This window comes from Phoenix dactylifera, chromosome 13, assembly GCF_051530095.1.
Source record: "Phoenix dactylifera cultivar Ajwa chromosome 13, Ajwa_hap1_PhDact_Kaust_v1.1, whole genome shotgun sequence".
Lineage (NCBI taxonomy): Eukaryota > Viridiplantae > Streptophyta > Magnoliopsida > Arecales > Arecaceae > Phoenix > Phoenix dactylifera.
Window position 1 is genome coordinate 27,182,679 of NC_143202.1, and position 71,422 is coordinate 27,254,100.

At 39.4% G+C, this 71,422-nt stretch overlaps 4 protein-coding genes, 1 long non-coding RNA gene and 1 pseudogene across 17 annotated transcripts in view; 3 read left to right on the plus strand and 3 right to left on the minus strand.

Moving 5' to 3' along the window:
* The first annotated feature begins 1,063 nt into the window (after positions 1-1,063).
* Positions 1,064-2,628, plus strand: LOC103703151 (E3 ubiquitin-protein ligase PUB23 pseudogene; annotated as a pseudogene). The gene has a single exon (XR_015972518.2). The product of XR_015972518.2 is annotated as an E3 ubiquitin-protein ligase PUB23 pseudogene (transcript).
* A 3,013-nt stretch (positions 2,629-5,641) lies between these two features.
* On the minus strand, positions 5,642-29,646 carry LOC103703149 (uncharacterized). 4 transcript variants are annotated; one of them, XM_089927051.1, is made up of 8 exons: positions 29,310-29,646; positions 29,133-29,221; positions 28,771-29,021; positions 28,514-28,674; positions 7,092-7,221; positions 6,554-6,857; positions 6,317-6,410; positions 5,642-5,770 (listed from the first exon to the last, which is right to left on the minus strand). In XM_089927051.1, exons 1-3 carry the CDS (start codon positions 29,546-29,548, stop codon positions 28,822-28,824), a joined length of 528 nt encoding a protein of 175 aa, XP_089783177.1. In that variant the 5' UTR covers positions 29,549-29,646; the 3' UTR covers positions 5,642-5,770; positions 6,317-6,410; positions 6,554-6,857; positions 7,092-7,221; positions 28,514-28,674; positions 28,771-28,821. The 4 variants fall into 4 exon arrangements, with proteins under 4 accessions (XP_089783177.1, XP_088565680.2, XP_088565681.2 ...); XM_088709554.2 differs by having other exon boundaries at positions 5,769-6,235; positions 28,771-29,018; XM_088709555.2 differs by having other exon boundaries at positions 5,769-6,235.
* Positions 29,647-41,932: 12,286 nt separating this feature from the next.
* Positions 41,933-46,785, plus strand: LOC103703148 (BEL1-like homeodomain protein 1). 7 transcript variants are annotated; one of them, XM_088710049.2, is made up of 6 exons: positions 41,978-42,267; positions 42,681-42,917; positions 43,397-44,375; positions 45,030-45,394; positions 45,565-45,625; positions 45,716-46,785. In XM_088710049.2, the coding sequence occupies exons 3-6, from the start codon at positions 43,587-43,589 to the stop codon at positions 46,481-46,483; spliced, it is 1,983 nt and encodes a 660-aa protein (XP_088566175.2). In that variant the 5' UTR covers positions 41,978-42,267; positions 42,681-42,917; positions 43,397-43,586; the 3' UTR covers positions 46,484-46,785. The 7 variants fall into 7 exon arrangements, with proteins under 7 accessions (XP_017697314.4, XP_088566175.2, XP_088566176.2 ...); XM_088710050.2 differs by lacking the exon at positions 41,978-42,267 and adding an exon at positions 42,329-42,441; XM_088710051.2 differs by lacking the exon at positions 41,978-42,267 and adding an exon at positions 42,563-42,578.
* A 5,047-nt stretch (positions 46,786-51,832) lies between these two features.
* Positions 51,833-58,914, minus strand: LOC103703147 (transcription factor LHW-like). Of its 2 annotated transcripts, none has more exons than XM_008785893.6 (11): positions 58,587-58,914; positions 57,667-57,870; positions 57,422-57,503; positions 56,755-56,796; positions 56,568-56,627; positions 55,817-55,993; positions 54,076-55,719; positions 53,837-53,938; positions 52,796-52,936; positions 52,566-52,691; positions 51,833-52,417 (listed from the first exon to the last, which is right to left on the minus strand). In XM_008785893.6, the coding sequence occupies exons 1-11, from the start codon at positions 58,682-58,684 to the stop codon at positions 52,247-52,249; spliced, it is 2,847 nt and encodes a 948-aa protein (XP_008784115.4). In that variant the 5' UTR covers positions 58,685-58,914; the 3' UTR covers positions 51,833-52,246. The 2 variants fall into 2 exon arrangements, with proteins under 2 accessions (XP_008784115.4, XP_026658809.4); XM_026803008.4 differs by having other exon boundaries at positions 52,027-52,417; positions 52,566-52,703; positions 58,587-58,828.
* Positions 58,915-59,407: 493 nt separating this feature from the next.
* On the plus strand, positions 59,408-60,637 carry LOC149751483 (uncharacterized). Of its 2 annotated transcripts, XR_016398257.1 has the most exons (3): positions 59,408-59,691; positions 60,060-60,137; positions 60,355-60,637. It is a non-coding gene; the product is annotated as an uncharacterized LOC149751483 (long non-coding RNA). The 2 variants fall into 2 exon arrangements; XR_016398256.1 differs by lacking the exon at positions 59,408-59,691 and having other exon boundaries at positions 59,904-60,137.
* Positions 60,638-70,367: 9,730 nt separating this feature from the next.
* The window catches only part of LOC103703146 (digalactosyldiacylglycerol synthase 1, chloroplastic-like), a 9,664-nt gene continuing 8,609 nt past the window's right edge, over positions 70,368-71,422 (minus strand). The window contains exon 7 of the mRNA XM_008785892.5: positions 70,368-71,422. This exon is cut by the window's right edge and continues 333 nt beyond it. Coding sequence (XP_008784114.3) covers positions 71,221-71,422 — 202 coding nt within the window. The 3' untranslated portion in view covers positions 70,368-71,220.

Here is a 71,422-nt window from a genome sequence, read left to right on the forward strand (position 1 = left end):
GCGTTTGTGGCGTTTCACGGTCAAAGACCTGCCCACGTTGAAGTGGTAGTAGAGTCGGTGGCGTACGTCGTGGAGAAACTATATCCTATCCTACATGGGACGCATCATATGACCTTACATACCGTCAATCACAGCCGCTAATTTTTGTCATCAAACACTCATCTTGAGGCATCGTTGGTGGAATCGGCGGCATGGGCGGCCGTGTGGGTTTGAGGAAGTCGCGCATCAGCTGCCTTTCATCCATCGAGGGCATCCAACCTAACCCTTGATCCGGTCACCTTCCCTTGTCTTCTCCTCTATGAGGATTTTTCTTCTTAAGAGAATTAGGATAAGATGAACTACGTTAAAATCTTGTTTATTATTTTAACTAGCTAGTTGGAGCTCTAGCTTAAAATCCTATAATTAGTATTAAATTACTAGTAGCATAAGAAACAATTTGCTCGTGCCGCTGAAAATTTGAAGTAAAATCAAAATCAATAAAACACATTTGTTATAGGATAGCAACAACGTATATATTGCTGTAGCAGTCCAATGAGCAATACATGGCTATGTTATCTAGAACAATGCAAATAAAAGAGATGAGAATTAGTAACTAAACTAACATCTAAAGTGCAAAGAGTAGCATCAAATGCAAAGCTAGATAAACTCCATAAGATCATCGATTATTGATTGTCTTTTTTTTTTTTTTGGATTGGAGCACTTGGTCAAAGTTCATATGCGTTCACCTCTGGTGCATACAGTTCAAAATAAGCAAAGGGGAAGAAGAAAATTAGAAGTCAAAAGGAGGGAAAGTTTGAGGGTGTCGCAGCCGGCCGTTATGGGCGTATAAAAAAAACATAAGCAAACAAGCTATTGTTGTCGATCTTTGAGCAATTCCCGCTCTCTCCACCGTCCAGAACAAGAGAGAGTTATTTAAAGGAAAACTCATACAATTACAAGTAATAAATAATTAAAAATAGAACTCCTTGCCTAGAAGTTGACTTGTACGCTTTTGAATCTCTCCAATCCTCTTCTCCCCTTCCCTCTATAAAGGGAGAAGTCCATCCTCCATCCCTTCAACTCTCAAGAACATCCCCTGAATTCTATAACCAGTTGCACCAAATATTCTTAGATCTCTCCCTAGTTTAGCTAACAAGATCCGTCTCCGAGCTCTTCCTTCCTCCTCCTCCTAGACTTTGTCACCGGATCTCCCTTGTTTTTGGTTCGTTTCAATGGAAGAAGTTGATGTCCCATCCTATTTCCTATGTCCCATATCTCTCGAAATCATGAGAGATCCGGTGACCCTCGCCACCGGCATCACCTACGACCGAGAGAGCATCGAGCGGTGGATATTCGCCGGGAAGCATGAGACATGCCCGGTTAGCAAGCAGCCTTTGCCGGACCTGGAGCTCACCCCCAACCACACCCTCAGGCGTCTGATCCAGGCATGGTGCACCGCCAATGCCTCCCATGGCATCGAACGGTTCCCGACTCCCCGCCCTCCGGTCGACAAGGCGCAGATCGCCGCCCTTCTTGATGAGGCCAAGCTCCCTCGCTCCCGGATGAGCGCCCTTCGCAAGCTCAAAGCAATCATCTCCGAGAGTGACCGCAACAAACGGTGCGTGGAGGCCGCCGGTGCAGTGGACTTCTTAGCATCAGTCATAGAGGAAAGCAGATCGAACCCAAGAGAACGAGAACAAGAACAAGATGAAGGGTTGTTCGATGATGTAACCGGATCCGTAAGTGCTGCTCATGATGAAGCTCTCAACATTCTATACTCTCTCCAAGTCTCGGAACAAAGCCTTCTCCATCTCATCGAAAGGAATAATGACTTCATGGAGTCGTTGGCAACCATTCTACGCCGATCGAACTATCAGTCCCGAACTCATGCTATGCTGCTGATCAAATCTCTACTCTCAGTGATGGCTCCAGCCCGATTGAAAGGTTTCAGCAAGGAATTGTTTGGAGAGGTAGTTAAGGTGCTGCGAGACCAGATATCGTACCCGGCCACCAAGGCGGCGGTGCAAGTTCTCGGCGGGCTGAGTCCATGGGGGAGGAACAGGGTTAAGGCGGTGGAAGCTGGTGCGGTGCGGGTGGTGATCGAGTTGCTTCTTGACAAGACCGAGAGGAGGGCATGCGAGATGATGCTGGTGGTTCTCGACCAGCTGTGCAGGTGCGCGGAAGGGCGGGCGGAGATGGTGGGGCATGCGGCGGGGATTGCGGTGGTGACGAAGAAGCTGCTTAGGGTTTCGAGGGTGGCGAGCGAGAGGGTGGTGGGGATACTGTACTCGGCGGCCAGGTTCTCGCCGACACGAGCTGTGCTGCAGGAGATGAAGCAGGTGGGGGCCGTAGCTAAGCTTTGTATGCTGCTTCAGGTGGACTGCGGGGAGAAGGCAAAGGAGAAGGTCAAGGAGATGCTGAGGTTGCACTCCAAGGTTTGGAGGAATTCTCTTTGTTTAGCTCCTTCATTGCTGGCTTCATATCCTCGTTAGAGAGAGAGTGTGTGTGTGTGTGTTTTGGCTAGCAGTGAAAAATTGTAATTGATTAGAGGGTATTGGTGTGTATTACGATTTGATTAGGTAATATGCTCACGCAAAGGCAGATTAGGGATTTTTCTGTCTGATTAATCCCAACACATACTTCTTTTCTCAGATCTTGTCTTCAAATTGTGTGCTACGTATATTCTTTTTGAGAGCAGTGTGCTTTCTGCATTAATTTTTTTTTTTTTTTAGTATTAGTGTCTTTTGATGGATGCATTACGGGAGTCATTCATCAATTATTTTGTTTCTCTAATATAAATGTCATGCGCTTGCTTATTGCAAGCTGTAAAAAATTGTCAAAAAGATACTATGCTATACTGCAGGAATAAAACTGCCATCCTTGAATAATTCAAATTAATTTTATAGGCTTCCCTAGTAGAGCACATCTAGCACAAATATGTCAGCTCTCACTAAGGCCATTAAAAAAGCTCAATAAAAAGAGCAACAATGACTGATTTATGATGATTTGTGGCATAACAAATGCCAATCTGTAGAACCAGATCAGGAACTGTTCCATTGGACTAGAAGCCTCCTAATGCATATTTCATGCATGGGCCTTAATTTGCCATGCGGAGTCATTACAAATATCGTCTTATGTACCTCTAGACTGAACCATTCTTGCAATGAAGCATGAAATGATTGATGTGAGCTGGTTCAGGATTGTTACTGAGCTTCTTAATCATTTTGTTCGCCATGAATTAATGCTGAACATGTAGTGTTTGATCAAATAACAAATATTATGTATATATATTTTTAGTGATTGCAATGATGAGCCACAATGAACAAGCAGATTCTAAATCAAATATGTGTGTTACTTGGGATCACCAAACTAATGAGTAACGAGTATCTCTGATTTAATTTCAGAAAAGAAATGTATTCTCTTTTCATTTCTGACTTGAAGAAGATGAATGGCTGTCGCTTACGTGTTTTCTTCCAGAGCAGATCTCAATCTATATAAGATCAAATATAGCTAAAATAGAAGATTTCTAAATGATGTAATACATGACACTGTCAAAGTTCTAGATATATATCAAAGCTGAGTCATTGGCTACCAGAACTCTCTTGTGAAAGAAATCTGTGGGCGGTTGATGATGCACCGCATAATCAAGCTCTGCGAATGGTGCGGGATCAGATACCTAACAGAGAAAAGAATAATGTACTTCTTTTCTCTTTCTTAATATTTATCCTTTTGTTTCTTTTTTTTCTTTTGAAGGATTGAAATAAGTCAAAAGTAAATTTAGCTAAAAGTTGCTAATGGACGTACCATGATGGTCCATTAGCTAAAGTGTTTACTACGGCTAGAATAGACAAAAAAAAAAAAGAGGTTGATGAAGGTTGACTGTGGAATCTGACTCCATGCTACCCATTTAGTTTGGAATTAACTGGTGAGTTGTATATTATGGAGGATCTAATATAATCTTTGGTGAAACTGTTGCGACAAGTATAGAGAATAACGGAATAGGAAGGAAAGAAAGAAAAGAACAAGAAGGAAAAAAAGAAAAGAATAAGAAAACAAGAGTACATAATATTTATATAATTTAGTTTATTAACCTGTGTCTAAAGCATAGATGATGCAAAAATTTTACTTTAAAAATATTAGAGATTACGGAATACAAAATTTTCTCATAAACTTTAGCCTCCAATATACTCAAGTTATTAGAGTAAATCATTTTAGACTCGAACTGATGTTCTTGGTTGATTTGGTCTTGAACTAGTGTCCTAAATCAGATTTGGATTTGATCTAATATTTTAAGTCGATCTGCATTCAATCTGTAAGATTTGTAAACTTAAGATATACTCAACAAAAATAACTTCTTCTACCTACTTCCATCAATATGATACACTACGACGAACCACGTTTGGTGCCATAAAGCCGGCCTCGGAATTGGAATTCAAAGAAGCGTCTATATAATCTATTACATACATTTATGATGCCGTGATCGACAATTTTAAAACAAGGTAAACTGCCCGACAGGAGCCGGTAGTGGCAGTCCAATCAAATGATTTCTTCGAACAAAGAATCTATGACCAAGTGATCACGCTCCCAAGTCCCAGAAGAGCTACTTGCCAACTATATAATATTTTATTAGCACACCTAACATATAATAAACCTGTGCTCCTCCTAAGGAAAGCACGACTTCTAAATTTGTGGAGGACGTTCGTCCGTAATTATGAGTTAATATACTGATTAAAACACTTGGAAGCAGGCTAGCCGAGCATCCATTATACTTATAGCCATTAAGCCCATGACTCAATGAGCATGCCAACCTGTTCCAAGTGCTGACGAATCTTGCTCCATCTATAATACCATAGAGATTGAAATATATATATAGATTTTTCTTAGAAACCAGCGTTATAAAACCAGGCAGCGCCATAATCACTCAAAACTAGCATTGTAAGATGCAAAACCGCATCAGGCCTACGTTGATACCCATACTAATAACTTGCAGTTAATATGGATGGTTGAGACGTGTTCCCATGCAAGCTGGTTGCCTGATACTACATATATAGAATGGATTGTGCATACATATCTAGATCTTGTCTCTTAAGGAGCAAAAGTGGAACCCAACCAAACCAAATATCTTCGTCTGTTACAAATACTGAAAACCAATTCTGCTTGGATTGCCTTCATATTTTTATGAATTTTGTCCAAAAATTTAACACCTGCATTCATGTTTGTAGATATGATTCTTTGAAATTCTAGATTATCCATCTTGGGGTAGTGCTATTTATGCATGGTAGCATATGCAGGAACAGCAACGACATGAGGAAGAAAAAATCAATTGGCTGTCTCTCTGCTTAATCACAGTTTGTAAAAGAGAATTTTTGAAAGACTGCTATTTAATTTCTCATTTCCGGATGTTAAGACTTTTGACAAGGAAAATTTTAGCCAGTGATGATTTCTACAAGCTTGAAGATATTGTCAGTGATCGGAACCTCAATTATGCTAACTTCATTTTCAGGAAAATGATGTTATGATTGACGATGAAATCTTAAGTTAGCCAATGAATAATTATCTTTACAAGCGGCACTTTGCTTGTTAGGGAGAGAGGCCAGAAAATTACATTGAACCATAACCTCATGTGCCTTCAAATTACCGCTCCCCAGAATATAGTCTAACGTCAACAAGATTCAACCCACAAGATGGCATCAGAAGCAAATTCTGTGGGAGCAACTTCGGATCAATACTGGGGCGCAAGAGGTTGTTGCAGGTGTTGAATATTGCTCGATCGAAAGCATTTTCTCGAGTACTGCAACAGTAACGCATGAATATATCCCCATAAAAATGTTACACAAATGATAGCCGGTACCAGACCGGGTGAGGATGGATGAAAACAAAAAGTTACACATCAACTATATAAATTTCCAGAGCGAAATACTTTATCAAATTGTTTTACCTTTTATTTATGCCTACAAGAAGACCTGAGGACTATTTATCATTAAGTTAGCTAGATTAGATTTCCTCCTTTTCCTTAAATTAGTGATAACCGACCTGAACCCCAAGTCCAAAGTTCTTGCTCGGAACATGGAGATGCATTGAGGGGCTGACCGTGGAAATGTCGAGAGGGAGAGAAGCACGGGGTTTGCCCATCCAAATGCATATTGATGGCGTCACGTCACAGGTCGGTCTATCAAATAACACCAAAAAAAAAAAAAATGAAGAATAAAGATGGCGAGAATCGGACCAAGGTATGCCGGCTGTCGACCATCATTTTCTGCGTGTGAGAGACGGGGGGAATCTATCACCTTCATTCAAAAAAAAAAAGAAAAAAAAGGAGAGGTAGAAAATCTACTACCTAATAAGGCACGAAGTCCACCTCCCATGGCACAGAAGCCATTCCGAAATCCCTACCTTCCCATTCCACAGGAATTAAGCAATCTCTCTAGCTGCTGCAATTTAATAAAACGCAGAACAAATAATTAGTTGAGGTGCAGCTGAAAACAAAAAGACATCTGCCGAACCAAACGCTTGTAATTGATTTCACTTTTAAGCGACTGCTTTCAGGGAATAAAAGGGCACCGGTGGCTCCTACCTACTTAGGAGATGCTACCTCTTTTGCAAGCCGTTGATGCACCAAGAACCAGAGAATGTTGCTTCCACTTCATTGATGACACAAGAACCCAATCAAAATGACAAATGAGCAAAGAGCGCTATGCATTGCCAGAACCCCATGCATCATCCCCTAAAGTTTGCCGAGCATGTATACGTTTCTTTCTTGCTTCCTCAGCTCAGATAGACCCAAATTTTTGTACAGGGCTTTATTCCCATTCCTTGAGCAATCAACCTCTGGGTTGTTCTTGCTGATGTTTTAGGCCTTGGATAAGGAGGCTCCAGATCTGAAGTATTGAATCTACGATTAGAAACAAACAGGACAAGGATCCCAACATATGCATGTAAATTCCATTATAGGTAGCACAAATTCACTGCCATGAAGAGCAAAATACATACTTTACAAGGATTCTACGTGCTGCATATCATGATCTTCCACAAGGATCTACCTTGGTTTTCTTCTACTTGTAGCAGAGCCACTAAAGACAGTAACCAGAAGCAATTTAAAGAGGAGGAGATACCTTTAGGAGTAAGCTGGGTCAACAGGCAGTGATCCTCAAAAAGCGAACGTACTTCGGATGGGCAATTAAGGCTGCTCTGAGCCTCATGTGTGGCAACAGGGAACAGTATGGTTGATACATGACTGCCAATCTTTTTATAAGATTACAGAAAAGAATCCAATAAAATGTTTAGCGAAGTATAATATATAATGAGCAGAGAGGGGGCAAAATCACATTCCGAGCTTATGTCAAAAATGACATTAATGGTGGAGGATAACAGAAAGTTAAGACTAATATTAAAACAAAACCCCAAAGATGTGTATAAACAGAACATAAAGAGTGTCTCTGATCCTTTAGTATATGCCAACCATCAAGCTAATGAATTTGACATACAGAACATAAAGAGTGCCATAAGTTGCATAAGATTCTCGCTTCGTCATGACTTGGCAGAGCCAGGTTCTGGGTCATGGTGACATACACACACAACAGACGCATAGTTACTGTGGCACACCTTTCTTGCACCTTGACATCTAAGTGAGGCACACATGCGCCACATTTTATCAACATCTCAGCGAAGTTGCCTAGCCTTCAGATAGGCATGGACCTAAGATTGTGTCTTTGGCAAAAACTTTATATAATAACCAAGTCTTTTGGGCTTGTGGGCCGGCCCGGAGTGGCCAGGCCCAGCCCGACCTGTGACCAGCCAGCCCTGTGGGCTTGTGGGCTGGCTCGAAGGGGCCAGGCCCAGCCAACCATGCACGACAGCACGATCCAGATGGAGAAGAAGACTCCAATTCCCTGATTCTGGCGGAAAAGAAGACTTTCCAAAGGCAATCCGACTCCAAATCGAACTCAAGGATCTTGCCAATTTAACATGCTCGTCCTTTACTTTCTTCCATCCAAATTGTCGAGAATCGCTGCGATTCTAGCCCTTCTTCTCCCAGTCTTTTCCTCGTTTCCTCGCCTTAAAACCTCGTCGGATCTTCGCCGGACTGGGGTAAGACCCGAGCCACTCATCTTCTCTTCTTCCGGTCTTCTAGCCATGTTTTCCTTTAAATTAGCCGGCAAATCACCGGGCCTTTATCCAAAAATAGAGTACTCTGCGCCAGCCTCATTTCTTCCTTGTTCATCGTCGCCGGCCACCGGAGAAAGGCCGAGCCTTGCCGCCTTTGGGGGCCTTGAGACCATGTCGTGGTGGGTTAGGAAAATAACCATGGGAGGTTCCTCTATTTTGAATTTTTCTTGCCCTATTTTGGTGCTCTTTTGCCGCGATTCCGCTGCCAGTTTGGCCGGGGTTGTAGCCGTCGTTGAGTAGGGGTCGAGCCACCGTGGCAACAGCCCCTTGGACTTGTGAGGGGGAAGGGAGGAGACGGCCGATCGTGAAGAGAGAGGAGAGAGGGTTTCTCTCTCTTCTTCCCCTCTTCTTTCTCTCCTCTCTCCTCTTTCTCTCTCTTATTTCTTTTTACCTGGATTGTCTCTCTCTAGGATTGTTGGATCTAGTAAGGGTGTCTGTTAGTGACTTTTCATCGGCTCTGGTAAAGGGCCCCGGTCTATAGTCGTCGAACAGCGTGCCGGCCCCCCTACCACGGCACTTATCGAGCACATTTGAATTTTATCATCATTAATCTTAGTGAGCTATCTTGAATGTAGCCTGACTCTTGAATTGACTTGTTAGACTAACTGGATCTGATCAATCCGAGCACCCGGATGTGACTATCTAGTTGACCCCAGTAGAGGGTCCTAGACTAGTATTACTACGACCACCCGTGATGCTAACCTTACCCCGACCATACTGAGCACTGTTGGACTCTATCATCATGAATCCCTGTTGTGTTATCTGAACCATGATTGGCCAGAGTCAACTGACCCGGATCGTCGGATGCTGCTACCTAGTCGACTCTGTCCATCCTGCACCCGACTGTTGTCAGCAACTATTGGACCCATAATTGATAACCCCTGATTTATTTTCTAGATTTGATATATGATTCTTGATCAGATGAATTGGATTACTGCGACCACCCGTCATGCTAACTTTACCCTGACCATACTAAGCACTGTTGGACACTATCATCATGAATCTCTATTGTGTTATCTAAACCATGATTGGCCAGAGTCAACTGACCCGGATCGTCGGATGCTGCTACATAGTCGACTCTGTCCTTCCTGCACCCAACTGTTGTCAGCCACTATTGGATCCATAATTGATAACCCCTAATTTATTTCCTAGATTTGATATATGATTCTTGATCAAATGAATTGGATTACATTGTGCTGACCGATTCGAATAATCGGGCGTCGTTATTTAGTTGGCCTCGTATATCGTTTTATATGAATTTATTTTCACTGTCAACCCTAGTTTTATATGGAGCAACAGTCATCCAGATAGAAAGAAGTCCAACGAGATCTTGTACTCTAGTTTCTATCTCTTTCTATTTCTTGGTATTTTCTCTCTCCAGGTTGATTTGGAAAAATCATGGTTGAGAAGTGTTGTTGAATAGTTTTAGGTTGCTACATGATGGTGGACCCTATAGTGGATTAGTAGAGGATTCTGAGTTATCAATTACTTCAGATAATTTTTGATGCTGATTTGGTTTTGTATGAAAACAATTTTTTGGGCAAGAGGACATTGAGCAGAGCTCTGCGCATCCTGATTTATAGATCGCGGTGGGGGCAGATGACTAGTCGTCCGGGTTGCCAGCAAAGAGATAAGAATCCTTGTATACCGGCCTATATCTATAAATATTTTTTGTACCTATATATGTATGATGTGCTAATGTCAAGATAAGTAAGAAGTAAGAATAGTTTTATGAAGATTTTTGTATTAAATCGTATTTTGATCAAGTATGCTTGTGATTGATGGTATAATGGAAGTATACATGAGCATAACTTACACTTGCATAATCGAACTAATGGATGTGGTGCTCTGTACTGACTGTGTTATATTGATTGCCCTATCATAAGCTGAAAACGTGACCGTGGTTAGTCTAAATATGAAAATAAAAAGAAAACGATGTGGATGTAAACTTGATTAAATGAACAACTTTGGGCTTGTCTCGTTATCTTGATTGCCCCGTCATAGGCTAAAAATATGATGCTATTGTTTGCCCTGTCACAAGCTAGAAATGTGATACTATTGATTGCTCGTCACAAGCTGGAAATGTGAAACTATTGGTTGCCTCATCACAGGCTAAAAATGTGATACTGTTGATGACCCGTCACGGGTTGAAAACGTGATTGAGATTTAGCCCAAAGTCGACAAGATAATTGATCCAGATCAACCTTAAAAAGGAATGGAATGAAAAGCATTGAACACACTAATGAAGATTTATGAGATATAGTATGACAAATCAATCTAGAGTGGATGGATTTCTATTCATATGTGATGCTCATATTTATACTGATCATTCGAGCATTATTGATAACCGATTTATAATTTCATGATGTGTGTAACATTTTCTTACGGTTTTCAAACTTATATTATTATTGTGTTAGTGTAGATATGCGGAGATTCTTACTGGACTGTAAAGCTCACAACCCCTTTTCCTTTTTCTTTTTCATTGTTGCAAGTTGCATAATATATGGCTATGGTTGAGATTACAGGTGGAGGGGATGATTAGATAGAGTATACTGATACTAGTTGGATGATCAATTTTGTGATTGGAACAACTTTGATGTTTGGTATAAATTGAAATCATTATTGATTATGGATATTGAGGTTGTGATATACCTTTAGGCCATGCATATTCTCCGGGACTGCCCTAAGGAGTGTATGGCCGTGTCGCGTGCTCGGACCCGAATTTTGGGTTCAAGGCATGACAGAGTGGTATCAGAGCTTAGGTTAAGATCATTGGGGATTGTGACAGAAAAACTATCAAAGCTTAGGTTTAAGATCATTGAAAATTGTGACAGAAAAACTATCAGAGCTGAGGTTAAGATCATTGGAGATTCTTACAGAAAAACTATCAAAGCCTAGATTTTATATATGATTCTTGATCAGATGAATTGGATTACATTGTGCTGACCGATTCGAACAATCGGGCATTGTTATTTAGTTGGCCTCGTATATCGTTTTATATGAATTTATTTTCACAATCAACCCTAGTTTTATATGGAGCTACAGTCATCTAGATAGAAAAAAGTCCATCGAGATCTTGTACTCTAGTTTCTATCTCTTCCTATTTCTTGGTACTTTCTCTCGCTAGGTTGATTTGGAAAAATCATGGTTGAGAAGTGCTACTGAATAGTTTTAGGTTGCTACATGATGGTGGACCCTATAGTGGATTAGTAGAGGATTCTAAATTATCGGTTACTTCAGATAATTTTTTATGCTGATTTGGTTTTGCAGGAAAATAATCTTTCGGGCAAGAGGACATTGAGCAGGGTTCTGCGCATTCTGGTTTATAGATCGCGGTGGGGCAGATGATTAGTCATTCGGTTTGTCAGCAAAGAGACAAGAATCCTTATATACCAGCCTATATATATAAATAATTTTTGTACCTATATATGTATGATGTGCTAATGTCAAGATAAGTAAGAAGTAAGAATAGTTTTATAAAGATTTTTGTATTAAATCGTATTTTGATCGAGTATGCTTGTGATTGATGGTCTGATGTAAGTATACATGAGCATAACTTGCATAATCGAACCAATGGATGTGGTGCTCTGTACTGACTGTGTTAGATTGATTGCCCTATCATGGGCTGAAAACATTACCGTAGTTAGTCTAAATCCGGAAATAAAAAGAAAACGATGTGTGGATGTAAACTTGATTAAATGAACAACTTTGGGCTTGTCTCGTTATCTTGATTGCCCCGTCATAGGCTAAAAATATGATGCTATTGTTTGCCCTGCCACAAGCTAGAAATGTGATACTATTGGTTGCCCGTTACAAGCTGGAAATGTGATACTATAGCTTGCCTCATCACAGGCTAAAAATGTGATACTGTTGATGACCCGTCACAGGTTGAAAACGTGATTGAGATTTAGCCCATAGTCGACAAGATAATTGATCCAGATCAACTTTAAAAAAGAATGGAATGAAAAGCATTGAACACACTAATGCAGATTTATGAGATATCGTATGATAAATCAATCTAGAGTGGATGGATTTCTATTCATATGTGATGCTCATATTTATACTGATCATTCGAGCATTATTGATAACCGATTTATAATTTCATGATGTGTGTAACATTTTCTTGCGGTTTTCAAACTTATATTATTATTGTGTTGGTGTAGATATGCGGAGATTCTTACTGGGCTGTAAAGCTCACAACCCCTTTTCCTTTTTCTTTTTCATTGTTGCAAGTTGCATAATATATGGCTATGGTTGAGATAGGTGGAGGGGATGATTAGATAGAGTATACTGATACTAGTTGGATGATCAATTTTGTAATTGGAACAACTTTGATGTTTGGTATAAATTGAGATCATTATTGATTATGGATATTGAGGTTGTGATATACCTTTAGGCCATGCATATTCTCTGGGACTCTGCCCTAAGAAGTGTACGGCCGTGTCGCGTGCTCGGACCCGGATTTTGGGTTCAAGGCATGACAGAGTGGTATCAGAGCTTAGGTTAAGATCATTGGGGATTGTAACAGAAAAACTATCAAAGCTTAGGTTTAAGATCATTGAAAATTGTGACAGAAAAACTATCAGAGCTGAGGTTAAGATCATTGGGGATTCTTACAGAAAAACTATCAAAGCCTAGATTTGATATATGATTCTTGATCAGATGAATTGGATTACATTGTGCTGACCGATTCGAACAATCGGGCATCGTTATTTAGTTGGCCTCGTATATCATTTTATATGAATTTATTTTCACAATCAACCCTAGTTTCATATGGAGCTACAGTCATCTAGATAGAAAGAAGTCCAACGAGATCTTGTACTCTAGTTTCTATCTCTTTCTATTTCTTGGTACTTTCGCTAGGTTGATTTGGAAAAATCATGGTTGAGAAGTGCTACTGAATAGTTTTAGGTTGCTACATGATGGTGGACCCTATAGTGGATTAGTAGAGGATTCTAAATTATCGGTTACTTTGGATAATTTTTTATGCTGATTTGGTTTTATAGAAAAACAATCTTTTGGGCAAGAGGACATTGAGCATGGTTCTGCGCATTCTGGTTTATACATCGCGGTGGAGCAGATGATTAGTCATCCGGATTGTCAGCAAAGAGATAAGAATCCTTATATACCAGCCTATATAAATAAATATTTTTTGTACCTATATATGTATGATGTGCTAATGTCAAGATAAGAAGTAAGAATAGTTTTATGAAGATTTTTGTATTAAATCGTATTTTGATTGAGTATGCTTGTGATTGATGGTATGATGTAAGTATACATGAGCATAACTTACACTTGCATAATCGAACCAATGGATGTGGTGCTCTGTACTGACTGTGTTATATTGATTGCCCTATCATGGGCTAAAAACATTACCGTAGTTAGTCTAAATACGGAAATAAAAAGAAAACGATGTGTGGATGTAAACTTGATTAAATGAACAACTTTGGGCTTGTCTCGTTATCTTGATTGCCCCATCAAAGGCTAAAAATATGATGCTATTGTTTGCCCTGTCACAAGCTAGAAATGTGATACTATTGGTTGCCCGTCACAAGCTGGAAATGTGATACTATTGGTTGCCTCATCACAGGCTAAAAATGTGATATTGTTGATGACCCGTCACGGGTTGAAAAGGTGATTGAGATTTAGCCCAAAGTCGACAAGATAATTGATCCAGATCAACTTTAAAAAGAAATGGAATGAAAAGCATTGAACACACTAATGAAGATTTATGAGATATCGTATGATAAATCAATCTAGAGTGGATGGATTTCTATTCATATGTGATGCTCATATTTATACTGATCATCCAAGCATTATTGATAACCGATTTATAATTTCATGATGTGTGTAACATTTTCTTGCGGTTTTCAAACTTATATTATTATTGTGCTGGTGTAGATATGCGGAGATTCTTACTGGGCTGCAAAATTCACGACCCCTTTTCCTTTTTCTCCTTCATTGTTGCAAGTTGCATAATATATGGCTATGGTTGAGATTACAGGTGGAGAGGATGATTAGATAGAGTATACTGATACTAGTTGGATCATCAATTTTGTAATTGGAACAACTTTGATGTTTGGTATAAATTGAGATCATTATTGAGTACGGATATTGAGGTTGTGATATACCTTTTGGCCATGCATATTCTCCGGGACTCTGCCCTAAGGAGTGTACGGCCGTGTCGCGTGCTCGGACCCGAATTTTGGGTTCAAGGCATGACAGAGTGGTATCAGAGCTTAGGTTAAGATCATTGGGGATTGTGATAGAAAAACTATCAAAGCTTAGGTTTAAGATCATTGAAAATTGTGACAGAAAAACTATCAGAGCTGAGGTTAAGATCATTGGGGATTCTTACAGAAAAACTATCAAAGCCTAGATTTGATATATGATTCTTGATTAGATGAATTGGATTACATTGTGCTGACCGATTCGAACAATCGGGCATCGTTATTTAGTTGGCCTCGTATATCGTTTTATATGAATTTATTTTCACAATCAATCCTAGTTTTATATGGAGCTACAGTCACCTAGATAGAAAGAAGTCCAATGAGATCTTGTACTCTAGTTTCTATCTCTTCCTATTTCTTGGTACTTTCTCTCGCTAGGTTGATTTGGAAAAATCATGGTTGAGAAGTGCTACTGAATAGTTTTAGGTTGCTACATTATGGTGGACCCTATAGTGGATTAGTAGAGGATTCTAAATTATCGGTTACCTCGGATAATTTTTGATGCTGATTTGGTTTTGTAGGAAAACAATCTTTTGGGCAAGAGGACATTGAGCAGGGTTCTGCACATTCTGGTTTATAGATTGCGGTGGGGCAGATGATTAGTCATCCGGGTTGTCAGCAAAGAGATAAGAATCCTTATATACCAGCCTATATATATAAATATTTTTTGTACCTATATATGTATGATGTGCTAATGTCAAGATAAGTAAGAAGTAAGAATAGTTTTATGAAGATTTTTGTATTAAATCATATTTTGATCGAGTATGCTTGTGATTGATGGTATGATGTAAGTATACATGAGCATAACTTACACTTGCATAATCGAACCAATGGATGTGGTGCTCTGTACTGACTGTGTTATATTGATTGCCCTATCATGGGCTGAAAACATTACCGTAGTTAGTCTAAATTCGGAAATAAAAAGAAAACGATGTGTCGATGTAAACTTGATTAAATGAACAACTTTGGGCTTGTCTCGTTATCTTGATTGCCCCGTCATAGGCTAAAAATATGATGCTATTGTTTGCCCCGTCATAAGCTAGAAATGTGATAATATTGGTTGCCCGTCACACGCTGGAAATGTGATACTATTGGTTGCCTCATCACAGGCTCAAAATGTGATACTGTTGATGACCCATCACGGGTTGAAAACGTGATTGAGATTTAGCCCAAAGTCGACAAGATAATTGATCCAGATCAACTTTAAAAAGGAATGGAATGAAAAGCATTGAACACACTAATGAAGATTTATGAGATATCGTATGATAAATCAATCTAGAGTGGATGGATTTCTATTCATATATGATGCTCATATTTATACTGATCCTTTGAGCATTATTGATAACCGATTTATGATTTCATGATGTGTGTAACATTTTCTTGCGGTTTTCAAACTTATATTATTATTGTGTTGGTGTAGATATGCGGAGATTCTTACTGGGCTGTAAAGCTCACAACCCCTTTTCCTTTTTCTTTTTCATTGTTGCACGTTGCATAATATATGGCTATGGTTGAGATTACAGGTGGAGGGGATGATTAGATAGAGTATACTGATACTAGTTGGATGATCAATTTTGTAATTGGAACAACTTTGATGTTTGGTAGAAATTGAGATCATTATTGATTACGGATATTGAGGTTGTGATATACCTTTAGGCCATGCATATTCTCTGGGACTCTGCCCTAAGGAGTGTATGGCTGTGTCGCGTGCTCGGACCCTGATTTTGGGTTCAAGGCATGATAGAGTAGTATCAGAGCTTAGGTTAAGATCATTGGGGATTGTGACAGAAAAACTATCAAAGCTTAGGTTTAAGATCATTGAAAATTGTGACAGAAAAACTATCAGAGCGGAGGTTAAGATCATTGGGGATTCTTACAGAAAAACTATCAAAGCCTAGATTTGATATATGATTCTTGATCAGATGAATTGGATTACATTGTGCGGACCAATTCGAACAATCGGGCATCGTTATTTAGTTGGCCTCGTATATCGTTTTATATGAATTTATTTTCACAATCAACCCTAGTTTTACATGGAGCTACAGTCATCCAGATAAAAAGAAGTCCAACGAGATCTTGTACTCTAGTATCTTTCTGTTCCTATTTCTTGGTACTTTCTCTCGCTAGGTTGATTTGGAAAAATCATGGTTGAGAAGTGCTACTGAATAGGTTTAGGTTGCTACATGATGGTGGACCCTATAGTGGATTAGTAGAGGATTCTAAATTATCGCTTACTTCGGATAATTTTTGATGCTGATTTGGTTTTGTAGGAAAACAATCTTTTGGGCAAGAGGACATTGAGCAGGGTTCTGCGCATTCTGGTTTATAGATCGCTGTGGGGCAGATGATTAGTCATCCGGGTTGTCAGCAAAGAGATAAGAATCCTTATATACCAGCCTATATATATAAATATTTTTTGTACCTATATGTGTATGATGTGCTAATGTCAAGATAAGTAAGAAGTAAGAATAGTTATATGACGATTTTTGTATTAAATCGTATTTTGAGCGAGTATGCTTGTGATTGATGGTATGATGTTAGTATACATAAGCATAACTTGCACTTGCATAATCGAACCAATGGATGTGGTGCTCTGTACTGACTGTGTTATATTGATTGCCCTATCATGGGCTAAAAACATTACCGTAGTTAGTCTAAATTCGGAAATAAAAAGAAAACGATGTGTGGATGTAAACTTGATTAAATGAACAACTTTGGGATTGTCTCGTTATCTTGATTTCCCCGTCACGGGCTAAAAATATGATGCTACTATTTGTCCCGTCACAAGCTAGAAATGTGATACTACTGGTTGCCCGTCACAAGCTGGAAATGTGATACTATTGGTTGCTTCGTCATAGGCTGAAAATGTGATACTGTTGATGACCCGTCACGGGCTGAAAACGTGACTGAGATTTAGCCAAAAGTCGACAAGATAATTGATCCGGATCAAGTTTAAAAAGAAATGGAATGAAAAGCATTGAACACACTAATGAAGATTTATGAGATATTGTATGATAAATCAATATTGAGTGGATGGATTTCTATTCATATCTGATGCATATATTTATACTGACCATTCGAGCATTATTGATAACCGATTTATAATTTCATGATGTATGTAACATTTTCTTGCGGTATTCAAAATTATATTATTATTGTGTTGGTGTGGATATGTGGAGATTCTTACTGGGCTGTAAAGCTCACAATCCCTTTTTCTTTTTCTTTTTTATTGTTGCAGGTTGCATAATATATGGCTATGGTTGAGATTACAGGTGGAGGGGATGATTAGATAGAGTATACTGATACAAGTTGGATGATCAATTTTGTAATTGGAACAACTTTGATGTTTGGTATAAATTGAGATCATTATTGAATATGGATATTAAGGTTGTGATATACTTTTAGGCCTTGCATAGTCTCTGGGACTCTGCCCTAAGGAGTGTACGGCCGTGTCGCGTGCTCGGACCTGGATTTTGGGTTCAAGGCATGACAGAGTGGTATCAGAGCTTAGGTTAAGATCATTGGAGATTGTGACAGAAAAACTATCAAAGCTTAGGTTTAAGATCATTAAAAATTGTGACATAAAAACTATCAGAGCTGAGGTTAAGATCATTGGGGATTCTTACAGGAAAAACTATCAAAGCCTAGTTGTGATATATGATTCTTGATCAGATGAATTGGATTACATTGTGCTGACCGATTCGAACAATCGGGCATCGTTATTTAGTTGGCCTCGTATATCGTTTTATATGAATTTATTTTCACAATCAACCCTAGTTTTATATGGAGCTACAGTCATCTAGATAGAAAGAAGTCGAACGAGATCTTGTACTCTAGTTTCTATCTCTTCTTATTTTCTGGTACTTTCTCTCGCTAGGTTGATTTGGAAAAATCATGGTTGAGAAGTGCTACTGAATAGTTTTAGGTTGCTACATGACGGTGGACCCCATAGTGGATTAGTAGAGGATTCTAAATTATCGGTTACTTCGGATAATTTTTGATGCTGATTTGATTTTGTAGGAAAACAATCTTTTAGGCAAGAGGACATTGAGCAGGGTTCTGCGCATTCTGGTTTATAGATCGCGGTGGGGCAGATGATTAGTCATCCAGGTTGTCAGCAAAGAGATAAGAATCCTTATATACCAGCCTATATATATAAATATTTTTTGTACCTATATGTGTATGATGTGCTAATGTCAAGATAAGTAAGAAGTAAGAATAGTTATATGACGATTTTTGTATTAAATCGTATTTTGATCGAGTATGCTTGTGATTGATGGTATGATGTTAGTATACATAAGCATAACTTACACTTGCATAATCGAACCAATGGATGTGGTGCTCTGTACTGACTGTGTTATATTGATTGCCCTATCATGGGCTGAAAACATTACCGTAGTTAGTCTAAATCCGGAAATAAAAAGAAAACGATGTGCGGATGTAAACTTGTTTAAATGAACAACTTTGGGCTTGTCTCGTTATCTTGATTTCCCCGTCACGGGCTAAAAATATGATGCTACTATTTGTCCCGTCACAAGCTAGAAATGTAATACTACTGGTTGCCCGTCACAAGCTGGAAATGTGATACTATTGGTTGCTTCGTCATAGGCTGAAAATGTGATACTGTAGATGACCCGTCACGGGCTGAAAACGTGATTGAGATTTAGCCAAAAGTCGACAAGATAATTGATCCGGATCAAGTTTAAAAAGAAATGGAATGAAAAGCATTGAACACACTAATGAAGATTTATGAGATATCGTATGATAAATCAATCTAGAGTGGATGGATTTCTATTCATATGTGATGCTCATATTTATACTGATCATTCGAGCATTATTGATAACCGATTTATAATTTCATGATGTGTGTAACATTTTCTTGCGGTTTTCAAACTTATATTATTATTGTGTTGGTGTAGATATGCGGAGATTCTTACTGGGCTGTAAAGCTCACAACCCCTTTTCCTTTTTCTTTTTCATTGTTGCAAGTTGCATAATATATGGCTATGGTTGAGATTACAGGTGGAGGGGATGATTAGATAGAGTATACTGATACTAGTTGGATCATCAATTTTGTAATTGGAACAACTTTGATGTTTGGTATAAATTGAGATCATTATTGATTACGGATATTGAGGTTGTGATATACCTTTAGGCCATGCATATTCTCTGGGACTCTGCCCTAAGGAGTGTATTGCTGTGTCGCGTGCTCGGACCCTGATTTTGAGTTCAAGGCATGATAGAGTAGTATCAGAGCTTAGGTTAAGATCATTGGGAATTGTGACAGAAAAACTATCAAAGCTTAGGTTTAAGATCATTGAAAATTGTGACAGAAAAACTATCAGAGCTCAGGTTAAGATCATTGGGGATTCTTACAGAAAAACTATCAAAGCCCAGATTTGATATATGATTCTTGATCAGATGAATTGGATTACACTGTGCTGACCGATTCGAACAATCGGGCATCGTTATTTAGTTGGCCTCGTATATCGTTTTATATGAATTTATTTTCACAATCACCCCTAGTTTTATATGGAGCTACAGTCATCTAGATAGAAAGAAGTCCAACGAGATCTTGTAATCTAGTTTCTATCTCTTCCTATTTCTTGGTACTTTCTCTCGCTAGGTTGATTTGGAAAAATCATGGTTGAGAAGCGCTACTGAATAGTTTTAGGTTGCTACATGATGGTGGACCCTATAGTGGATTAGTAGAGGATTCTAAATTATCGGTTACTTTGGATAATTTTTGATGCTGATTTGGTTTTGTAGGAAAACAATCTTTTGGGCAAGAGGACATTGAGCAGGGTTCTGCGCATTCTGGTTTATAGATCGCGGTGGGGCAGATGATTAGTCATCCAGTTGTCAGCAAAGAGATAAAAATCCTTATATACCAGCCTATATATATAAATATTTTTTGTACCTATATATGTATGATGTGCTAATGTCAAGATAAGTAAGAAATAAGAATAGTTTTATGAAGATTTTTGTATTAAATCGTATTTTGATCGAGTATGCTTGTGATTGATGGTATGATGTAAGTATACATGAGCATAACTTACACTTGCATAATCGAACCAATGGATGTGGTGCTCTGTACTGACTGTGTTATATTGATTGCCCTATCATGGGCTGAAAACATTACCGTAGTTAGTCTAAATTCGGAAATAAAAAGAAAACGATGTGTCGATGTAAACTTGATTAAATGAACAACTTTGGGCTTGTCTTATTATCTTGATTGCCCCGTCATAGGCTAAAAATATGATACTATTGTTTGCTCTGTCACAAGCTAGAAATGTGATACTATTGGTTGCCCGTCACATGCTGGAAATGTGATACTATTGGTTGCCTCATCACAGGCTAAAAATGTGATACTGTTGATGACCCGTCACGGGTTGAAAACGTGATTGAGATTTAGCCCAAAGTCGACAAAATAATTGATCCAGATCAACTTTAAAAAGGAATGGAATGAAAAGCATTGAACACACTAATGAAGATTTATGAGATATCGTATGATAAATCAATCTAGAGTGGATGGATTTCTATTCATATGTGATGCTCATATTTATACTGATCATTCGAGCATTATTGATAACCGATTTATAATTTCATGATGTGTGTAACATTTTCTTGCGGTTTTCAAACTTATATTATTATTGTGTTGGTGTAGATATGCGGAGATTCTTACTGGGCTGTAAAGCTCACAATCCCTTTTTCTTTTTCTTTTTCATTGTTGCAAGTTGCATAATATATGGCTATGGTTGAGATTACAGGTGGAGGGGATGATTAGATAGAGTATACTGATACTAGTTGGATGATCAATTTTGTAATTGGAACAACTTTGATGTTTGGTATAAATTGAGATCATTATTGATTACGGATATTGAGGTTGTGATATACCTTTAGGCCATGCATATTCTCTGGGACTCTGCTCTAAGGAGTGTATGGCTGTGTCGCATGCTCGGACCCTGATTTTGGGTTCAAGGCATGACAGAGTAGTATCAGAGCTTAGGTTAAGATCATTGGGGATTGTGACAGAAAAACTATCAAAGCTTAGGTTTAAGATCATTGAAAATTGTGACAGAAAAACTATTAGAGCTGAGGTTAAGATCATTGGGGATTCTTACAGAAAAACTATCAAAGCCTAGATTTGATATATGATTCTTGATCAGATGAATTGGATTACATTGTTCGGACCGATTCGGACAATCGGGCATCGTTATTTAGTTGGCCTCGTATATCGTTTTATATGAATTTATTTTCACAATCAACCCTAGTTTTATATGGAGCTACAGTCATCTAGATAGAAAGAAGTCCAACGAGATCTTGTACTCTAGTTTCTATCTATTCCTATTTCTTGGTACTTTCTCTCGCTAGGTTGATTTGGAAAAATCATGGTTGAGAAGTGCTACTGAATAGTTTTAGGTTGCTACATGATGGTGGACCCAATAGTGGATTAGTAGAGGATTCTAAATTATCGGTTACTTCGGATAATTTTTGATGCTGATTTGGTTTTGCAGGAAAACAATCTTTTGAGCAAGAGGACATTGAGCAGGGTTCTGCGCATTCTGGTTTATAGATCGTTGTGGGGCAGATGATTAGTCATCCGGGTTGTCAGCAAAGAGATAAGAATGCTTATATACCAGCCTATATATATAAATATTTTTTGTACTATATATGTATGATGTGCTAATGTCAAGATAAGTAAGAAGTAAGAATAGTTTTATGAAGATTTTTGTATTAAATCGTATTTTGATCGAGTATGCTTGTGATTGATGGTATGATGTAAGTATACATGAGCATAACTTACACTTGCATAATCGAACCAATGGATGTGGTGCTCTGTACTGACTGTGTTATATTGATTGCCCTAATATGGGCTGAAAACATTACCATAGTTAGTCTAAATCCGGAAATAAAAAGAAAACGATGTGTGGATGTAAACTTGATTAAATGAACAACTTTGGGCTTGTCTCGTTATCTTGATTTCCCGGTCACAAGCTAAAAATATGATGCTACTGTTTGTCCCGTCACAAGCTAGAAATGTGATACTACTGGTTGCCCGTCACAAGCTGGAAATGTGATACTATTGGTTGCTTCGTCATAGGCTGAAAATGTGATATTGTTGATGACCCATCACGGGCTGAAAACGTGATTGAGATTTAGCCAAAAGTCGACAAGATAATTGATCCGGATCGAGTTTAAAAAGAAATGGAATGAAAAGCATTGAACAAACTAATGAAGATTTATAAGATATCGTATGATAAATCAATCTTGAGTGGATGGATTTCTATTCATATGTGATGCTCATATTTATACTGACCATTCGAGCATTATTGATAACCGATTTATAATTTCATGATGTATGTAACGTTTTCTTGCGGTTTTCAAACTTATATTATTATTGTGTTGGTGTGGATATGTGGAGATTCTTACTGGACTGTAAAGCTCACAATCCCTTTTTCTTTTTCTTTTTTATTGTTGCAGGTTGCATAATATATGGCTATAGTTGAGATTACAGGCGGAGGGGATGATTAGATAGAGTATATTGATACTAGTTGGATGATCAATTTTGTAATTGGAACAACTTTGATGTTTGGTATAAATTGAGATCATTATTGAATATGGATATTAAGGTTGTGATATACTTTTAGGCCTTGCATAGTCTCTGGGACTCTGCCCTAAGGAGTGTACGGCTGTGTCGCGTGCTCGGACCCGGATTTTCGGTTCAGGGCATGACAGAGTGGTATTAGAGCTTAGGTGAAGATCATCGGGGATTATGACAGAAAAACTATCAAAGCTTAGGTTTAAGATCATTGAAAATTGTGACAGAAAAACTATGAGAGCTGAGGTTAAAATCATTGGGGATTCTTACAGAAAAACTATCAAAGCCTAGATTTTATATATGATTCTTGATCAGATGAATTGGATTACATTGTGCTGACCGATTCGAACAATCGGGCATTATAGTTGGCCTCGTATATCGTTTTATATGAATTTATTTTCACAATCAACCCTAGTTTTATATGGAGCTACAGTCATCTAGATAGAAAAAAGTCCAACGAGATCTTGTACTCTAGTTTCTATCTCTTCCTATTTCTTGGTACTTTCTCTCTTTTGGTTGATTTGGGAAAATCATAGTTGAGAAGTGCTGCTGAATAGTTTTAGGTTGCTACATGATGGTGGACCCTATAGTGGATTAGTAGAGGATTCTGAGTTATCGGTTACTTCGGATAATTTTTGATGTTGATTTGGTTTTGTAGGAAAACAATCTTTTGGGCAAGAGGACATTGAGCAGGGTTCTGCGCATCCTGGTTTGTAGATCGCGGTGGGGCAAATGATTAGTCGTCCGGGTTGTCAGCAAAGAAATAAGAATCCTTGTATACTGACCTATATATATAAATATTTTTTGTACCTATATATGTATGATGTGCTAATATCAAGATAAGTAAGAAGTAAGAATAGTTTTATAAAGATTTTTGTATTAAATCGTATTTTGATCGAGTATGATTGTGATTGATGGTATGATGGAAGTATACATGAGCAGAACTTACACTTGCATAATCGAACTAATGGATGTGGTGCTCTGTACTGACTGTGTTATATTGATTGCCCTATCATGGGCTGAAAACGTGACCGTAGTTAGTCTAAATCCGGAAATAAAAAGAAAACGGTGTGTGGATGGAAACTTGATTAAACGAACAACTTTGGGCTTGTCTCATTATCTTGATTGCCCCGTCACAAGCTAAAAATATGATGCTACTGTTTGCCCCGTCACAAGCAAGAAATGTGATACTACCGGTTGCCCGTCACAAGCTGGAAATGTGATACTATTGGTTGCCTCGTCACAGGCTGAAAATGTGATACTGTTGATGAGCCGTCATGGGCTGAAAACGTGATTGAGATTTAGCCCAAAGTCGACAAGATAATTGATTCGGATCAAGTTTAAAAAGAAATGGAATGAAAAGCATTGAACACACTAATGAAGATTTATGAGATATCGTATGATAAATCATTCTTGAGTGGATGGATTTCTATTCATATATGATGCTCATATTTATACTGATCATTCGAGCATTATTGATAACCGATTTATAATTTCATGATGTGTGTAACGTTTTCTTGCAGTTTTCAAACTTATATTATTATTGTGTTGGGGTGGATATGTGGAGAGTCTTACTGGGCTGCAAAGCTCACAATCCCTTTTTCTTTTTCTTTTTTATTGTTGCAGGTTGCATAATATATGGCTATGGTTGAGATTACAGGTGGAGGGGGTGATTAGATAGAGTATATTGATACTAGTTGGATGATCAATTTTGTAATTGGAACAACTTTGATGTTTGGTATAAATTGCGATCATTATTGATTACGAATATTGAGGTTGTGATATACTTTTTGGCCTTGCATAGTCTCTGGGACTCTGCCCTAAGGAGTGTACGGCCATGTCGCGTGCTCGGACCCGGATTTTGGGTTCAGGGCATCACAGAGTGGTATCAGAGCTTAGGTGAAGATCATTGGAGATTGTGACAGAAAAACTATCAAAGCTTAGGTTTTAGATCATTGAAAATTGTGACAGAAAAACTATCAGAGCTTAGGTCAAGATCATTGGGAATTATGACAGAAAAATGATCAAAGCCTAGGTTTAAGATCACTTGGGATTGTTACAGGAATGTTATCATAGCTTAAGGTTTAAGACCACTAGGGACTGTGGCATAAGTGGCGTCAGAGTTTACGGTTTAAGATTATTAGAAATTGTGACAAAATTGGAATCAGAGCATAAGTTTAAGATCAGTAGGGATTGTGATAGAAATGTATTAGATATTGAGGTTATGATCATTTCGGACATGACAAAAAGCAGCAGAAATAAATTCAGTGCTAAGGTGCAAGATCATTAGGCATTGTGATAATATATATATTGGGTTTGGTATACGATGAGTATAAAAGGACTAAATGATTTGTCTTTAATCATGATAAAAGAGGTTAGACTTAAGGTAAGTGTAGGAAGGTTAACCATGGTATACCGAATTAGTTGGTTATACCATACTGTGTTTATTGGTCCATATGTTGTTTAAATGACTCGGAAGTTTAGACTTGATATGGGTTAGATGTGATCGCACTTTTGGTTTTGCTAATTATTAGAGTTGAATTTGTACATGGACCTTGCATAGAATTGAAGTGAGCTAAGAAAGATTTTTCATAGTATTAGAGTAGATTGTTCTTCGAGGTTAAATCTATATGTGGATTATATTTGGAATTGGAAGTTTCGGATACTTCAAATAGGTCTATTTCCTATTGATGTATTTGATTTTATTTTGAGGCCATAGAGTATGCATATTGATGGAAAAATTCTAGTTATTTGAATTTTCATATTTGGATTGAACTACTAGATCTTTCTTTTAATTGTTGGAGACTATTGGATATGTTAGGGCTCGTTTGGTTCGCGGGAAAAGAAGGGGGGAAAGTGTGGTCAACGGGAAAGTAATGAGATGCCTCTTGTTTGGTTGAAGTTTTCAAAGGAGAGAGAAGGAAAAGTTGTATTCCCATGGAAATGTGATTCCCACATTTCATGGAAAAGTCTTTCCCATGAGAAACATGGGAAAGTTACTTTCCCATGAGGCGGGAATCACTCCATTTTTACTTTTTCCCAAAAAAATCCCTTCAGCATTAAAGAAGCATTAAAGAGGCATTAAAAACCTAATTTTTATTAAGGGCATAATAGGAATTATATATAACTTTCCTAGGAAAGTGGATGGCCCACCAAACATAAGCACCTTGGAAATTTGTCACTTTTACATGGTCAACCAAACATGCCAAAAGTACTTTCCTAGGCATCCTCTTCCTAGGAATTTGTTTCCCAGGAATCATATTCCTAGGAAGAAAAATGCTTCCCGCGAACCAAACGAGCCCTTAATTTAAACTCAAGCCTAGGTTTATGATTTAAGTAGGGAGCTTTTGTCATTGTTGATGAAGCCACTAGTAAAATATAAGATTGAGTGGAAACTTCGGTCGTAATATGCTTACATGAATTATCATGTATAGCATTAATGATAGATATTAAGAATCTTGATGAAGAAAGATTTGGAGGTTAATGGAGTTGATTCTACTCGGTGATATTGGCTCAAAGACTTCTAACCCACTGAATTTGGAGTAAATTCTTTTGGAAGAAAGATCGATCTAGATTGTCTAATCAAATTGCCACGGGAATCCAAGATTAACCTACTCTAAATTAAACTTAGATATTTTGAATTTTAAAAAGATCATGGATATTATGCGGTGACCTTAAACTTGACTAATGGCTTGAGGTTGGTTATGATAAGTACACTCTACATAAATTGAGGACAGGGAGATTTAGATAAAATTATTTATTTATCCACAATCATAATAGCAACATAAATATTCACCAACATTTCTAAATATCTGTATTACATGCGTAATACCCTAAATAAACAAGTCAATGACTCAAAAGAAGAGTAACAATATGAACACATTAAACATTCATCCCATGGTTATTCAATATTTGACTTTGTTCGACTCCTCTCTTCTTATGATTCATCAATCTCTAAACAAGTAACAGGAAGCAGATCCTCCTCATTATCATAAGATTAAACTCAAAATCCTTAATTACATGATTATGATGATAAAAAGATACAAATGAAAATTATTATTGCAATAAAAATATTTAAAATTATTTTTAAAAAAAATCCTTTGCATAGACTCAAATTCAAGTCTCTTAGGTAAGATTTTATCCACCAAAAAAAAAAAAACAAAAGAAAACTTCCTAACACATCTCAAGTAGATCTTTTACCCTAAAGCTCCAAATTGCAGCTTTTTCCCTAGTAGACTTTTTTCAATTTTTGGATGGGCCAAAAAGCCATTTCAAAATTTATATCGAACACCTCAAAATCATCCGAAAGAGCATCTAGTCCTCTAAGAAATGCTTTTTGGGCCTTCAAAACAAATACCAAATAAGGCCTTAATACCTTCCCAAGCAGTATGGATGTCAATTGCAAGGGCTATACCGTCAAGTTGGCTTCCACTTCATTCCTCAAGTTGTCTACCATGATAGAAGATTGTCTTAGGTTTGCTCCACATGACAATCTAATGCGAACAAGAATTTTATGGAGAGGTGAGTGGCAGTTGGTAGTCTACATTCATTGGAAGCATCAACCGCAGTTAAAAATTAATTTTGGTTAAGTTTATGTCAAAGAAAGGGCTAAGTGTGAATGGAGTCACTACTAGTCATATTTTTTCGAAGTCAAAAGAAATTGGAATGTAGAGTCCTAAGTAAAACAAAAGTTTTTCTGTCTTTGATTGTGCCAGCTTGACAATGACAATTTTTAACTAAGGCATATATCATCTACTTATTAGCAACAGCAAGTCAATCAAAACATATTCAAATCCCACAAAATCAGCTTAAATTACTCTAAAACATATCTTTAATCATCCTCGTGCTCCATGAAGTCAATCTGTAACCATAATGATACACTTCTCATGATTTATTTTATTTTTTTTTAAAAAAAAAGGGAACAAAAGTAATCCCCTATACTCCCCCATTTATAGCCAACAATACTTTAAAAATTTCCCCTCCAAAGAACACAAAGAACCATCCATTTGGAATTACATAGGTGTGAGGACATGACATGAGTGCCACAGACTGGCCCCCTTCTAGTCAAATCTAGTCTATGAGATTTTAAATAGGTTAAAATTAGTTTGATGAATAATAGACATGACAGAAGGACTAGAAGGATATCCCTACTTGGTTATGAGTAATTCCTGCTGCTAGTTGAAGCAAGACAAAAGGGGAGAAGAATATCAACAATGATGAACCTTTTAAACCTGTTATATGAATGGAATACTAAATGATCATTGATCATGAAAGTCAGTCTGGTGAATGGTAACTTGATACTCAGCTGAAATCCAAAACAGAAAAATTCATCCGAGCACTCGGTTAGCAGCTTAAGTTGCAAATATCAAACTCTGGTTCCATAATGAAAATGAATTAGTATATTTCCACCATTTGTTCTGGATACTACTTAAACCAATGCAGCATAAAACCTCTAATTCCATATCATAATTCTTGAACTCTACTTTCAAAAAGAATGTTCCACAAACAGTAAAAGGAATTAGATCATATAACTTACCAGTGGCTGGTGTTCGAAAGACTGCAATTGCAACAGTATCATTAACCCAGCATATAGGAACCCCACGATCTCTAATTTCTCAAAGAGCTTCTCTAAATCGATCGTTCGAGTACTAGGGAGGAAATCACAGAGAACAAGAACATCGCTGGTACCAAATCTTGCTGAGAGCATTGTAAAGATCACATTCACCTTCTTTTTCGTTTCTTGGTGAAGAACAAGCATGAAGTTAACGAGGAACAGGAAGTCAGAATACTCACAGTCTAGTTCCGGTCGACTCCTCCTCAAAATGGTGACCACGAGCATCCGTTTCATTCTCGGACCCCCGAATTGCGTTCTAAGGCGGTCACAATGTCAGGCTGGTCACCATACAAACAGCTCTTTTTGTCCAAGAACGACCCCCTTCCTCGCCTTTTGGGATCATCCCGTGAAGGGCTCGAAGTCGCTTCATTCTGCAAGGAGAGCAACACCTCATCTGCTGCCCCCCGGTCGGCAATGGCCTCCCAAACTGCTAATGTACCACAAAAAAATAGAAAGGAGAATTTACTAGAATTAATTGGATATGCCCCACAGAAAATAGTACTAGAATTCCAAATGAGAAACAAGAGACGAGAAGATATACCATCTTCGTCTTCTTCTTGGTTGTTTGAACGACTGGAAACCCTAATTTCTTCTTTCGGTGGTTCTTTCTCCTTGACCGTCTCGGACTCCCTTCGATTCAGGATAGAGAACAATTTTTTTAAAAAAAAAGGAACGGAACCAAGAACAAGATTTGATCAGAATGGATAGAAACCGGAACCTTAATTCCGGCCGCCAAGAACGTCGGAATGGCCCTAATCCAGGCGGAGGGCGAGGGACAGGGTCGCGGGAGAGGAGCTCGCCGGCCTTGGGAGAGGAGCCGGGGGAGGAGTGGTGGTCGGCGAGGCGGAGGTCGTCGGACGGAGGGGAATGGTTTTCCATCTTGAAGACGATAGACTGAAGGACGAAGAGCCCCCTCGACGCCGCCCCGCCACGTCCTACGCCGCCTCTCTCCACCATCTCCGCCGCCTCGCTCCACCATCTCCGCCGCCGCGGTCCATCGCCGCTCCCCTTCAACTACTCGCACAGACGTGGGTGGACGAATCCGCCCGTTAGCAGCCAAGAACCCATCCTTTTCCTGTTTTAAACTTGTAAAGAATTTGTGGGTCAGAGTCTGTCACGGCCCACTTTAAAAGGCCCAGTTCATGGCCTATTTGGATCTTAAGCCTGTTTCGTCCACGATATCGGCCTGCAAAGGTGTGTTCCATGAAGGCGATCCATGAGTTTGATTTGGGTGGGATTTAATATCGGGTATTAGTTGTTGGTAGAAGATTAAATGTTTTACCATACATATTCTTTGAGAGGAGATTTATATATTTAATAATTTTTCCGGGTAAATATCTCATACATGATCAAGGAATCATAGATTAGATGCATGCTAATTGTGCAATGGAGATGAGGGCAAATGTTATAATTTGAGCACTGCCATAGTGTTTGTATTTTTCAAAAAAAAAAAAGGAAACGAGAGAGGATTTGCTGGGATTTGTTAATCTGAAAATCCTCGTAGCTTATAGAGTATCCTGTTTCTTTAATAAAAGTAATTCCACTAATCGAAGACAGAGAGTCGACTGATGTTCGATTTCTCAACAAGTAATTCTATTATCGGGCATGGTCTTGGTTTTGGATAGATTGAAGTATTTTATCCATGAAATGGATCAAAATTGGTAAATGAAGTCCAAAATGAGGTTTTCATTCTTCCCATCAAATTAAGCAGGGTGTATTTGTTTAAAGTAAGTATAATTATACCAACATGGAAATGGGCTTATTAAGAACCGATATGGGCCAGACCTTGGGCCTAAACTATATTTATTTTTAATTAAGCTTCAGGCTGGGCTTATTTAAAACCCAAGCTTGGCCCACGTTCAGATCGTTGTCATCTAAAACCTTTGACATTTCATTCCGAAATAAGTGGGTCTTGGGCTGGAAAGTTAACAAGTGGGCTGCTCTTCCAAGATCTGCTATCGTTGTTTACAACCTAGGCTTGCGCTTTACACCTGATCTGAATGGCAAGCAAACTTGTTTGAAGAAAATTATCGCACTCTGCATATATTTCACGCAACGACGATTGGGTATTGAAGTAGTACTCAGAGCTCATCATTAATCGAGCAAAGAATTTGTGATGACAAGAGGTCTACTTGGATCTCAGCTTTGATAATTATAAGAAATGGGCCTAAAACTCCAAATAATAGTGCCTTGCAGCCATGTATGAGTAACTACGTTGTTTCTTTGAACAAGTTCCTTAGAGCCTGAATTGCCTCTGTTTGCATCCTCCATCATGGAGTAGAGACTTATCATCAATGCACCTAATTGTTCATACTCAATAGAGCATAAAATTATTTATAAGATGCCATCATTTAATCACGTTGAAACTTAGATCTTTATGATACATGCATGCATCGTTCACGAGTTTTATCTTGGAAAAAGAAAGAATGAAAATAACTTTTAGATAATCATATAAAAAGTTATTGCGGAGTTGTTCTTTAGCTTTAGTATATATATAATCAGAAGATCATAAGCAGATATGATTAGAATCAATCAGCTTTAAGGCACGGTCCAAAGAGATTTATTGATCAACTGAAATAAAAAAGGAATCTCTAAACTGTCACGCGGTCTGAGGTATCAAAATGGCTTCATGTACTGCATCAAGTACTGCAATTGAGCAAAGAAAGCGAATCATCTTTTTTTTTTTCTCTTCTTTGTTTCTTATTTAAAGCCACACGCATTGCATGGCTGCCACAGACCACGAGCTTGCTTTTTGAGAAGCACACACAGAAGCAAGTATAAGAAAATCCAATATCAGTACGTACGTCCAAGAAATGAATTCTATTACGAGAACCCTGTCAAAGAAGGAAAAGGATCCAAGTCTCAAGCACACGAACCCATGGTACCTTGTCCCATAAAATAATCACGACACGTATCGTTCTCAAGAGGAGTCGCATTTCAACGAGCGAGACCGCACTGCCCAACTCTTGAAGAAACCGATCGCTACATCCTTTTCTATAACTTTCATTCCTTGCACTTGGGCTTTGTCACAACTTTCCAAGGCATTTGGCCTTCCCACAGGAATCAATTCCCACTTAAAGAAGCAACTTAAGATTCCAAAGTGAATGGAGCGTAGAAATAAAGGAGAATGGCTTTGAGAACTCCACATAGTTATTATAATACTCGTATATCTAGGGTTTGGATTATTATAGTTGTTGGTAGGAAACCTTCAGCTCCAAGGTCACATCCATTTCTTTTGGAGATTTTAACAAGGAGAATGGTCTAATCAATCGGTTGTAAACTTCTATATCTCTCCCCCTCATCGCTTCTATGCTTTGAGTCATCACTGGTAAAAGCATAGATTATCAATATATGATTGAATTTGTTAGCCTATTCTTTGGAACACTGAACTCAAGGTCATATTATATTCTTTTAGGTGATGAGATCGTCTTTCATTTCTACTAAAATAGATTGTTCTAATCGTGGCAACAATATTGGTGGATGTCCACTTGTCATGCAATCATGAGTCCACTATGGCCATGGACAAGCTACTCAAGAAATTATTTAACAAGAAATTTTAGGACATATCTTATTCTCGGGCACTAATCATGGAAAAATATTTTTTTTTAAGCCAATACATGGAGAATACGTCCATTACATAGAGAATACGTAGAGATTGGGCCCTCGTTGATGAGTAGTGGTATAAAATTATTAAAGTGGCACATCAATGATGACGCATGGCATGACGTTTTTAGTTATTGTTACTTATGTGGCATGATGTTTGCTTATGAAAGTGACATAGATTTTGGTTCAACGAAACTCTAAACAAGATGCTGGCCAGCTTCTCATGCCCCTTTGATAAAAACTTTCGCGAAGCTGCCATATGATAAGAAAATTCACTTTATTTATTTGTTTAAGAAAAATATAAGGAAATTTGTCGTTTCTTTTTTCCGCCGAATATTGTGACATTTTGTGCCGGCTAGGGTTTTGACCTTCATCTCACACTCAATTATGGAGTTTGAGTGTATGGCTTGGAAACTAAAAGTATCATTGATGGACTCATCCAACCAAGGCCAATGAAATAGAAATATTGGAGTTGGTCACTGCAGACCTTACTCATTCCTTTCTATGTCCCTCGGTGTAATTTACAAAGAACACAGGCTAATTTAGTTTATTATCAAACAAGTTGAGCATTGATCAAAAGATATCATTGTCATGATAATGATCAGATTCCATCAAAGAAATTTTCCTGGCCTTGATGACAAGGATAGGAGTGCAAAAATGTGCATCTGGAGCAACGCATTTCCAGAATAATTCCCCTTTTTTCCAAGCCTAAACTCTCTACATGTATGTATCATTGTCATTAAGCCTAAATTCTTTAATTATAGGTGTGCGTCCTGCCTCGCTAGGGTATTGTTTAAAACGGGCATGATTGGGACCTAGATTTTGGATCCGTGAATTCGATCAGCATCACCAAAGCTGGTCAAGTCATTGTCTAGCAAGGACTAAACCTAGACAAAATTACTGAAATAGAAACTAGTTGTCCCAAAAATTATGAGAAGGACTGCGATAAGCCTTTGTTCAACAACGTTGCATGGAATATAGTCAAGCACAACCAAGGTTGTACATGAAGTAGACCCACTCCACTCTGCTCGTTTTAGCCAGTGTAAGGGGTGCAACTAGTGACATGACCACAACCTGACTCGGAATTTGGTCTCGAATTCAAGTCCAAGTCAAATTATGGTTTAAATGCTAAGCCTTGCAAGGCAAGTAGAGACAAGGCCATCATTCAAAGTAATTCAAGTCATCTCAATTGGGGAAGCAGGTAAGTCTGTTTGGAACCAATATGCAATGCTCCGAAATCTCACTTAATAATCATTGATTCAATAGGTAATGATCAACCAACAGTTTGCAATGACCAATTACTCTATTTTTTTTCCCTTTCTTTTTTAAGATCAGTTTGAGTACAATATTTTGCTTCATTGAAACTAATAATAATAATAATAATAGGAGGATCGAGTCAAGCTTGGGATTTAACCAACATGGAACACAGAGAAAGGAATGGATCCCTGGCAAGGATAAGACGTAGAGATATGCAAGCAAGCGAAGCACACGCATTGGCGTGCCGTGCAACATTTGAGGGGCCACCAACGTAACATCAAATTACTAGAAACCACATGCCTCCAATGTGTACACTGTAGTTCTTCATTTCTCCTCCCAAATTTTGTACTCGATTCCACAAAAAGGCCCCTTTCCTTTCACCCTTTAAGGTAAGGACACATGGAGGCTTTGTCCTCCTTTAAAGTCTCCAGTCCTACACAGGTAGAAGGGTTTTAATTATTGTTGTCGATTTATTAACTCCTTGCGGCCTCTCCATTAGTTGGGGAATTCAGGCCACCCTTTTTCTTTTTCTTTTTTTATTTTTTATTTTTTTTTTTACTGAAACGGATGTATCATACATAGTGGATACAAATACATCCAAAAAAAATCAAAAAATAATAAGTTCTATAGTGCACAGGATAATTCCCTCTCTTCCAGCTAAAAGGTCTCCACAGAATGATTAGCCACATACGGAGTTACCCAATCTGCTACCTCGTTGGTCTTTCGATATGCGTGATTTGCCTGCAAGGTCGTCCCATCTTAGCCCGGATATTCCTAAGCAACGGGTGGTTATCGCCCTCCCCTCCCACTTTCTGATGGATCCAACCAATAACTATAGCTAAATCGCCTTCAAGCATGATAGCACTGGCTCGCAGCTCGCCCCAAGTGTAGCACACGCCGATACATGCTACTCTCAACTCCACCTATGGTATCGAGGTGTCAAAGATCTGGCAACCACCAGCTGGAATCACTCTGGAGTTCGGACCTTTGATGATGAAACCAGCTCCTCCCCTACTCTTGCCATCCAGTACACATCCATCGAAATTTATCTTGAGGAAACTTGGTCACCCCTTTAACCACAATAAACTACTTCTGTTTGAATAGGCAAGCATGCATACCTGACTATATCACACCTCGAACCTAGCAACTAGATCGGCTACGTGACATGGCCGCATACTTTCTAGGGCAAAGCTCTAGAGAATATATAAGGCTTGAAAATTTATTACAACCTCAATATCATTGAACAATAATTATCTCAAATCATAACAAATGACAAAACTAATATAATTTCAAAGTTTAATCATCCAACTAATATCAGTGATAGTCTGTCTATTTATCCTTTCATCTATGATCCCAACTATAGCCAAGTACCAAGCGACCTATAACTCTGAAAGAAAAAGAAAAGAGGTGGTGTGAGCTTTACAATCCGGTAAGAATCTTCACACATTCACACCAATACAATAATATAAGTTTGAAAATAATAAGAAATCGTTACACACATCATGAAATCACAAACCAATTATTAACAATACTCGAATAAACAATAAACATATGCATATCAAATATTAACAGAAATCCAATCATTTAAGGGTGATAAATCATACGATATCTCATAAATATTCAATAGTATTTTTAAGCAACTTTTTATTCTATTCCTTTTTAACCTGATTCGGATTCAAAATTTATTATTTTTTTGACTTTGGGCCAAATTTCGATCATGTTTTCTGCCCATGACGGGCCATCAATAGGTGTTACATTTTCTGCATGTGATGAGGTAATCGATAGTGCTACATTTTCCGTTTATGATAGAGCAATGAATAATAACGAGATCGGCCTAAAGTTCTTTCTCATTCAATCAAGTTCACATTCACATACCAATTCTTTTTATTTTCGGTCTAACCATAGTCATTTTTTTTGCCAGTAATGGGGTAATTGATAAGTGTCACATTTCTAGCCTATAACATAGCAATCGATAAGTGTCACATTTTTTGTCCATAACGGAGAAATCAATAAAACATAATTAGTTCAGAGCACCACATTCATTAGTTCGATTATGCAAATATAAGTTATACTCATATGTGCATCCATCATACTATCAATCACAAGCATAAATGATCAAAATATGATTTAATATAGAAACCATTATAAAAAAAATTCATGTGTCTTATTTATATTGATTATTAGCATATCATGCATATGTGAAGAAAATATCTATAGTCATGCAGGCGGGTGTATAAGGATTCTTATCTCTATGTCGACAATCTAGACAGACTAATCACGTGCCCATACCACGATCTACGAACCGAGGTGTGCAAAACCTTGCTTGACATCCTCTTTTCTAAAAGATTTTTCTCCTGTAGAATCAATTTAACATTAAAAATTATCTGAGGTATTCAACAATCCAAAATCTTCTACTGAGGTTCACTCGGAGTCTATTGCATCCCTCACTTCCCACTTCCACAACTCTTTTAAGCCCTACTGGAGAGAAGAGATAAAGAGGTTTGAGAAAGGAGAGAGAATGAGAGGGAAGAAAGAGAAGAGAGAGAAAGTCTTCTCCTTTTCTCAAATAGGAAAACATCTTTTCCCCTTTCCCTCTCAACCAGTACCATGGAGGAGCCAATGGTCGACGACCAACGAAGTCCAGGCCTAGTGAGGATGGCCAGCTTAGTGACGTCAACAGCGACTGAGGTCAACTAGACGGAAGAAAATGGGAAAGAGAAAAGAGGAAAGAATGAAGGGCTCATGGAGATGGTCACCCACTCATTCGTGAGAAACACAGGCTGGTAGTAGAGTTGGGTATGTACCAGGTAGCACATGTCTTCCGGAAGGCAAACAAGGTAGCAGACTGGGTTGCCTCCTATGTTGTACGACATTCCGGAGAGTTCTTATGGATGCCCACAGTAGGGCTCTCACCCTCATTGTACTTTTTACTTTTTTCTGACTTGGCAGGATGTACTCATATTAGAGCTATATGAATTATCGTTTTTACCCAAAAAAAGAAGGGCTCGGGCCTTCTCTTCCTCCCTTTCCTTTCAACCAGGGTGGGCAGCCAATCGCTCGCCATGCGTCCAAGTGACAAACAAGGGCGATGGTGGCTGATGGTGGCCGGCGCAGTCAGGAAATACAAAGAGCAAATAAAAGAATAAGGGATACCCTGTTCCAAGCTATTCTGGCAATTCACCGGTCCAAATTCACGGTGACAGTGACCACCGAACTGGGAGACAAAGAGGAATAGAAGTTTGATCCCTTACCTCAATCCGTCGAAGATCCGACGATCCCTTTCCGATGAAAACCGAAGAAGAAATTCATCAAAAAGGATAAGAAATTAGAGGCAATTCTTGCAATTTCTAATGGTGGAGTTCATAGAAGGGGTGATGTTTGCTTAAATAGACATGGAGGCTAGGGTTCCTAGCCTCCATCGGAGTCGAAGAGGAGCTGGAGTCAGTCTCCTCTTCCGACCCAAATAGGAAAACTTCGTTCCCTCTCTTTTTCTTTTTTATTTTTTGTTTCATTTGGGCCAAAAAGACTGGGCCGGTCAAATGGATTGGGCCCAATTTACTGAGTCTTACATCCTACCTCCAAAATCTTTTTTATATTTTATTATTTTCTTGGATTACTTGATGCTAACCTCATGGAAGAACCTTCAATGCTACGTATCTATAATCTATTTCACACTAAAACAAATAACTCATGAATGCCCTTTTTTAAAATATCTCTTTCGATAAGCCGTCAACAATTCCTAAGTCCGTGCCTTTGACCTACTATGCATGAAACGACCTTTCAATTTAAATTTTAATTTGTTGACAAAGTGCAGACTACAACTATAATTTTGTAATTGTGAAAGCGCAATTGTGTCAAATTGGAATGTGCCATGAATCCCGTAGAAAATATCACTACTCTTAATTAGATATTGCATGGTAAACAACACTGGTCTATCATATGATACCATAATTTTGGATCCAGATTCAAAAGAGGTGGATCCCTTCTACAAGTTGAATAATGCAACCCAAAACCTTTTCTTCAAAGTAATTTATCTACAAGTTAAAGATTGTAGAAAAAACATGATTAACAACTAATCCACAACATACACACTGAAATAGAAGAATGAAAAAGACAAAGAAATTACATAAACTAAGGATACAATATTTAATGCAAGCAAGCAATTGACAACATTACCATCACTTTGTGATAATCCCACCCTTTTAACTTTGTAAAAATTTCCAGAAACCTGCTACTGCTTCTGAAGGTGAAGCATTATTATATCACCAAGTTGTATTGTCACAGCATTATGAACACATTGCCGGCATCTAGAAGTCGGTCACCTTTAACCCCAAACGGGCGTCCTTAATGCGTCTTCTGTTCCAGTAGACCGCGAAGCAACTGAAGAACGACAATTTCTTCCTACGTGTTATCATCTTAAAATCTCATATAAATAAATTTCTTTTGCTGCGATTAGAAAATGAGTAATATCCGCGATTACGGGCAGGGCGGGCAGCGGGGCAGGAGGGGATGGGCCCCGCGACAGCGACGCAGCTCGTCGCTAGCTCGTCGCTCATTGGCCGCACCCTTGACCTTTTCCCTCCCGCCCCCCAGCGGGTCCCACACGTGCCGATGGTGACGCCCCGATTGCGACGGCCTCCCCCTTACCGAATCCACGGCGGCCGCCTCACCCGGCTCCCCTGCATTCCCCCGTTGTACCGAAATATTACAACCCCCTACGTGTCACCTTTTCGATCCCTCCAACGCAGGAAGAAACAGCACGTCTCACGCTGGACAGCACCCACGTGTCCAGTTGTATGAAGATGGTAGAATTGTTCTTGGACTAAGGGGCTGGAGAGGGGAAGGAGAGGCTGAGAGGGCGACACGTGTAGGTGGGGAGAATGGGGGACCACGGGAGCAAAAGTCCAAGGGGAACTGCTTTACGGCAGCCAGTGGCACGTGGGAACAGCACGGTCGGAGGGGAAAGGCATGGGTCCCATCTCCTCGTCCTCCTTCTAACGACACCCGATTAGTGCGCTTCGAATGGAGCTACGTGTCGCCGCTGCAACCTCTCGACACTCCCGTGGCTGGATTTCATTGTTCTCTGTGCCAGCCAACCGGGCAGCCAGGCCTGATACGACCCTTTTTTTTTTTTTTGCTGGTACATAAACAAATATATAGAAAACATAATTAAAACAATAAAAAGTTAATTTTGATCTTTACAATCATTACCTTTTTGTATTCTAACCAAATTCTTTTCTCTTGATCTTTAGCAATTGATGTTATATGATTCTTGCACACACATGCACACTCTCTAGGAGATAAATGAAACATGCAGGATATTTAGTCTTGTGGCATGTCTCTTTTTTGGCTTTGAAGACAAAAAAAAAAAACTTTGGTTATGGTAGGTTAAGTAAGGTGTTTTTAAAGTTGAAAGTTGTAGTGGAGCTATCAATAAATGCATACACATGTTTTTAGGATTTCTACTTTTTACCTATAAAGGGGGATGCTTTATTTAATATGATCTTTATTGCTTTAGTTCATTGTTAGATGTGTGACACAGGATAAATCTATCATTGGTTAAAGTTAAATTTCTCAATAATTAATTAAGATCTTGGTAATTAATGTGTTTCTTATGTTCGTTCATGAAAAGGTCTAGATTGGGGTTGATGCTGTACTAAATTTGCATTTTGATAGGTGGGATGGAAATGGTAAACATAGCACAAGACAATCGACAAATTGCAACATGACATATTGGTGGACAATTGTGATTGATTAGCATATTCGCATAGTGACAAAGCCATTAGACCTATCGTGCACGATCATGTGCCAAGAAAGTGTCGGTAGAGAGCCAACGGACGGGCTCGAGAGTGTAGTGGCCATTAGTATCATTATCGGAAAAGAAAATTAAAAAAAAAATAAAAGAGAACAGGAAAAGTAAGAGAAAAGAGAGGTAGATATAAAGGAAAGGAGAAAAAGGTTAGGTTACGGATAATTCATGAGGAAGTGCAGTACTACTGCAGGTGGGAAGGCAGTGGTAGAGTTTTGTTCTGTGGCTGTTGAAGCCCAGGAAGAAAAAATATCAACAGATGGGATTGCGTACATGAGGGGACTACTTTAAAGAAAAATGGGTCACGTAAGGACATGCCATTGCACCCACATTTTCTTGCTAATGAAGAGAGGGCCCCCTCTTTGATTCCCACGCTCTTCATCTCTAACCTCTCATTTAAAAAGGATATCCTCCTGCTAACTTTCAACACAAAACAACAACTACCATAAAGGGCCATATGCACGCATCTTGCCTTGCATGGGGCCATATGCACCTATAAACACTCTAAAAATGACGCCAATAATCACTTTTAATGACCTCAAACACCGTATGGAACCATGTGTGGGAGGCCCTTGAAAGCTTCTCCACATGTGGAGTCCTAATCAGCTGAACATAGTCGAGGGCTCCACCAACAACCAACTTTTGTATTATTGTACCTAATGCCATTTTTTTTCTTTCTCCAGTTCTCGATGATTTTTGCAATTGCAATAGTTTTACAACGGTTGAACTATGGTTTGAACAGTCAGAACAGATCAGAGATATATACCCTCATTTGATGGCACCAGTAAAACCTTATTGAGTGTCAGAGAATAGGAAGTGAGAGGAATGTTATAGAAAAGAAACGCGGAATCATCAATAACCCTTAGTACGATTCGAGGGTTCTCCCTCATCCACAATACTAAAAGCAACAATCAAGTGGCTTACTTTATTGCAAACTAGCTAGCTACCATAGGGTCCAACCATGATAACGTCCTCTCTTTGATTTAGTAATATCATGGCAGGAAGAAATATAAATCTAACGAGGAATACAGTGACACCCCCATTTTTTCGACTGTTCCAGTTATATTACTGTGCAGAAGCCAAGTCAGTTGGTGTGCCGATACTTCATTGTACTTTGATTGTTTCCATGAATGATACCATTCAATTGTTCGAATTATACCACGTTATCCTTTCAATTTTTCATTTCCTTTTTTATTTTCAGAGAAGAATGGCGAAGTCATTAATATCTATCTTTAAATACCTAAATATTCATAGGACCCATTACTTGCTATGCATTTATTTACCTAACAATATTCAAAACATAGTTCTCTTTTTTTTTGTGTGTGTGGTAAAGATTCAGAGCATAGTTTGATGGATATACTCGATAAAACCATGCCACGATGCTTTACGACTGACGTACGTAGGACCAGTTTAAGATTTATGTGCAAATTTTAAGAAGAGAGGCTTTTATATTATTATATTGTTGCAAATAGCAGCCAGTTTAGGGAGAAGAAATATGGAACCTCGCAAGTAATCTACCTTAAAAGCCTCAAGGAAATGAACATCTGAAGAGATCAATAATATGTAGAAGCTGACAACTCTGAAAGATACCTGAAAATGAGTCCTTACTGATGGTTTGCTTGCTGAAAACTTAATGCACCATCCTTTAACTTAAGGATAGCTAGAGCTCCAGATAGGAAGCCCTCCCATCATAGCAATTCCTTTGTTCGCTAACGTAATGATTCATAAAACAACGGTTTGAGCCTCCCAACATAACAACTCAATAAGCCAGGGAACAACAGTCCATGTGTTAAGATATCTGATCCTGAGCTCCCTTAGCCCCCTTTCCTACGTTTCCCTTCCTCTTTAACACATTCTTGTCCCATGTTTTTGATTACGATATCTTAATTTATTCATTCTTGGTAACATGTGAATATATTGAGATAGAGATATATGCTCACATGTTTTCTTTGTTTCCTTTTAACTTGTAACATATTATATAAATAGTTTCAGACTTTCAACTGCAAGCATCATATCTCGAAGCTTTTGCTTGCTTTCTCAGTATAGGGTCTCTGTCCTGAAAGCAAAGTGGAGTTCCCTGACGAGGAATAGTAGTAAAGAATATAGTGATAGTACAATGAAACGTATATGGGCGAAGGACTGGAGATATTTTTACTCGCGAGGCTGTCCAACCCTCGCAAGAGGTGCGTGTGCTGGGAAAGAGGGCCACATCACAAGGGGGAAAACGAATCACTGGACACCATGTTGTCTCCAATACACCAGCAACTGGTGTGGTGCTCGGCAACGGGGCCACACGTATCTATCAACCATCGGATTAGACGGGGTGCAATTACGATACAGCATGCACTAGAATATTGTCACTTTCCTCAATTGTAGAGTGATCGCAGGGTGCAATTAACTTGCGATGAATTCATCGATCACACGCTATAAACAACAAAGATGATATTTGGAAGCAGGAGAATAGTGGCTGATAGGACCACTTCATAGAGTCGAGACATGCCACTTTGAAAAGGGAGGCATAAGATGCTCTTTTGATCCCTCTAGCTGGTGAGCTCCACTAACCAAAATCCATATAAGCAGGCACCTTATGGAGGAGTCACATTGTATTGATCCCAATTCCAAATCTAACCACTTTTTCTTTGAAGAATTAGTCTCTCCGTCTCTCTCTTCCTATCACACCGTGTTATGGTGGTGGTTGGTCGGGTACCCTATCTTTCAATTGCTCTATCTTCCAACCCCAGCATCCAACCACAAAAAAAAAAACATAAAAAATAAAATTATAGCAAAAGAAAACGGGGCGAAGACCGACTCAATAAACAAATAAAAGCCAGAGAAGATACACAGCACGCAAGGAAATATGTGTTTAAAAGGAATTGGAAGGAGAAGGGAAGCTCCCCACTCTTTCTTGGCCCCCTCTCTTTTCCACGCACACTCGCGCAAATATTAAATCAGGCTGTGGAAGTCGACGTTTCCTAGTTTTTCAGCTGCTCGTTCTCTCCGACACTCTGTCAGTTCTCTAACAATCTCTCTCTCTTTAAATATGTATATATATATTTATAGAATAGTATATCTATATCTATCGATCTATCCATGTCTATCTTTCTCTCCCTCTCTCCTGCATCTAATGATGAGGAAAGGAGGGTCAAATCAGCCGGACCTTGCCCTCTTTTGATCCACTCGGGTACCAAACCGCACCCCAATCCTCTCTTCCTGGGTGCACCATAGTTTATGGTGCATCCTCATCTATACAGCCCAAAAAGCTAGTCATTTTATGATAAAAAACTACTTGGAAAAGATAAAGGAAAAGAAATATGAGGGGTGTGTGGAAAATGGTGGTGAAAGATGGGTATCTGTTCTTATTTTCCTTTTCCATTTAGCCGAGTCTACTTAACTGGTGGCTTTATTTCTTTTCCTTTTCAGTTGGAGAGAAAGAGGCAGGAGGTACAGAACTCTGACATGAGTCTGAGACAGCCTCCATTTCCCTTTTTTTTTACTCATGATACCTAAGATCTGCCTCTGTGCGTTTGAGACCGAGAGAGAGAGGAAGGGAGGAAGAGAGATCACTCCGGAGAAAAGGGGGAGATAAAAGGAGGGAGAGAGGATTCCATAACCATTCTTATATCACACCCCACGTGCTCATGGGATTGCATCCCTCAGGTATTGCTAATGAAATATACTTAGTTATTATCACCTGACGAAGATGGCTGCCTTTCTCTTTTATATCCCTCTAGCTCCTTCTCTCTCCCTTCTTTCTCCTCCTTTCATCTCTCTCAGTACTAGTAGAATTTCTATAGAATGGGTTATCCCTCCACCAATGGACGGAACCAAATTCTAGGGACTTCCTTCATGCATGATTTTCAGATTCATGATCTCAGACATCGGGGCTTCTCTTTGGCCTTCTTTCTGGAGTTCTTCGATCGGAACTTCTTCGATTTTAGTCCAAGAGATCCAAGTGAAAATAGCCATCAAGAACTGTCGCCTCCATCAGTATTATTATCTTTATCAATTCCATCAAGTGTTTAGTTTTTGTAGTCTAGTTGAGTTTTCTATGAATTCTATGTTAGTATTTCTTACCTTTTTCTGCTTATCTTCAACGTTCACCATTCACATATTCTTTTCCTTGTTCCTTTCTTCAGGAGAATTTCACACCATGGCGATCAGGCCGCAAGCATATGGAGCTCCACGTTATTCCATGCATCTGCGTGAGCTGAGCGATGAGTGATCTTAAGTCTCTCTTCCAGGAGATAAGAGAGCTATTTGAGAGAATTTCTCTTCTTGTTTTGGTTTTTTGATAGCTATTTCCTCGAATAGAAATCAGAATTATCCATGGCTACGTACTTTCATGGCGCCCCCGAAATCCAACCTGATGGCTTGCAGACTCTCTACCTCATGAACCCCAATTATGTCGGATATTCTGACACGGCAGCCGCTCAGGGCAACATGGTCCTCCTGAACTCCATGAATTCTCTAAATCCCATGAACCACCAGCAGCAGCAGCAGCACTTCGTCGGCATCCCCCTCCAACCAACCGTCGCCTCCCACGAATCCAACCGCCCGCAGCCTATCCAAGCCCCCGCCCATGATGTCTCGGCCATCCATGGTCTAGTCCCCCGCCTCCACTGCAACCTATGGAGCCCGACACCGCCGAGCAACTCCATCGACATGGCCTCGCAGTTGGGCCCCCGACGCCCCTCCACCATGCGTCAGCCTCAGCAAGGGCTGTCCCTCAGCCTCTCCCCGCGGGAGATGGTCGCCCCGGTGCCGAACATGACTCCGGCGAGAACCGAGGAAGCGAAGATCCTGGGGTCTTCGTCCTCGGCGTCAGGTATTTCCAGCGGCGTCTCAGGCTTGCAAAGCTTTTTGATGGGTTCTAAGTACTTGAAGGCAGCTCAACAACTGCTCGACGAGGTGGTAAACGTCGGGCAGGGAATCAAAGGTGAATCCGCGAAGGGGACCAGCTCCAAGAGTCCCATGAAGGGCAATAGGGACTCGGAGGGTACGGCCGCTGGGACGGGGGAGGAGGACACGAGCACGAAGCGCGGGGCTGATCTTACCACAGCCGAGAGGCAGGAGCTTCAGATGAAGAAGGCAAAGCTTGTGAACATGCTTGACGAGGTAAGTGTCGGTGTGGATGTTACATGAACTATTTCTGCCTGTTATCAAGAATTCCATATGTTTTCGCTGTCGTAATTAATTTTGATAGGAAGGTTGAAACTTTTGTATTCCGAGAAGAAGAATTAATTGTGCTACTTTGAATTTGGCTTCAAGCTTGTTGAACAAATAACCTACCTAGAAAAGTTCTAACTGAAAGTCCGAAATTTTAGTCCGAATTGGATTTTGAATAAGAGTGCATCAAGTGAAATTTTGTAATTGGCAATATAAAAGCTTTGTCCTTCTAATCGAATTTTGTCGCAAGGTAAGGAATTTTAGACGTTGGGTGGATCTAGAATAGAGACCCATGAAAGCTCGTCATGTAAAATTATTCCATGTCGTGTTTCACTTCACTGTAGCTTGGCATAAAATTCTGAAAACCTGAATTTTGTTCATGTACTTCTTAGAAATTTTACTTTCTTGCTTCGTAGCTATGTTGTATGCCGCTCTATCAACAAATTTTTCATTTCCTCGTTCATTTTGATAGAATAAAATAATCTTTTTTCTGTTTTAATTCCCATGATTCAAAGTCCATCAGCATATTTTTGGCAGGCTGTTTAAAAAACTGTTCATTTCTGAACTAAATTTTCCCCCTCTTTTTCTTTCTTGTTTCTGAAGGTGGAACAGAGGTACAGGCAGTACCACAACCAGATGCAAGTTGTGGTCAGTTCCTTCGAAGCTGTGGCTGGAACCGGATCAGCAAGAACATACACCGCCCTCGCTTTACAGACCATATCGAAGCAATTCCGCTGCCTCCGAGATGCCATCGCAGGCCAGATTCGGGCTACAAGTAGGAGCTTAGGGGAGGAAGAAACCAAGTCTGGAGGCTCAAGGCTTCGGTTTGTCGACCACCACCTGAGGCAGCAGCGGGCTCTGCAGCAGCTTGGAATGATCCAGCACAATGCTTGGAGGCCCCAGAGAGGATTGCCCGAACGCTCTGTTTCGATTCTTCGGGCTTGGCTCTTCGAACACTTCCTCCACCCGTAAGTGCTTGAATATGAGAATTATCTCCGAGAACTCGATCCAAATTGTTGTTTCATGGCGTCAGTTCATACTCGTATTAGCATTGACAAACTCTCAATAGAACCATCCATCAATTCCAGTCTGTCTTAGAACTAAACTACTCACATAAATTCTATTGCATGGATTGCAGCTACCCAAAGGATTCAGACAAAATCATGCTTGCGAAACAAACAGGGCTCAGTAGGAGTCAGGTAGTTGAGAAATATGAATTACCCATCTCTTTCTCACATTCGTGTCAAAGTATTCGATTGAGAACTTCTGTGGCTTTTCCTACTATATAGGTCTCTAACTGGTTCATAAACGCGAGGGTCCGACTATGGAAGCCGATGGTGGAGGAAATGTACTCGGAGGAGATGAAGGACCCGGAACAGAACAGCGCTGATGAGAAAGCTAGCAAGAGCGATGCCAATGAAAACTCAGTCTCCAAGTCCAGCGCAAAGCAAGAGAGCAGCCCAACGAGAACCGGGCAGGCCGATAGTCTCAAAACAACACAAAACCATCCAAATGATCCAAGAACTTCTTCGGTCGCAGCAGCACCGCCGTCGCCCTTAGGAAATGATCGGAGCCATGCTTCCTACTATGACAATGAAGCAGCCATGCAACCAAGGCTCAAGAAGGCAAGAAGGGGCGAATCGCTGCAGCATTTGATCAGTTTCGATATGAAGTCAGAGGAGACAAGCAACCGAGAGCTTCTAATGAAGTTTATGGATGGACAGCAGAGGGCCGGGGACCAAGGCTTTTCCTTGATAGGAGGCACTACAAACCATGGAGGAAGCTTTGGGGCTTACCCAATTGCAGACCTCGGAAGGTTCGACTCCGAACAATTCACACCAAGGTTTTCGGGCAATGGTGTTTCCCTTACTCTTGGTCTCCCACACTGCGAGAACCTCTCTCTCTCGGGAGCGCAGCCATCTTTTCTCTCCAACGAGAGCATGCCATCCTTCAACAACAACCCAAGCGTCGCGCATCCTTCAAATGCCTACGAGAGCATTGATATCCCGAACAGAAAGAGGTACGCAGCTCAATTACTACCAGACTTTGTAGCTTGAATTATATCTGCTTTAGATTTGGAATGAGCATATCAGGTTGCTTGTAGAATAGTAGTAGTTGGGGTCTGGGTAGAGAGAAACCTTTCACTGAGTGCTGATAGCCTGATAGGAGGACTAGTGTATAGAAGAATAGCTTCAGATCGATGGGTTTTATACTTCACAGAGCCATTTGTGTATGGGATTTGAGCAGATTGGGAGTTGAGTTCATAAAGCTGAGTAATGTATATTGTTTCACTCCTTTGGAACATACATACCGCTCATCAGTATGCAATTTTTATTCAAATATATGTAGGATAGACATACTTATCTCTGTTCGTATGTACTTATGTGGGTCTTCGATGTTGGACCTGAACGTAGTTTGTCTCGTATGAAAAGAAATTAAATTTGGATCATATATTTCTTCGGTTTGCTTCACAAGAACTAAATCGGATCAAATCAAATAGCACATACGCGCAACTTTTTGGAGGTCCGGAATCGTGCCGGTCACAAATCATAAAATCTGTTCTATGAAACCTTTAGTTTCATATTTCATGGAGAAAAAAAGACTTGAATGATGAAAGACTTGAATGATGACCATGATAATGATGTGTCACTGCAAATTGAGCTGCAAGACAGAAACATATCCTTTGTAACAGTTTAATAGCAGGACCAAGGTATGAAGTTTAAAATTATTTCGCCAATTGTGAATGTTATGATATTTAGAGTTTGATTTGCAATGTGTAGCAATAATTCAGCAGAGAAGCTATGGATGGAGGGAGCTTGGGGACAGGAGGGTTTGTGCTTGAGGGTGGTAGAGGCAGTCTTCATGAGCCCACCAAGTTCATGTGTTGTTTGGGATGGTTGGTGGCGTCCAAGGGAAAGGACACATGAAAGGAAGGGTGATGGGAGGGTGGGAAGTATAGCGGAAAAGCAGTGGGGTTCTTTGGATTAATGTGTGGGGGGTTCTTTCCTTTTCTTCGTCAAGAATGGGAGGAGAACAGTTCCCAGTTATTTCACTAGGTCCCCTTTACATCAAAAAAGTTATTTCACAAGGAGAAAAAGAAGAAAATAAAGGTTTTGTTGAATTTCAAGTATTAAGTTTCACCAATAAAATAGATAGACTGAGGGTGGTGTGTGGGGGCGAAGAGGGGGACTGCACGGGCCTCTGCCCGTGTTAGCCTTATGATTCTCTCTATCTATCTACCTATCTATCTCACATTTATTGTAGTATTTAACAATTTTGATGGTTGGAAATTTAAACAGGCGATCCATCAAAAAATAAAATGGGAAAAATATGTCAGACATGATAAAGAGACAACGTACATTGACAGAAGATTAGGAGACATAATGACCCAAGTTGTAAATGTACCTAGAGGTTTTGGGCCTTGTCTCCCTATTTACTGAGCAATGAATTCTAAATTAGCTCTTATCAGGGAACAAAATTTTTTTGATGCACACACCATAAAACATCGTTTAGGATAGACTTTCTATTTTGCCACATTTTCTTTGGAGCCCATCTTTAAAAAAAAAAAAACCAAAAATCAAATTGGAATGGAACTTGTACTACTAATAGAGTCCATCAGTCCCGTGACTTAAAAAAATAAAAAAAAATTGTGTTCGTAAAGAGAGACCATCCACCTACATCCTCTCTTCTTCCTTGTCAAGACTCTCTATCCATCCTCCTCCATGTCTAGCCATCTCTTTCGTTTGTGAGGCCTTCTTTCTCCTTCTTGAGTCCCTTTCGCCTCCTTCAAATTCCTCTTTATTTAGGATCAAAAAAGCTTAGAATATATATTAGAAAGTTAACAAGTATATATCATCTGGTTGTATATTATGTACTGGTGAAAACCATATTACGAAAACTGTGTATTGATTTACTTAGAGGTATATATTAGAATGCTGAATGACTTTATTGCTAGGTGTATATTATCTGGCTATGTAGTGTGTATTGGTAAACACAATATTTTGAAAATTATATATCAATTTATTTGAAGATGTGTCTTAGGATGCTGGATGATTAGTTTGCTCGGAGCGTATTACTTAGCCATATACTATGTACTAGTAAACACCATGTTCTGAAAAATATGCATCAATTTATCTAGAGATATATATTGAATCGTTGATGGTTGTGTATCAAAAAAACTTACAGTATGTATCTAGAAGCCAACAAATATATATCACCTCACTATATGCTACATACTAGTGAATATCATATCTTAAAAACTGTATATCAATTTACCTAGAGATACGTATTGGGATGCTAGATGACTATTATATTAGGTATGTATCACTTGGCCATATAGTGTGTATTGATGAATACTATATTCTGAAAATTGTGTATCGATTTATCTAGAGGTGTATATTGGAACGTTAGATAACTATTTTTGCTAAGTATATATCATCTTGCCATGCAATATGTACTGGTAATTATTATGTTCTGAAAATTATGTATCAATTTACATAGAGATGTGTATTGGGATATTGGATGACTATTTTGTTAAGTGTGTATCATCTAACCATGTGTACTGGTGAATACTATGTTTTGGACGCCTTCACAAAGAAGAAGATTCACAGAAAGAGAGAAAAACTCATCCAATAAGGAAAATTGCCTTATGAGAAAGAAGAAAGGATGTGGGCGACGAGAACTCTTCATGCATATGATTTTTGCTCTTTTTGTGTGTCGCGGGACTGATAGACTCCGTTAATAGGAAGAATCCCACCTTGGTTTGACTTTTAGATTTCCTCTTTGAGATGGGCGCTAGAGAAAATATATAGAAAGTCTGCCCTATACAATATTCTGTGGTGTGTACATGAGAAGATTTTTGTTTCTTATTAGGTTTTTAAAGAGTTTTCAAGAGACTATACTACAATTTTACTCACTATGAACCTTTGAGTGCAATCAAATCTCCGGTCTTTTGGCTCTAACCAACCAAACTCATAATTTGTCATTTTCGATAAGAGAAGCCTTTTACAAAATTTAATGACTTTGATCAATTCCAACTGTATGCCACGGAGATTGGACCATTGCTCTATGATTTTACTTAAGATAAACCATGCTAAGTGTACACTAGTCAATAAAAAAAAAAGACCTACATATAGCGAATAAAATATATGGCATATACTCCCTAACTATTTCTTATTTTTCTACGATGATGATCGATGATTGATGATTGATAAAATCACATATTTCCTTCGAGGAGTAGACATCACCATTCCTCAGATGGCATCTGAGAATGACATCATGATTAATACAGATGAAACTTTCAAACTATGATAGCATTGGAGGATAATTGCTGCCAGTAAAGCATTAGAGATGCCAACATGCTGACTTGGAAGCATGATATATATCACTTTTACCCATATATATATATATTATTGTTTGACACAATGATAAAAGAATAATATTCACTATTCCAAACAAGACAGTTTGGCACATCATGAAAGGACGCAAATTGATTACTGAATAATCGCACCTCTATGGTACGGATAGAATTAGATTTCATTGTAGTAGCATAATGCTTGAATAAATCCTCTTAACCCCATGAGAAAGTAGGAACCATTGTAAAGAATAATTGCCAACAAAAATTTCATGATCACACAAACTGCCATGTCGGTCACATACTGACGAAGCATTCTCGAGCAAACAACACGCGAGAATAGAATTTCTGTTCATACCTTTGGGAGGTGCATCTACAGTGCTTGGCACAGGTAACTCGAGAACTATGATTACAACAACAACAACAATAATAGAAAACTTGAATTTTAATATAGTTTTTATGCATGTTTAGTGATAATAGGGTGCTTTTTTAAAAGAAAAATAAGAAAATATAGATAGTTGGGACGTCGCATTCAAGTTCCTTTCCCGCAGCCAATTATCAGGCCATATGGGTTCAGGATTTAGTCTTAGTTCTGATTCCTTCGAGTTCTCCACTAGTTTGATGGCTCCAGCTCCGAAAGAATGATCTTGATAGAGATGTGTTGTCGATGCAATGCACATAACAAGGTTTGAAACTGAAGCACCAAGTGGATTATCTTGAATAATGCAAGAATTGGTATAAGCTTAAAAAAAAAATAAAGATTATTGTGAAAACTAGTTAATGATGATATTCCATGGACTCACCTGTATAATTATAAATATCAATAGCAAAATCGATGGCTACTTCTTGTATGGGTTGCATATGGACCCGCCGCATGTTGCAAATTCTAGAGAGCATTGCTCTATTCGAAAGCATACATCATGCATAAATGGATGATATTTTTCAGTCATGACTCTTATCTAAATGAGCCAAAGCCAACCAAGTGAAGACACTTTATTCTCTGATCTAATTTGGCAGTTGGGTTGATATCTTTCCGAGTTTACAAGCATACCTCCGTTGTTGCAGTACACCAGCATGAAACTCAACTTCATAGACCATCATGATTGTGCCAACCAATAAAATATTGCATGGCAGCTGCGAGGTTTTTCTTTCGGCGCATGTTTAGTTAGAGGAAGTTGGAGTTTGGAATAAAAATAGGAATGAATAATTCACATTCCAACCGTTTAGTTGGGTAAATCCCATTCTCATTCTGCTTCTAGAGGGGAATTGGAATAATGCCCCAATCCTTAAAGCTCAATATTGACTCTTTTCTAATATTCAAATACTATTCCGATTCCAATTCCTATTTCCGTCACAAACAAAACGCGTCGAGAAATATAGACATTCCAATTTCTATTTCAATTCATTCTAATTTTGATTCCAATTTCAGTCGCGAACAAAATACGCTACAAAGTATTGGTAAATGATTTGAATTCTACCTGACTAATAAAATGCAACTGGCAAGAACATTTGACCACATTAATGGATGACGTTAGCAATAAGCGATGAACATGAGGAAGACCATTTCGTCCAAATGCTGTGATCACCTACTCTGATAAAAATAAAGCCTAATACTCAGTGACACGCGGCTCACACCTTATTATATTCCATGGCTTTGTAAGGAAGAAAAATGTGATAGTGACTTGATTCTTTCTTCAGTTGAAATACAAAGGATTAAATTTCTCTTCAGCAAGCGTAAGCATAGCTTCAAGTTTCTTCAATGTCCTTCAGCTCACCCCACATTTCTGAAATAGTCAGGTGGCGTTCGGCTAATCAAAATGCTCAGGAGACGGATATTCGGCACTGACAATAACATCTTTAGCAAAACAGCAGTAACTTCCAACCTTGAAATGTTGATGTCTAATTTAACATTGATACCATGGAACGGACCATTCTCAGGCTAAGCTTTTGGTTTTGATGAAGGATAAGCTTTGGACATTCACATAATGAACAACTAGAACCATGAATTTGTTAAACAGGCTAAAAGTCAGAGGAATTGAAGGAACCAAACCAATGTCCAAAGCTTTTCCTCCCAAATATATATATATATATAGAGAGAGAGAGAGAGAGAGGGAGAGAGGACTGATGTTTGAACGCCTGAGCACCCAAGTTTTTACATCTATAGCCTGCTCACCTGGAGGAGCTTCTCCCCACAAGAAATTAGAACAATACTTAGCACCTAACAACCAAAAGAAAATGCTCCAGAAGGAAGGACAAATAAGCTTACATAGAAACCTGAGCAAGATCAACAATTAGCATTATCAAAATGTACAGCTCGTCAGATTTGAAGAGGTTTCAGAACTGAGCAGCTAGCCCCCTAGATAAAACATCTAATGCGGTGCTCAAAAACCCTTACGGACTTCGGAATGCTAGTCATGGCAGGAGAAGCCAACCCCACTCTTAGCATTGTCTGCAAAGGTTGGATTACTTATAGACGGCGATCAGACAACCCTGTTACAGGAATAGTAGGTTGATGCAGCATGGTATGTGGCATGTTGACATCGTCGACATTTTGTGGGGCTATACTGCTCCCGGCAGTTGGTTCCAACATTCGCACAAGTGACAGGAAAATTTCCATCCTCGTCACATCCCTGTTCGCCTGCATACAAAGTAGACAAAAGAACTTCATGGCTGTAGTTTCAGTCATTACAAGCTAAAAGATTCGGACCTGAAAGGTAAATTTCGATGCTTGAGTGAATGCATTGATAAACAAAATACACAGCTTTCAAGATCAGACGTGGTTGTACCTCCACTGCGAAACGTGCCCAAACTTTATTCTTGCGAGCTTCCATCACTCCCTTTAAGATGGTCAATCCCAGTCCTCTAATGAAGTCAGCAATCTCCAGAAAGAAACCCCGCTCCTCACAAAGCATCTGAAGAGAATACTACAAACATCTATTCCTCTTCTGTTGGCAAATGATACTTTGAAGGTGATGGTAATAAGATGTATAAAGCGAACCGTATGGAAGCAATTTACCTCCACTAGCATTTGACGAGGCGGGTTTAGATCTTCAACCATGATTGGGCAGATCATGGACTGAGAACCGACTTCAAATGCCCATGTTGCTCCACCATCGAAGTTGTCTTCCAAGAGCGGACCGCCCTCCTTACTAATTATCTGTCATATGTATATGACGTCAATACTTTGTTCAAGTGATTCAACTATACTATAAACCAGTTACCAAAGTTTCATAAATCAAAACCAAGTCCTGAAACACCCCCAATGCAGCAATCAGATTAAATATTCGAGCAATGATATTATGTCATGCAAGTTCCCTTGACACCAATATCTGGTTTTACCCATGGCTCCACGTGCCAGCCATGCCGGTCCATGCTGCCGAGAACATACCACACCGATCCCGTAGCAGCACCTGGCATGGTTGGCGCAACACTTATTTATCTTTCTATTTTTTTAATTAAAAAGGGGTTTTTTAGTCTTTTATCATTCTGGCATTGTGTGGCACGCGTGCCGGAAGGTGATGAGCCTGCCTGAGTTCAAGGTTTCAAATATCATTGGAGAAATCTTTTAGCATATCAAGCAATGACGTTTTGGTTGCTAGATTACCCACCCATATATGCATCGAGCAGATAACAGTGTCATCATAGCATCCAATCAACAGGATTACGTGCTAACTTTAGCTTATAGGCTATCGGAACAAAGGGTTGTATTTTCGAACTATTGTCCATACATATTTCAGCTAAAAGTTTCATGACGATCAGCTTATGTCTTATAGATATTTTTTATTGCGCAAAACTGATGTCACATGAGCTTGGCTCAATTCTGTACCAGGGTTGTGAATTGGGGCTTGCTACAATGGTCAGACACCCCTGCCTAGCAACCACAGATTTCAAGTTTGATCTTTGAATGTTGAATCTCCAAAAATCTGGACTCGAGTAATTATAACATGATGCCGGTCCCCCTCCTTTTTCTCTCGGAAGAAGAGGGAGAGGGACACTATTTACCATACTCAAGTTAGAACATGCAGCTAGCACTAACAATTGAAAAAATACCTCATACCTTAGGCTCTCCAATTTCCTTGAGCTTGTCCACGTGTTTTGACACACTTTGCAAGAAAAGCATGTGCTTTATCGTCCTCTCCAATAAAGCATCAATGCTGCACTGCTTCCACAAATTAACAATACCGGAAAAAAAAAAAAAAAGATTAGCAATATTCTCATATATTACCCTATAAAATGAATTAGAATGACAAAAAACTGTGATAAAAAGCTCAAGGCTTCCAGTATCAGCAAGATCACCTTTGCCCCATTAGGCACGATTTCTCGAAGTTCCTTAATACGGTCTTGAATCATCTGGCGATCTTTCGGCCTTGGTCTAGGGCTCTCTCCTGGTCTGGGTCTCTTCCGATTCAGTTTACCTATCTCCTCAACTTTTGTACCATTTGAAGCAGACAAACTATCAGATTTCACATTCTGGCTACTTTCAACCCAAAGGCGAATTTGGGATTTATGAAAGCCAACTCTCTGGGAGCACTCTTCAGTTTTGTCTAGACTACATGCAGGTTTGATATAACTTGAAGCAGCTTTCTCTGGTTTCACAAGCATGGGTGCATGACCAAAATTCTCACCTTGCACCTGCTCGGACAAATCCACCCAGCCAATGTCGGGAGAATCACCATGATGAGAACTATGGATATTTGTTATTGAAGTTTTACAAGACATATTGTCATCTGAGCTTTGTTTGGCACCAGAGTTGAACTTTGAGATCACAGCATCCAATAGTTGGTCAGAGTCAGCCATAGAAAAAACACGACTACAGAAAATCTCATCATTCAATGAATCGAAGGTAGGACAAACATCCAGCTGAGTCGAGAGGCTAGATATATCAGCATCCAATTTGCAAGCATTTAGATCATCACTCTGCAACAAAACATCATCCAAACTGCCACATGCATAATCAGTCTTATCCTCAAGACCCAACATATCGAACAGATCATTTCCTGACATTGGCTCCACAGTTAAGAAAGAAGTTTTCTCATTTAACATATGTGGAAGCTCGGATGCCTCAAAATTTTTCAAATTCTGCCCATGTGCAACACAAGTAACATTTGCTCCACAAGCAACATTACAAGATCTTTGATCTTCCTGAGCACAATTTGAATTGCTCACCCTGTGTGCTGGAAGAGATCCAACAAGCAAATTATGACACAAACCATTTGCATCAGATTCAGAAGGTGGGGCATGAGAAGCTTGAAACAAATTGTTTTCCACTTTCTGCTTTTCTGTTGTCAACACAGTTAGAGAATTTTTCATGGCAGACAGCTGGTTCTGCTGGGAATTTCCTGAAATCCCACGACTGCTATTTGAGCGATTTCTTTGGTTGGACACTTGAGCTACCCCATTAACAGATGAGTTGGCACATGAAACTCTGATACTTTCTGTAGTGCCATCTGGAAGTGAACCAAAGTTTCCAAGATCATTTGCATTTTCCAACGATCCACTTGTTCCAAACAAGTGCGCAATATCAGGATCTTTTAAAGAATTAGGTAGGTAACATTTACTGGATTTTAACTGATCTATTTTACCATTATATAATGCAGATTCTGTATTGTCAGCAGACCGAACAGTTGACATTAACAGCAGCTGCTCTTCAGGAAATCTTAAGCTACTAAAAGATGCACCTGAAGCCATCACTAAAGGCTGATTTTGGCCTTCCACGCTTGGAACACTTGGCAGCTGCTGGATAAAATTCTCATCTGGCTTGGAGAGTATAATCTGAGCTCCTGCAGATCTATTTTCCAGTTGGCTATTAGCGTGAAGGATGGATTTAACTCCTGGATATATATTTGGTTGAAATTGGCCAGTAAGCAGCATTCCTTTGTTTGTGATGGTCTGTTTTGTAGATGTCACTTCTGAAGCCATCTGCGGAAAATTCTCACTTGACTGTGGCAATGTAGCACAAAAAGGCTGAGTAACAGATCTTGAATTTGAAGATTTGAAGAGGTGGTAAAAGAGTCCAACAGTAACAATGGGAAAGTACCTTAGTGCAGATATCTGTAGATTGGCGATAAGAGATTTGCATGCCAAGTGAAGAATGTACTTGACTCCTCTGGCTTAAAGTTTTTTGAGTGATATCAGAAAAAAGGGCTCCAGGCACATGAGCTAGCTGGGCAAATAAACTCCTCACATGGTTTACAAACACAGTATTTTCTATGATCTGTTGAAAGGGGAGAAAAAATAACGCATAAGTTCCAAGACATACAGCCACTTTGTTATAAGATGTATCAATGATCTGATGAAATGGGAGAAAAAATAACACATAAGTTCCAAGACATACAGCCACTTAGTTATAAGGTTTATTTTATGGACCCCTTTACAAAAAAAAAAAAAGGGAAAAGAAAGAAAACAAAAGAAAAGAAAAATATAGATGTACATGTGGTGTACATGCAACACTCATATCACGTTAATAGTAGAAAAGATTTGGATATGTGCAGGAATGCCATCTTGTACATTAAATTCTTAAGCAAAATCGTTGTTTAATATGCTCTTTTTAGATATATTGCATATTATTCAAATGAAACCACTCAGAATTAGTTAAGTAATATTATGCAGTAGATATATTCTAATCTGAGTTCATGCATGCCCTTTCAGCAGTTTATTCTTGAACCATTTGGAAGTGGGACATGTATAGCCAACTCCAAAAGGTGAAATAGGTTTCTGTCAAAACTAATATTTCGATATGTAGCAACAAGTACTCATTTTAATAATGAAAATTAAAAGGATAACCATACCATTTGGATAGCACCAAGTTGTACAACGCCATGTGGAATCACAGGAATAACTGCAATTGTCTGTAAAAACAAATAACAGTATAGACATTTGGCATGTGAAAACAAGGGAAGACTATAACCATTGTAAAATGAAAAAAATGAACTAGAACATTAATTTTAAAAAGTAATGAGAGAACAACTTCTGGACCTGAATGCCTGCCAGGAATTGGTGGTTAATCTCAGCGAAACCCTATCAGGAAAAAACAAGTGCCATATAAAATTTCTTGCCAAAATCTAGACATTGTATCCCTATTTATTTAGGATGTTAAAAAAGTAAGCTATATTATAATCCAAAAAATTTGATAGAAAGTGCTTGTAAGTTATAATCACATAGCAAAATGCAGGTTTTGATGGAACTTCCAACACGATGCTTACAATCATGCGACCAGCATATGTGATGCTTAAAACACAAGCACACAAGACTACGAAATGAAAATATCAACAGATACGGAAAATAAAGTTATGCGCAGCATGCTTATAAAACATTTTAGATTGTCCATCATGAATAAATGAAAATGCATGCCACTTTTTGTAATGTCCATTTAAAATTCAGATACTTATGACCTGTGTCCATTACACCAGATGATTCTTTCTAACCAAAATTACACAAAATGATATGTTCGGTAATCAATGCTAAACTACCATCCACATGATCATTATCTCTCATTAACATTCTACCTATGCCATAGGTTTTTCTACCGGATACAATTAGATAAATGTTTTAAATCCATCACTATCAACATCAGAAGATCTTCCAAGCAATATGATCTTTCATTCAAAACCTTACTGAAGAATCAAAACAGCAAAAGATATACCTCGGCTATGGATCCATAATCATGAAGGATGTCTTGGATAATCCATTGATGATTTCCCGTCAAAGCAGCTTGCCCAACCATCCTGAAATAAGGCAGTCCACTACAAAACTTTATCTCAGAGAAAGAGAGAGATAGAGATAGATAGATAGATAGATAGAGAGAGAGAGAGAGAGAGAGAGAGCTTCAATAATGGCACTCTATAAAGGTATAGAATGGAAATGATGGCAGAAGCACAATCTACACACCCAGCTCCTACAACATGGACCTGCGCTGCCATGATCTTGTTAACCAGCATGCCCACTCTGTCCTCCGCTTGTCCCCTGAGCTCAGAAGCGTGATCGTTGTTATGATTCCTTATCAGCCCCTGTTCCTTGAGTAGTAAATCCATAGCTTCAACCCCCGAAATGGGCGGCACCCGTTCACAATATCCATCCTCCCAGACCAAATGCCTGCCAAATTTCAGACCAAACCTTAAAACCCTCAGTTCAAGTAAATCACAAATCCCATTCTCAGGTTGAACATGACAACACTCATTCGTGATCAAGTCTGGAGTCTTTCTCGAGAACTCCTTGTTTCCTTTTTTGCAAAAAAAAACTTGATGAAATGATAAAGACGACAGTAAAATTCAACCAGGATATAAAATTTCGACATCAAGGTTAAAACACAAAATCTGTCGCACTGTTAATGGCTTTAATAAGCCAAACTTCACGCCAAAATCACATTTGTCTCTCTCAACTTAGAAATCCAGAGAACTTAATATTACATTAAGGATCTGGCAACTGTACTTCCGCCAAAACAAAAGAAAAAGGAAAAGTAAATTAAGGAAACAGAGAATAAACGCATAAAACCATACCTTTTTTTACAACGTAAATTTAAAAAAGCATGCATTGTAGCGAACTACCTAACCAGGAAGCATAACAACTACTCTCCATTTATTAACTCAGTCACAAAAATATATGTATAAATGGATATAGAAAGGTGGATTCTTTAGGAATCGAATCCTCAGTTCATCAAAGTTAGTCAACATCTAGATCTTCCCCACAAAACCCAGTCCCCTCCCAAGAGAGGTACAAAAAAGAATAAACCCAATCCTACAAAAAAAAAAATCCACATAAATCAAGGAAACCGGAAGGAAACAAAAGAAAAGAGAAGACTTTGAGCTTACGTCGGGTTCCGGGCACCAACCGCCCTCCAGAAGACCGCGTAGGACCACCCGATCTCGACACAGAGGCTCTTCAGCGCTTCTCCAAGCATCAGCCCCATCGTTCCCCGAAGAGCCACTGAACGAGAACACTCGGCAAAACCCTATCTTTCGCACCCAAATCGAAGCAAGAACGCGAGCAAAGATAGTTGGAGAGAGAGAGAGAGAGAGAAGGAGAGAAGGGCACACGTCGGAGCCGCTGTGGTCCGGCGATTTATTCTGGCCTAGCTCCCGCGGCAGGAGCCCCGCCCGGCCTGCTTCGTCCTGACTTCGCCGCCCCTCTTCCTCCCCCGCTCCGCCCCCCCGACCTCCGCCTCCGTCCCCGCTGCCGGCCTCCGGCCACCCATGGACGAGCCAGACCGAGAGAGCGAGAAGACGCTGTAGAGCGAGAAGAAAATTTACAAGAAGCGGAGGCCCTTTCTGGGAACACGTTATTAAACTGCGACGTCTCGCAGACAGCCATCATTCCCTCCATCAGGGGCAAAACCGGAAACCGAGGAATAAAATATTAAAAAAAGTTTTATAGGGAGAGAGAAAATGAAGCAAAAATTAAAAAATCTTTCAATGTCGTCGGTCCCCGACTCTAGTCGCAGGAAAAATGGAGGCCCCGGTCCGCTGCTCCCTGGGCGCATCGGGCTATGTTGCTTCGCGCGGACTAGCGATCTGGACCGTCGGATGATATCAGAGACGCGTGGTAGGCTGTCCACCACCGGATCCTTTAAAAAACTATTTCTAAGAAAAATCTTCGATTCTACACGTGGTGGGTATTCGTATGGGGGGTTCTATATACACCCCCCCTATTGCTAAGGACACCCCCCAAAAACCAAAAAAAAAAATACCCAAACTAACCTTTAGTGTAATTACCATATTGCCCTTGAAATTTTCTCAGTACACCCCCCTTCCTCCTCCTCCGTTTCGTTTTGAAAAGAAAAAAAAAAAAAACCCCTCAAACCCCCCTTAAACCCCTCGATCCATTTACATCGTTTAGGCGATCTTTGAAGGAGATTTAAGCCCCATTCGAAGCATGGACAAGCAACTAGTGATTTGGGACGAAGAATCGGCCGCAAAGGTACGTGTTCCACCTTGTTTCGAAATTTTTTTTTTCACGGTTCGTGCTCCGTTCGGCACTGGATCGCCGAACAAAAGGCTTCTGTTCGACTGAACAGTGCCGAACAGAAGCCTTCTGTTCGGCAACCCTCAACCGAACAGAAGCCTTCTGTTCGGCTGCACAGTGCCGAACAGAAGGCTTCTGTCCGGCACTGTGCAGCCGAATAGAAGGGTTCTGTCCGGCTCTGTGCAGCCGAACAGAAGCCTTCTGTTCGGCACTGTGCAGCCGAACAGAAGGCTTCTGGTGCCAAATCGCGTGCCGTGCTGAATTTTGTGCCGAACAGATCCTCTGATTCATTAATTCTTGGTGATAAATTATTTTATATGTAGGGCTATGCTACAACCGAATCGAGTATAATTGGATCAGAATTTGTACTGGATTACACAAGCGAATTTACAACTTACGAGGTATTATAATGTATTGTGCAATTTTGTATTAGTTTAGCGAGCTATTTTTACAACTGTGTACTTACATAAATGGAAATCATTATACTTTGTTGTAAATGGAAATCATTTTGTTGAGGTACTACGTTCACAACACTTGCGAATATTTAATTTTGCTTATTTAATTTTGCTTATTTATAATTTTGTAGCTATTAATATTTTCTTATTTCTAATTTTGAAGGTGTTCTTGTTGCCGGGACATCCCGTTCCGCCAGTAGCGACCAACTGGCGAAAATATCATCTTCCTTGTGCTACCGGATGGGAAAATTCATATGAAGCCCGGATTCAACAGTTCAAAGAGAGCATCTCACCTAATGTTATAATTAGCGAGACAGTAGAGTTAGATTGATTGTTTATATATGTACAATTTTTGAAAGTTGTAAATTTTTTTGGGCTCTTAGAGTCATGTACTGTGAAACTCCATCATCAATATAAATCAAAAAATATCTGTCTTCGCATTGTTAGATTGATTGTTATGTGCACTGTTACATTTGTGTAAAATAGAACGGGCCAGGCTTTACAAAGATTACACGTAAATGTACCAAAAATATATATTTTTCATTAATATCAACAGTTTCAAATTACACAAAAAAAAAAGTCGAAGCTACATAATCAAAATAAAGGCTCCATCATCAATCCCTATGACGCCGTCGTCGACGCGTGTACTGCTGTACGTCCGAATGAGAGGGTGCTGGATCCAAATGAGAGGGTGCTGTACTCGGGCCAGGCTCATCACCCAGAAGTAACTGATGCATCTGACAAATAGCATGAAATAGGTGCCCGGCACCTAGTGACGTAGCCTCTGAGGGACCCATCCGTACAATGTCGGTACTGATACCGAGTGCATCTGCAATACGCCGCCGGTGCATGTCAGCATCATCATGACCTCCCCTAGCTCCAGAATGAGTACTCGGGAGAAGCAATCCTAGCACGACGTCTCCTAGCTGACGCCGTAGGTCTAACTCTGGAGGGACCGGGATCCATGTCTGAAAATATAGAAATTCAATGTTAGGCTATATCAAAGAAAATAATTCAATTGCATACATAAATGATAAATGATAAAACAAGCCAAAAAAGAAACAAGTTACTTCTTGGAATCTACATGATTGGGTTTTGTGATAAATAATTCAATGTTACTTCAATTGCATACATAAATGATAATTCAAAAGTATACGACTCGTAAACTCAAGACATAACTCAATAATAGACTTTACCTAAAACTATGCCGCAGTTCTTAGTTTTTGTTTTTAGTTTTTGTTCGTTAACTAATGTTGTGGTTTTATTATTTGATAGAGCATTTGATATGAGATAATCATTCCAAGATCAAGAATGACATCGATGAAGGTAACAAGATCATCATATTTGGATGCACCATGTTAATGCTATATGATAATGATTCTAAATTATCCCTACTTCTCAAATTACTATCTAATCTAGTAATGAAAAACTTGTCCTTGATGTTGGGTATCCAATTCACCCTAAGGACGTGATCTAGGCTAAAATTTGGGAATAAAAATAATCCTTAGTCTAGCAACAGAAAAAAAAAAAAAAAAATTTAGATTCGGCCCCATGGGGACCAAGATACATTGGGTCGGCCCCATGGGGCCGAACCAATGTATTTTGGTCGGCCCCATGGGGCCGAACCGAAGGCACTGGTTCAAAGAACCAGTGCCGAACGATTTGGGGAGGCGGGGGGGGGGGGGGGGGGGGGAGCTACCTCGAGGTGGTCGTGGAGGCGCCGGCGAGGTGCTCGTTGCTCGGAAGATGGCCGGGGAGGTGGTTCCGGGAGAAGCTGGCGAGGTGGTCGGAGATCGGGAGAATGCCGGCGACGAGAGGGAGAAGGGGGAACGGGGGGGTTTTGGGCGTTGGCGAGGTGCTTTGGGCGGAACAGTTCAAAGGGAGACGGAGGGAGTTTGGCCGCCGGCGAGGTGCTTGAGGCGAGGTTTTTTGGGCGGAAGGGAGAAGCCGGCGGGTGTTTTGGAGGGGAAGAGCGGGGTGGGGGGGGTTTGGGGGGTGTAGAGAGCAATTTAGGTGAGGGGGTGGGGAGGGTGGGGGGTAATTTAGGAATTTTTAATTTTTTAGGGGTGTCCTTAGCAAATGGGGGGGGTGTAGAGAGTATTTAATTTTTTTTTAATTTTTGGGGGTTGTCCTGAGCAATAGGGGGGGTGTATATAGAACCACCCTATTCGTATGTACCCACCCCGCTGCGAGGAATGGGAGGGTTTTATGTAAATACCCAGCATGGTAGAAGAATTTACCTACATTTGCCACTAGCTCGTCCGTTTGGGAACGATGTTACTTTCATACGTACGCATACAAAATTTCTATACGAAAATTATCTCGACGGAGATAATGCGCGGATAAGATGCATTTGAAGGGAAACGGACGATTCTAATTTTCTCGCATAGAACTTTTATTATGAGGACGTTCCGAGAATCAGGTTGTCCTTTCTTTGTCGGTTTCTGTCTTGGTGCTAATTTATTTATTTTTTAATGGAAATAGAAATGATGGATTCTCGTGCTCGGCCTCAGAGGGGGTTGAGGAGTGTTATTCATTTTCCACCCAAAATTTTTCTTATATTAAAAGAAGGCCACTAAGGCTTTTAAAAGGGAAAGCGGCATTGCAGGAGGGGGGGAATTATTGGAACATTCCCGTACGTACTTCCAGCATTATGCGCCTGATAGACTGGCTTTTTTTTTTTTTTTTTTTTTTTTTTTTTTTTTTCCCCTAAAAGATGGACTGGCTGCCACTAAGATGGTAGCTCAGTGAAACAGGGCCTTACTTCCAACCAAGTGGTTCCGAGTTCGAAACACACGAGCTCCGATTAAATTATAGAGACCGAATGCTCTTTTCTCAGACACGGAGTTTGGAAGGGCTACGTACTCACATGGAGGATTCGTGCCAGAGCCCAGAAGGATGTCCGAGCTGGGCCCACGGGTGGAGAGAATATGAGTAAAATTGGCTGAAGTGCCCAACTCACAGTCATTTATGCCTGCATCGAACATTCTCTTGATGGAGTGGGGCTCAATGGGGACTGCTAGTAGGGGTAAGCTCGTCCCTTCCTCTCCCCTTCCTCTTTTTTTAAGGCAAAAAAAAGAAAAAAGATAGACCAGCTTATTTGGAATGAAAGGTTTAGAATTAAATTATAGTCATAACAAAGCTTACAAGGCCCATCGTATCATATATTCCTCACTTGTGATAGAGAGAATTTGACTTTTTTTTTTTAGAGTTTTTGGGATGCCGGAAAATGTAATGTAGCTGTTAGAGTGGGAAAGAAATAAAAATTCGTAACGTGAGGTGTTGCTGTCGATCGATCGATGATGCAGATTGCTTTTATGAAACTGCAAAATAATAAACAAGGTCAAAGAGCTCATTGAATTGGCTCGGACCGAGCTCTTCAATGCTTGAGATAACTTTTTGATAGGAGATGGAAAAAAAAAGAAGGAAGAATCAGAGAGACAGTCGGTATTCGGCTAGAATTTTCTAGTTCTACTTTTTATGGAGGATATCCGAGTTAATTTATAGCAGCAAGATCCCAAATCTCCCTAATCGTATCTTAATAGTCCTGGAGTTGTGTTGTAACCGTTCGAAATTGTATTATATTCTTCTGAAGATTCGAAATAACCTCCGAGGGTTATCTTAGTTTGATAGAGAATACGTACTTCCACATATGAGAAAAATTAACTGCCGAGCTGAGAAAATTCAAGTCGAAGCAAACACCGAGCTGAGAAATATGCAACTGAGCTGAGAAATATGAGCTGAGCTATGGTAGTTTGCTAATCTTGCCATTCTCGTTCCACCGAGATAGGGTTGGCCCGACCATGCAGGATACTATATAAGTTTGGAGAGATACTTTAGCCACGTGGAAATAGAAGGTAGTTTTTTATTATTATTATTATTTTTGTTTTTGGGTACAAGTAGGAGACAAAACTGGAACGAGGGGAAATGGATAGGTAGTTGAAGGCTACTTTTCAGTTATTGAAGCATTAGGGGTCCGAATGTGAAATATAGAAACTTGAAGGAGCCTACTGTATTTTTTCCGTACATGCGATATTTCTAGTGACTAATAGTGAGGAGTTTAATTCTTTATGGTATGGTAGGGGTGTTGGAAGAAGATAAATGGTTCATGGGGGCTGACACGCCAGAAGCTGTCGTTGCCTTTTGTTTAAACTATTGGATTAGCTGAAACGTAGGATTAGATGGTTGTTTTTATTTTAAAGCCCCTGCCCTCTATCCTTTTGAGGAGGGCTGGATGCTTTGTTTTAGTCCAATTGAACATTTGTTTGTCTTTGATTTTAGTGGTGTAACTAAGATCCAAGAGGTACTACTATCTTTTAAGTAACAGTTGGAACAAATTATATGTAATAAGTATGAAAAAATGGAAAAGAAAATGATTGGAGTAAAAGGGAGATGGATACTTACAAAGCTGGATGAGATGGAGCCAAAGGGATTGCGTCCAGAGTATGATTCTATTGAATTGGATATATCGAAAGACAGACAAATTATGTTCATGATAAAGTCTCCACCAACCCATGAGCAAGAGTGGATTTGGATACGGTGGACGACCATTCATGTTCCATTTGCTTACCAGCTGCATATAGTTCTACTTCTTTTCAAGTACGACATTATTATTGCTCTTAGTTTTCAGAGTGTTTGAGATGAGGCCTTGTCAAAGACAACTTCCCTTTTTTTATTTAGTACATTCTTAATAGAAAACCACTGCTTGTCAAGGTTTTGAGTAGCTCGAAATATTCTGGCCAATATCAAAGCAAAGCAAAAAAAAAAAAAAAGGTTACATGTGCATCTTCATGATGCTAGTGGTAATGGCTGATGTTAATCCATTTTCTTACTGTACTAAACAATTGGATAAGGTAAAAGACAACCTATAATAATGGCATGAGACAAAGCCAGCATCTAGATTTGTGCAGTTAATGTAACTCGAATTCCAAGATTATTCAAGGTTAGACCCCATTATTTTGGACCAGGTCTAGCCAAGGAATAATTGGTCCATTGGAAGAGTGGGTGAAAACTAAGAAAGAGAATCTTGAGACTAACAAGTCTTGGTGGAGGTTAATGCTGGTTGTTGGTGGGAGCTGGTAATCCATTATGCTTCATGATGGAGATGTGTGGGGTGAGATTAATTGTTGAAATGTTTCAACATGAGCATGGAAGGGAGGAAAAGATTAAAGAAATGGGATGTGGAGCAGCCCACTAGAAGATGTATCTGTATGAGAATCTTGACCCTGGCCTCCAAAATTATACATCCTCCCAAAAAGCAAGAGTGTTGATTTGAACAGGGGCCCTTTTATTATTTGCTACTCTAATGGCAGCCCCACCACCATTGGAGGGAGTTGCTAGTGGGAGAGATGGATCACAGGGACACCAATAACTGTGGTGCCCAGTCTCCTTTTGAGATGATATATGTGACAGCCCCACCGAAAGGATTGTGCTTGATGATGGTGATCTTGATGTGTCCCTTTCCTCTGTTTGGAACCAGGTGAGCTGATAAAAAGGAGGACAGAAAGGCCAAGGATCTAATGGAAAAACTCGTTCCCAAGAGAGCCCTTTCTCTTCATTTTCTTTAAGATTTGTTTCAATCCTTCCTCTCTCCATTCCAGTATCCCGATTCTTTTTCTTTTCTTTTTTTTTTGAAGCAGATGTATCATACAGAACGAGTTCTGATACAGCTAAAAAAGTCGAAAAATAACAAATTCTGAAGCACACCAGGCAGCTTCCTCTCTCCAATCTAAAAAGTATCACCAAAGTGGTTGGCCACATATAAAGCCACTTAGTCTACTGCCTCATTAGCCTTTCGGTATATATGCTTCACTTGAAAGACCATCCCATCACAGACCATGCTCCGGATGTCTCTAAGCAAAGGGTGGTAGTCGCCCACACCGCCCTCTATTCGAGTTGTCCTTCACCTTTACTTCCTGCAATGCCATTGTTTCTATGGCATTGGTGTGTGGTGGTTGTCTCCATCCATTATCTCCTTTTCGTTCCCATCACATATTAATACTTGTGTTCCTTAGCCAAATCGCTTTGGACAAGCCGCAAAGATAGGGGTAGAAGCTACACTTGATTGATGGGGTGATAGTTCTCTGCTAGTTTTTTTCATCCATTGGATAAGCATCAATAGAAGAGAATATTTTTTAAAGATATGATTAATTAGCAATGGTCTGCTAATCTCTTTTTTATTTTCACTTGCCCACAAGAACAAATTAGTACTTGTTGGTGGTTGCGTGCAGGAATCCCTGTTTCCCATGCCAATCAAAATTGTTAGAAAGACTTTCTTGTTTGAATTAGCCAATTGTTCCTTGAATTGCTTTATCAAATACACGCTTTATAATTGCACGAGTCTTCTATGTCCAACCTACCCATATGGTTGGCGAGTTAAAGTTGAGCAAGTTAACCGTTTGATCAAGTGCAACTAGATTCTAATTTGAGAGGTCATTTGAGATGAAAACTTGATTTCGACAGTGTTCGTCGAATTGTAAGAATCTAGCATACATATGATGCAAAAAACACCATCCTTTCATGAACCGGAAAGCATGGTTATGTGCCGCACCTTGTATCGTTCTCATTATAAACGAACCGGAACGTCTTCTATAATTTAGTATTGGTAGACATATATTACGCACCTTATTTATTTACAATGAGGGAAAACTTAATGGATGGTTATCCTAGAAAAAGATGATAGGCATTTTTTTTTTCCAACACTTTATCCACTCTCTTTTATGGTCACTGTTTAAAAAGCTAATATAGGACATGTATTTACTAAAGGAAAAGACCAGTTGATGAAGGAAAGTGAAAAGCATGGCTCGTGTACAAAGATACAATCCGCAAGATAATTATATCATGGATAGTAAAAATGATCATTTCTCAAAAAAGAGCAAAGATGAGCAGCTATGGAGGAAAAAATATGTTCGACTCATGAGCCAAAGCTCGCCATAATAATTATAGTATTTAACCTTTTGTTTAGCAACCAAAGATTTTGGATTTGTATGTGGGTAGTGCTATCCAAGTATTGGGACTTGGCTAATTAACTTCAAGGGGAGGATGAGGTTGGAAGTGGTTCTCCTTTCATATGCTTTCTCTTTTCTTGCCGCAACTTGGATGTATATATTTACTAAAAGAAAGCGAGCAAAAAAGGTTTTGTGGACAAACTACAAACATGCACTCAAAATGGTTATACCTTTGCTTAGCAATCAGGGGATTGGGTTCGTATTTTGGGCAATGCATGCCCAAGTATTTGCGCTTGGCTAATTAAAGTTGGCTGGGAGGGGGCATTGGGGCATTTTTTTTTTTTTTTTCTTTCCTGGTCGGACACATCTAATAAAGTTAAAAAATAAAACATCACGAAATGTCCTGGGCTGATCCGCATCCCGAGTCTACAAAGTACCACCTGTATGGTTGGCTGCATAAACGGCCATCCAGTCCGCGGCACCGTTAACCTTCCTAAAAACGTGCTTGGCCTCAAGAGCTACTCCGTCTCTACCCATCGACCAAATATCATGCAGCAAGGGGTGGTCCCCTCCTAGGCTACTCGGGCCCTCTTGGATCCAACCTATCACAGTGACCGAGTCCCCTTCCATAATGATGGAGGTGGCCTACAACACCCGTCGGGTGTAACGAATGCTCGCCCATGCCGCTCGCAACTCAGCTCTGGGAACAGTAGTATCCAAGCTGACAGCCACCAGCCGCAACCACTCATAAGCGCGAATCCCTAATAACGAAACTCACACCAACTCTGATACCACCATCCAAAACCGACCCATCGAAGTTAACCTCGAGGAAGCTAAGGGGTAGGGGCTCTTAAGTGAAGAACACCATATAAGGCGCTACCTGAGCATGATAAGAGTCTTAAATATCCCTAGCTATCAAAGGCCCGCCAACCGGGGAACCTCAAATAAGCATGATAGGGGGTGTTCTCCCTCCCTTTCTTCAAAAGAATGAGCTAGGCATATTGCTGATGAGCCCATTTATGATAGGGATCATAAAAAGCTTTCAAAAAGATAGCTTGTTGTCCGCCATTATATAAGCTGATATGGTGAGCCTACATTGTTTATCAATTCATAAATCAAGTTTAAAATGTGGAGCTGGTCTTTTGCATTTTTGCAAGGAAGGAACCTAATGGAAAAAGTTATGGACTGTGGAGTTTTCAATGGGCCTAAGACCCTCGGGGCCGTCTCATTCTGTTGGCCCACCATTTCAGCCCTGAACTTTTGTAGCCCAAACTACTGTTTCTCTTTGGGCCTCTTCTGGGCTAGGTCAAATAGGAAATGGGCCCAATATTAGTGCAGGTCCTACCATCTTGGTCCATCAATGCCCAAGACAAGGGTGGCCACCTAAGGCTGGGCTAATTGGACTAGCAACTGTAACTGGTCCGTGAAGGCCCAATCTGGCCAATCATTTTAATCTTTGGTGATCTCTCGCCTATTGCCTCGAACTAGAACCTGTTGACCCTCTTTGGCTTTTTCAGCCACATGTAGATATTTCTAACTAATTGTCGCCCCATCAAACCCTAATGAAAATGCAATCTCTGTTTTTGGAAATTGAAGTCGTTCATGCTCGTCGATAATAAAAATTTCAAGCCAAAAAAGTTATTATATAAAACCGAGCATCATTATACATATCCCTTCCTAATGGTTATATAGTTGTTATATCTTCCTTTTAAGGGCATGTTGCATATCACCATTGTTGTGATCATGAATTGGGGATTGTTCTAGCGATCATACCTTTCTTCTTGACAACAAGAGATTCTGAATTCGAATCTTGAATGATATATCCTCGAATACTATAACCTGGAATCTGGATAAGTATGATATGGATAAGTCTCCCTGCCTTTTTTTTTTTGGAAAAAAGCCTATTACACTTAAACTATAAACACTGCTATGATTGTCAACAAATCGAGATCCATTAACCGTTAGGTAGACCTATACCATTCATTCCTTTATTTTTTTTATTCATTGCTTTATAAGATACAATTTTTGTGTAGATTAGGCACATCCTTTTTCTGGTAAAAAAAAAAGAAGTCAGGCACATTCTTTAGGACAAAGCCATGTCGATCAAGGCATACTTTAGTAGGCACATTTCCCCACGGTATTTTGATCCGAGTAGCTCACATAATTGACACACTATACTTTTCCATTCAAGAGGCCAGATTTCTGTAATCAAATCAAAGCATCTAGCCATTTCAAATAAATAAATCAATCAATCAATCAAAACATCTAGTAGTTTGCGCTCACCAACTTGCCGCTTGCCAGCTCCAACTCCTCCGCAACCATGGGACGTTGTTGTCTCCAAGTTAAAAGTAGCCATCTTAATGGGATCTATGGAGGGGGTTCATTTGATGGTAATGCATTGTTAAATTATTCGTCGAGCACTAGGAGAGTATGCCCCCTCTCCAATCTACTTAGCATAGCTAAACTAATTTTATAATCCAATGAAAATGGTGATTCCTACCATCTCATAAATATTGTGTTCGTGGGTTTTGGAACTCTGGTGGATGCCTCCCAAGTCTTGCGTTATCCTGCCTCTTCTCTTAACCCCTTTCCACGAGCAAAAGGAGTTCATGGTGAAACCTGGTCCTAATGTTACAGCGCAAAATCTAGAGAAAGAAGTAGGCAATCGGCTCTCAGCCTTGACTAAAGTGATATTGGGACCGCAGATTTAGAATATATTTGGTTGGAAGGAGTTGGACTCTGAAATGGGAATAAGAATAAGTAATTCTAATTTCAACTATTCATTCTATTCTGATTTCAGAAGGGAATGAAAATGTGCCAATTCCTCTAAAATTTAATCCTTACTCTCCTTTAGTATTTGAATCCAATTCCGGCCGCAAACCAAATTCATTGAGGGATGGGCATTCCAAATTAACTTTTAATAAGACCTACAATTTAACCAACCAGCTATGACTCTTTCAGAACATGATTCAAGCAATCTTCCTTGCCTTTTGCTTGGCTCCCTAGTTGACATTTGAAAGCTATAACTAACCCAAATGTTTTGTAGGGAGGAAGATGAGAAGAAGGTTTACAAAAGGTGAAAGGAAAACAATCAGCCCACGGATCATGTAGCCAAGAATGATTTTCCTGAAATGTAGCCTCCTTTTCTTTTTTTCCTATACAAAATTTTTTAATATACAAAAATTCCACCGGTCGAACATAAGGAAGAATCATAACTAAGACGGCTTGATAAAAAAGAAACAGAAATAGCTATTTCAACGGTTCACATTGGCAAGCACATTAGGCGCCAATGCCGTTACAGATGAAAAATAAAGAAGTGGCAGTGGTAAAATTCAGATAATAGATACAAAGAAGTGGCTACCACATCATACATTTACAATGATTACTCATATGGTACCAAAGCTCCTGCAGCACAATCCCTTCATCAAATGAGAGTCTAAGAACTTGTAACTCAACATCTGCAGAGAGTTTTCTCTCAAGTTATTCACCAGAGAAAGCAGCTTGATTCAGGTCCTCTATTTCTGCCGTTCTGCACCCTAAGCTGATGCTTCAGAAGTCAATATATCCATCACGCAGCATCAGTCTCTCTTTTTGATGATAGACCAACATGTGAGAACTGCAAAGAGCCAAACCTCAGACAAACTTAACCCTACCTCAAAGATTGTTATTTCAAACTTGAGATTTTGAATTGCTTAACTGGCCAACAAGGATGCAATGGATTCAAGACGACCAGCCACCAAAACTTCATGCATATTTCCGCAGTTCACCATAGCCAGCTGAATAAGTATTATTCACATGATTTCCGTCGCAACTTCCATTTGTTTTCCTATGTTGCAGTTCATATTCACTTTTAAGCATGCCACTTTTTCTGAAGTATGATTCACTAAAATGACCAGCGTGAGTGAAGAATCAGTAATCTCATGGTATTGCTTCCTTGCATAACAGCTTTGAGAAATGGATGAAGACGCACAGCGATGGAAGTCAAAAGGATTATGATATCATCATATGCACATAGCTTTGGGAAAGCTCCCAGCCTAACTAGGTGAAACAGTATATAAACTGTAGGATATTGTCACAGGGGTTTACCAGCCATATACAGGGTTCTGTACCCGAGGTGGCAGGAGGTGCAAATCCATGCAGTGTTGCTTATTATAATAACGTGTACCTGGTATTGCTCCTGTAGATAACCTCAGGATCTCACTCCCTGTGAAACAATAATGAGCAAATGCCAATCCCCCATCGACAAGATCTGATAAACTTGGCATTGAAATTGATTTCTTAATA

Bases quoted from the DNA above. Each gene is read 5' to 3' on its own strand.
- LOC103703149 (XM_089927051.1), bottom strand. From the start codon at position 29,548: ATGGTGGAGAGAGGCGGCGTAGGACGTGGCGGGGCGGCGTCGAGGGGG. The intron at 29,222-29,309 runs GTTCCGGTTTCT...CCTGAATCGAAG, and splicing joins TCTTGGCGGCCGGAATTAAG to GGAGTCCGAGACGGTCAAGG. The intron at 29,022-29,132 runs GTATATCTTCTC...GTGGTACATTAG, and splicing joins CCAAGAAGAAGACGAAGATG to CAGTTTGGGAGGCCATTGCC.
- LOC103703148 (XM_017841825.5), top strand. From the start codon at position 43,587: ATGGCTACGTACTTTCATGGCGCCCCCGAAATCCAACCTGATGGCTTG. The intron at 44,376-45,029 runs GTAAGTGTCGGT...TTGTTTCTGAAG, and splicing joins TTGTGAACATGCTTGACGAG to GTGGAACAGAGGTACAGGCA. The intron at 45,626-45,715 runs GTAGTTGAGAAA...CCTACTATATAG, and splicing joins CAGGGCTCAGTAGGAGTCAG to GTCTCTAACTGGTTCATAAA.
- LOC103703147 (XM_026803008.4), bottom strand. From the start codon at position 58,684: ATGGGGCTGATGCTTGGAGAAGCGCTGAAGAGCCTCTGTGTCGAGATC. The intron at 52,704-52,795 runs GTAAATTGCTTC...AGATGTTTGTAG, and splicing joins CTCGTCAAATGCTAGTGGAG to TATTCTCTTCAGATGCTTTG. The intron at 52,418-52,565 runs GTACAACCACGT...CTTTGTATGCAG, and splicing joins GGGCACGTTTCGCAGTGGAG to GCGAACAGGGATGTGACGAG.